The following is a 60734-nucleotide window of genomic DNA, read 5'->3' as shown; positions in this document are numbered from 1 at the left end:
CACCCCAGGTGGGCAGCCACTTACTCCCTGATGCATGAGGCCTCTCCGACTGCTGCTGGCGACCCTGGCTCTGGTCTACTTTGTAGCCTTGTGGTACCAACTTCATAGCCAAAGCCCCTTCCTTCCCATCCTTCTTGCCTAGGCAAAGAGTCAAGAGACCTGAATTCCAGTCCCGGCTCTGCCCCTGACTATGTGATTTTGGGCAAAACATTCCTCTTCTCTGGACCTCCATTTCCTCGTCTCTAACATGGGGAGATTTGACCTGAAGATGTTTAAGACCCCTCCCAGCCCTGAGGGTAAATGACTGTGCAGTTCTATGAGGATCCTTGTGTGCCCAGCAAAGGCCTGAGGGTGGGGTGCATGCTAGTCATGCTGCCCGCCAATTGTAAAGATAAGGCATAAAAAGTTCCTAGAATTAAAGAGCAATACAAGATGGCCCTACGAGGCCATCTGTCACCAGAAAGTTCACACTAAGGGCCATTGGGGCTGGGAATGAACCTGAAGGGGCGGGGGGTGGGGGGGGGGAGGAGACCAAAGGGCTGGAGTGATTAAGGAAGTTTTCTGGCAGGAGATGGGGCACGTCTGAGCTTCGAAGGATGGGTGGGATTTGAATCAATGGGAGAGAGCCGTGCAGGGAGATGGCGTGGGCAGCGGTGGGCATTGGGGGTTGGTGAGTGAGTGAAGCGACAGTGAAGGAAAAGCTTACAGTTCAGGCAGGGTCCCCACGGAAATGGGCCTGTTTCTTTCTCCCAGAATCCACCCTGAGGGGCCCAGCCTGCAAGATGGTATTGAAGACTTGTACTCAAACTCCAGCCATTTGACCTTCCCTGCCCAGCTGCCTTTCTAGATCAATTCTCCTTGCCCCCTGACATCAGAGGGGGACCCCACTCCCACTGTGACCACGTGACTTTGGTCCCCTCCTGGCCACAGGGGCTGGATGTGGGGTAGGCAAGTGACTGCTCCATCCCTAGGCTGATTCAAGGACACCAGAAATGCTATGTGTCACTAAGACACTTAGAAACTGTAGTCAGGAAAAGGGGCTGAACCAAAAAGCTGTAACACGGGGAGAAGGCGGGAGCAGCTCAGTTGGCCCTTGTGCAAGGTGGGTGGGCTGTGGGGCCCCAGGAGAGGGCTGGAGTCCCTGACCCTCCAGCTCCAGCCTCTGAGGCCCAATCTCCGCTGCCCGGAGGCTGCCTGTTATCTTTGCCAACCGGCGACACACCACGGCAGTGCAGTGGGTCCCAGTTCCTGGTGACAAGCACGCTTTGAGTAGAATACAGCTCAGCCAGGGCAACTGTCCTGAGAAGTGGTGGCCACAGCAGGCAGAAGCTCCCCTGGGCTCTCGTGTCTTGAATTAGCATCAGAAACGATCTCCAGAGAGGCTCTGCCTCCCCCACCCCGAATTCCTTGTTCCTCTGGGCCTTTGCCAGTGTTGTTCCCTGTACATTTAGAGCCCAGCTCAGGACTCACTTTCTCCAAGAAATCTCTAGTTACACCAGCCTCAACGGACCACACTGTCACTTGGGTCATCCCCGGACAAAATGGTAGAATCAGGATGGGGATGGCCATGAGGGGCGGCCCTTCGTAATTCACGGTGTGCTTTTATTTCCATTACCTGGCCTGAGTTTCACAGCTCCCTGGAGGGATGCGGAGGGGCTGCCCAATCTCCACTTTCCTGCTGGTGAGGGGCAGGGCTGGGGCTCGAGCCCAGCTCTCCCCACTCCCAGTCTGAGATCTTGTCCACTTTCTCCCCTACAGGGCACACAACCCGTCCTAACAGCACGCAGCATTGTCTTTGTTGATTCGTTAATTCAGCTGAGATTATGTGAGCACCTTTTTCAAGCCAGGTGCTTTTCTAGATACAGGAGATACTGCAATGAATAAAACAGACAAAAATCCTGACCCTCATGCAGGCTGCATTCTAGTGGAAGGAGTCATCTAATAAACATAGTAAATAAGTAAAAGATACCGTATGTTAGATGGTGATAAGTAATATGGAAAAAATAAGGCAGGAATGGAGGACAGAAAATGCTGGGAGCAGGATGACATTTTTAAATAGCGTGGTCAGGAAGGCCTCACTGAGAAGGTCATATGTGAGCAAAGAACTAAAAGAGGTGAGGGAGTTGGCCATCCAGATATATGGGGGAGGAGCCTTCCACGAGAAGGAAATAGCATGTGCAAAGGCCCTGAGTCAAGTGATTGCCAGTCCTGTGTGGCTTTTGGCAGCACTCCCTGCTTTTTTCACTGTATATATTGGCCTCCTCAGACCACTTTGCCCTCCTGCTCCTTTCAAGATGCTGGCCACAGAAGGAAAGCAGCAGCCCAGACAGCTAGGATAATATCCCTCCCTCCATTTTCCAAAAAGAGAGACCCACACAGGCCATTGCCATGTCAAGCAACTAAGACAGATCCTTAAGAGTCTTTCCACATGGCAGACTCTGCTCCAAAACTCAGTCCAGAACACTGGCCACTAGCTCCATCCCCCTCTGATGGATGTAGACCCAGTAACTTGCAGGCCATTGGCTGAAGATTCTCTGAAACTTCTGTTCACCAACCTCATTGGGTAAGAAGGGCTAAAGGGACCAAGACAAAATACACAGGAATGCACCAAAGAATGCAGATGGGACAAAATCAGGAAGACAATACCATACACATGGGTGACTCAAAGAAAGACCTGAGAATGGCAGGGCCATCAAGCCAACATGGCATCAATGGGCACCAGCTGCTCCCACTCCAAGGCCCCCAAGTTTCCATATTTCCTTGATCCGGTAAAGATGTGCAACCCCCTTGCCTGCACCCACATTGTATTCCCTTCACTGAGTCATAGTCTTTCTGTCATCCACTCCCACTCAGAGTGACTCACTCATGTCAACAGACCCAACATGCTCTCCCCACCCTTCCTGCAGCTCCCAAGACTGGCCCCTGGTGCAGATGAGACTAGTAGGGGCAAGGAGTGGTGAAACCCAGCATTGGCTCCAGTGTTGATACTGCTGGGGGAGGGAGCAAGAGGGAGACCTGGAAAGGAAGCCCCTGGAGCCCCTGAAAGGGGGGGCCCTTGGATTTCTGCTAAAGGTGACATAACATCTGGAAAGTAAGATAGAAACTGGGGCTGGAGGCAAGATGTGAGAGATGGTTGGATCTACATGGCTGGTTCAGTCCCACTGCCCATCCAGATATGGGTGAACTTCCTTCTAAGGAGGGCCCCAGACTCTCCTCCAGGTACCCCTCCCAGCATTTCATCTCCTGTCCCCAGCCATGTCAGATGTGACAGAATTTTCAGGGATGTGTGGAGGATGCAAGATCTACTGGGACAGCAATTGAGAATAACAAAACTGATGGACTGAAGAGAAAAGAATCCATTTCTCTTCCCCAACCTGGTATTTACCAAACGCTGAAGCCCATTCTCTTTTCTCCTGGCAGGGAAGCAATTACGCAGCCTGACAACCGGTCCCTGGGGCCTGCACTGAGTTGGAGCTAATTACCAATTACTAATAAACAGCGAATTAATACTCGACCAAATTAAAACTAATTTGGATCAAGCCATAATGACTCAAATGAATTCCATCTCCACCATCTCCACCACACATATTCACACACTCATACCAACTAATGTCTGAGCTCTAAAGTATCCCCAAGTTTGGGAGTCCCAAGAGAAAAACTCAACCTACAGAGACCCAGCATCAGGACCAATATCTCCTTGTTCCTATGGAAGCAAGTCTAGACTCCAGCATGAAAAGCCCTGGTCGTCTTCTTCCCCACAGCCTTGCATCTCACCACATACATCTCACACTCCCTTCAGCTGGCCTGCAGGAGCCCACTGAGCTCTCTTCTCCCCTAGAAACATTCAACTTGCCAGTTACTGCTTCTGTCTTTACAACATAGGATTATCCCCATCTCTCTGCAAATCTTGATTCAAACCTCTTCTAAAAGCTTCTCTGGAGAAGCCTTCTTGGGAATCTTTATCATGCACTAAATTGAGGTTTTGTCTTATCCCCACCTTTGCATCTGCACCAGCCTCCTCTTGGTATCACCCTGTCCCTTCCTGAAGGCTTGAGATTGAATCTTTGTCTGGAGGAATGAAAATCTGTTCTTTCTTCTCCCTTTTCTTTTCTCCTTCCAAGGTGGTAAGTCTTTGGAGCTGGTCATGCCCCCTGCCTTTTCTCTTGAGAGTTAATGGAAACTAAAGAAGGACCTTACTAGTGAGGCTGGCTCTGTTTAAGGTCTCAGGGGAGAGACGGGTGAAGGGTTCCTCTAGGGTCCATGTTGTCTATCCCAGCTCTGTTGGTGAGAAGCAAAATAAAATTGAAAGCAACAGTCTCACATGAGAATAGTGTGCCCATGGATGGAGAATTCCATGAGTATTAGCTCTCAGGGAGTTAAGACTTCAGGAAGTGAGGTGGATGGATGAGGTGCATATATGTCCAAGCTAAGTAAGGACCCAGCCAACATCTTCTGATTCAGAGACTGTGAGGATGAGCCAGCAGGAACACTGCTCAACCATCCAGTCAGCTCTTCTTGCTTTAAAGGAAAAACTGAGATCAATAGACATGTGACCTGCCCCTCATACAGCAAGTTAGTCAGGGATCAGTGCATTGCTCTGATGAAATAGTAATTTTTCCAATTTCAATGAGAGAAATTCCTTTCCTCTGTGAGTAGTGGACCTTCAAAAAGATACAGTCTGGATGAAGTTACAGGCAAGCTACTGCTTCCTGTCCCTCCTGAGACCTTGTGTGAAATGCAGGGAGGTCCCTAGCTAAAGAGGGAGTCCAAAGTCGCAGCCTCTCCTCATTCAAGGCAAAGGAGGGCACGTGCCGAGAGCAGAGAAGAAGGATACGCCTAGTCCCAACAGGCTCCGGTCCTGAGAGCACTGAGGGCAGAGGAGAGACCGAGGTGGGACAGCACCCCCTCAGCAGTGAGCCTCTGGAGCCTCCTGCCTACAGGGCCAGCTGGGAGTAACTGTAACAGGCAGGTGTTGAGAGACCACAGCCACATGGTCTTGGGATGGGCACCCAGACAAAATTACTCACCAATCCTTTTTAAAGACATAACTAAAAAGCCAGTCACATGCTTACATCTCAAACATAGCATTAGCACCTAAATTTACACTGCTGCAAGGCTGCAGTTAGATCAACTAGTTGTATATCCAAGACCCTTAGGCTTTAAATACTCTAGGGAATGATATGGTGACTAAAGAAAGAACATTTCCTTATAAAGTTGTTTTATATTTAAAGGGCACAGACCCTAAACTGGGGCATACCTCAGGGACCCCTTTGTCAAGACAGCCAGGTCATTTTCCCCTGAGCAGTTTTCTGAGACCCATCATTATATGGACTGTTTAGGATTATTCCTGTGTGCTCTCACATGGGTGTTTTATTGTCTCCAACTTGATTTAAAGTCCCTTTATGACAAGAGCTGAGTTCCATACGTCCTTTGGATTCTTTACAGTACATGGCTGAGTGCTGAGCCTCAAACAGAAGCTCAGCAACTAATTATTGCTGGGATTGTTGTTCAGCACCATGGACAGAACCTCTCCTCCTGTTCCTCCTCCTCCCAGGCTGTTTTCTATTTCGCATCTCTCCCTCCTGATTTCCTTCAAAGCAAAGCCTCCAGCTGTCTCACTGAGGGCTCTGCTCCACTAAAACTTGCCTTTCTCTTGGGGGAACTGCACCAGGAGCCAGAAGCTAAAACATGCCAGGTGGGAGTAGAGATGAAGTACTCTGGGAAGGAGTGGACTTTACAGCATTTCTTGTTGTGCTTAGAATGAGATCATCTCAGTCATGTGCCCCAGCCAGAGCCACAGTCCCCAGCTCCCTCAAGAGCTGCAGATACCCTCCCTAATAATGCTGAACTTGGTCTGTGGTCACTGGGTTCTAGGCCAGCAGGACAGTTGGCCACCAGGGACAATGCTGGGACAGAGCTTGAGCTGGGCTGGGCTGGGGAGACCCTGGCATGGCAGGAAACAGATGAGATGAAGACCATGGCTGGGCTGTAAATGAGGAAGGAGTCAAAGGCTGAGAGTTGGGAGAGCAATATCAATCATCAGAGTCAAGGAGAGTCTGCAAGGCCCTGGTCAGGGGCAGGGCAAGGGGCCAGCACCTGAGGCCTCCAGGGACAATTCAGAGAAGATTCAAAGCACAATGATGTGGTGGGTTCAAGACAAAGGCTGCAAATAATACCATGGGTCTAAGAGCTTCCTCTTGTTTGATGTTGGCTGTGGGGTGGAGACAGGTCAACACTTTGAAAGTGCAGGGTGCCAATGGGATACATCTTGTGACAGGAACAAGATAGAATTTTCAACGGGCAATAATCCTGCACTCATTAGAGGTCAGATAGTGCCACCCCAGAGCTGGAATTAGTGAATTTGGCAATTCATGATAATTTTAAAAATTCACTCACTTTCTGTATCTCCACTGTAGTAGATGCTCCAGAAGCTGAGATAGAACAATAGTGACCACTAAAACACACAATTCCATTAAGTTCATTGCCTCTCCTCCTCCTTCCACATTCTGCTCCCCCTTCAAGGTCCACTTGGAATCTTTCCTCATCCAGGAGACTTCTAGGGCTGGAGTTATCATAGGTACCAAATGCTTGTTTGCTGAATGGATGGCTGGCCCTGGTGATAGTCAGATCTGGTGATCCTTGAGGTTTTTGTACTGCTGTAGGTTGGGTTACCTGGGAAACAGACTCTGAAATGGAGATTTGCATGAGGGAAATTTATTGAGGGTGCTTTGGGCATCAACAACTGGGAGTGAAGGAGGGGGAGGAGAGTGAAGGAAATGGGACTGGGCAGAGAAAGGAGTTGAACTGGGGTGAAGTCTCAACAAAGTTTTCAGCCAGTCCTACAGAAAGCTCTAGAGCTGGCATGACCCCTCTGAGCTGTCCTGTTCTGAGGCAAAAGGGATAGGTATTTATACCCTAACATCCATAGTTGGATGCTGGCTGCCCCCAGGAAGGTGGCGTGACCTTGGCTGAGATGGCTGTCTTGGCTGAGGGAAATTCCTGGAGAGGGACTCAGCTTACAGTCATCATCTGCCAACACTCCCAGCAGCTAGAGGAATGAGGACCTTGGTCCTGAAGGAGGGATCGAGGTGACATCCCACAGCATCTACTACACGTGCCAACAAACTTGGATGACATTTAGGGCACATATCAGAATCAGAGGGGCATAGTTTAAAGAGTTGTCCAAGATGGTCCCACAGACCATCATAATTCAATATTGCTGATATACCGAACCTGCCCTGAGACAAAGGAGGTGATTTGCCCAGAGACACACAGCAGGCTAGTGTGGAAAGAGCCCACAGGCTTGTGGTGTGAGCCCCGTTTCCCAAGCAAGCACCAAAAGGGCAGCACCTTTGCCTCACCTGCTCTCCTATGCCCCAGGACAAACGAAGCCTAGCACACACCTGGTCCAGAGATGATGGGACTGTGTTGGGGGAGGAGGTAGAGGAGGTGATGCTTGTGTCAATAAATGCATGTAGAACTGAATTGGTTTTTTGAAGTAATTATCATGTATAGACACGGCCTTTGTGCTGTGTATACATGACTTACCCTGATGAGCAAATCCCCTGATTCTTAATTAACCTTTTTATTTGAACCTCTTGACCAAGCAGCAAATGGAGGCTGGTGACTTGGAAATGACAGCCTCACCTCCCCTGTGCCCCAAACTGGCCAGCTAAGTAGGCTGATAATTACCTCAGCCAAGGCTGGGAACTTTTTACAGGCTGATGAGCAAATACTCCCCCACTAATAGCACTGATAACCACAGAGCCCAGCTCTCCCTTCATCTCTGTCCTGATTACCTTCCGTGAAACCAGGGCGCAGGTTGTAGTAATATCCCCCTCTCTCCCTCTCCCCCTGTCTCTCCTTTTAATAAAAAGGAGACCGTTTGGACTGAGGATCAGCAGAGCTGGCACAAGGAAGAGGAGATATTTGCCTGCAGAAGCCTCTCCCCCCAGGAAAAGGCAGATGCTCCGGCCATGTCCTTTAGCAGACCTGGTGAACAGCTGATATTTCTGGAACGTGCTCCTGAGTGAATGTCGAAGCAATTTGGAAGGCTGGCTCTTGGCCCACAGTCACATGGAGGGGGTGGGGAGGTGTCAGCAAAGTCTTTAGCCCCCAGGGCTCCCAGCAGAACTGAGCAAGGAGCAGTAGGGAAGAAGGGGAAAAATTGATGGGGCAAAGAAAGGGAAAGGAAGAGGAGGATGGGAGAAGGATGCAAAAGAGGAAGCAAAGATTAGGTACAGGGTATTATAGGGGGTCTGGACATAGAAAGGAGGTCCTAACAGTGGCCTGGTCCCTGCCACATCCCTCAGAGGTGGTTGCTTGTTTCTGCCTGCTGTGTCCTGCCTGTCCCACCCACCTCAAAATATGACAGTAATGGTAGAACTGCTCACAGACTGCTTACTTTGGGCCAGGCCTGTGCTGAGCACTTTACATGCAGCATCTCCTGTGAACCTTAAGCAACAGGCACCGGCCTTCCCATTTTACAGATGCAGGAGCTAAAGCACAGAGAGGTTCAGAAATTTACTTAAGTTTCTTAAGGTTTACATAGCTAGTTGGAGATGGAGCCAGGTAGTCCGACTCTAGAACCCAGCCCTTAACCATTCTGCCGAGGTCCATGTCCCCCAGAGCTCTGGGTGCCTTTCCCGTACGTGCCTGACGTAGCAGAAAGAGCACTGGATTTGAGTCCCAGCTCTGCCCTCCACCCCCGCCCCCACCAGCTGTATGACTGTGAGCAAGTGAACCTGTTTGGCCTCAGTTTTCTCGTCTATGAAGTGGGCATGATTATCTGTCCTGCTTACTTCACAGGACAGGCATAGGGATCAAGTGAGATACTATTTACGAAAGCCCTTGTAAGCCCAAAGGGCCCTGCATTTGTCCATTGGCACTCTCCTCCCTTCCACTACGTGAGCTCCTGCAAGGACCTCGGGTGGTCCTTGCATTGTTTTTCTGAGCCCCTCCCGCACGTGGTGGGAGCTCAGGAATTGCATGATTCCCACCAAGCAAATGAAGAAAGAAATGGAGTGCCAAATCCTTTCTTCTCCCTCCCCCTTGTCCCCTTTCCTGCCTCCTTCCTCTCTTCTCCTCTACCTTCCCTCCTTCTCTTCCTCCTCTTTCGCATACCCCCGCCCTTCCCAGGACTCACACTCTAAGAGGAAGACTGTCCCTCTCTCCAATCCATCCCACACTTTGCTTTGAGATCGAATTTTCAAAAGCACAACTGAGGGCCAGCCCCGTGGCTGAGTGGTTAAGTTCACGCACTCTGCTTCAGTGGCCCAGGGTTTTGCCAGTTTGAATCTCGGGCGCAGACATGACACCTCTCATGAAGTCACGCTGAGGCGGCGTCCCACACACCACAACTAGAAGGACCCACAACTAAAAATACACAACTATGTACTGGGGGACTTTGGGGAGAAAAAGGGAAAGTAAAATCTTTAAAAAAAAAAAAAAACAACTGCGGCCACATCACTACCCGCTCAAAATCCTTGCACACGCTCAGAGGAGAAGCCCAGTGCTTCTGAGCCAGGCGCTAAACCCTCTGCCATCGGGCCCCACCTCTCTTTTCTGGCCTCATTTCTCATGACTTTTTTTTCCAGGGTATTCCAGTCCTCACTCACTTCTACTGTCAGTTTCTTCACCTGTAACAGCCTCATGGGTAATGGGCTATCAGTGCCTGACACATGGTTAGTTGTCAATAAATGTCACATATTGAACAGGAGGGTCACTGAGGACTTGCCCTGCTGTTTTGGGATCTCACCTGAGGCCCCAAGGCTGAGAAATCCAGGTGTGAAATGCCCACACATTCTGAAGGGAGATGCCAGACCATCTAGGCAGGACCTGCTAAGACTGGCCCCAAGCTGTTCTGCAACCCCTGCCCCATTACGCATCTCAGCCTATGCAGAAGAAAAGACTAGAGGGTGGCCGAGGCCACTGGAGGGAGCTGGGTTTTCTTCGACTTCTCAGCTAATGGTGAGGGCTGGGGTGATGCCAGGCCTACCTGTCTCTATCTCCCCAAGCCAAGTGAGGGGGTTCCAGCAGCTGGACACCACCATGGTGCCGGAATGAGGCATATCTTGGGAAAACCTGACCTGTGACCCCCAGAGCTGGGAGAACACAGAGACTAGAACTCAATTCACCCCTGTAAAAGTCTAAAGTCAAGAGACCAACCGGAGCAGCCTGTGTCAGTAGCTGAGAGAGAGAGAGCATCGAGCAGGGAAGAATCCCCCCTGGTAGAGTTTGGTGGGGCAGAGGTACCAAGTTTCTCTGAGGACTGGGAGGATGCAGGGGAAGGTGGACAGACTAGAGCTGTGTTGAGAGGGCCCTCCCAAGAGGCCCTGAGGACCACCTCCTGGGGGAAGGCAGCCTTGGCAGAAGGCGGCTGCGTGGGTGACATTAAAGGGAGGGGAGGATGAAGGGAGGAGCTTCTGAGGAGTCACACAGTGGTTCAGGAGTGGCACGTCACCCAAGGTGGTAGGGTCCCCGACTGATTAATTTTTATTATCTTTTCCAGGGCTAATTCTCCAATCTCCTTTACCAGAGTGCTCCAGGCTAGGCTCGTTTGCCCACCATCTTCCACCATACTGAGTGATTCTCCTTTGCTTCCATCACTGCCCTGCCTGGAACGCCCTCTCCACTCAGGCCTACCATGTAGAACACAATGTATTTCTTGAAGGCCAGGCTCAATCTCGCGCCCTGAGGAAGGCCTCCCTGATCCGGCCACCCAGGCACCTGTCCTCTCTGTGAACTTGCTACTTTTGGTAGCCATAGCTAGTTGCATATCCCAGTATTCATTATCTCCTTTAAAAACAGAACCTCTTAGTTTTAGCTGGGCACTTGGCCACTCAGGGTAAAGACTGATTTTCATAGCCTCCTTTGCTGCTGGGTCTGGCCAATTAGATATAAACAGCAGTAGTTGGAGCCAGCTTCCGAGAATGTTCCTTTAAAGGCTGCTAGTGTGTGTCCTTTAGCCCCCTTCCTCTTTGCTCCCTCTTCCTTTCACATGTCTGGAAGGCAAACGTAATGGCTGGAGCTTTAGCAGCCCTTTGGGACCATGAGATGATCTTATGAAATGAGAGCTATGCAAGGATGATGGAGCAAAAGGAGAAATATCCTGCTGTAGGACTACCCTACACATTCTGGACTGCCTGTCTCTGCAGTGTAAATGAGAGAGAGACATACTTCTATCTCCTTTAGGCCACTGTTACTTTGGGTTTCCTGTAGGAAGTAGCCAAACCCAATCCTAATTGATACAGTACCTAAATTGTTCACAAACTCACACTGGTGAAAGTGCCTGGCATAGTAAATCCCAAACGCTAGCATCTCAGTCAATCTGTTTTCTCTGTTAGCGTGTGACATCTCTGGCATTATAGCTTTATGCAAGCTTTGTAGTATCAGTTAACCCCATTCACGGGATGTGCAGCCCCAACTCTCTAAATATAGCTATTATATATGCTTTTCAAAATTATTTTACTCCTGAGCTTATCTAATCTTGCAAAGAATGCATTACTGTCCCCATTTTATAGATGTGGTACTGCCAGTTCCTTGGGGACCAAATTAGGCCAGGCACCCAGGACTTCTCACCCCAGGCCCACTGCTGTCCATCCTGCCTCACACCCACAGCGACTAGACCTAATCTTCTTAATTTATCTTCATGTTGCTTCCATTGCAAAGAACATGAATGTCCTTTGGTGTAAAGGTATGCACACAGTAGGTGTTCAATAAATGTATTACATGGAGCTCCGAGAGGTTAAGGGATTCATCCAAGCGACTTTCCAAAATACATCTAGACCAGGGGTTGGAAAACTATGGCCCACAGGCAAATCTGGCCCACAGTCTCTTTTTGCATAGCCCACGAGCAAAGAATGGTTTTTATATTTTTCCATGATTATAGAAGGAGAAGGAGAAGAAGAAGGAAAAGGAGGAGGAGGAGGAGGAGGAGGGAAAGAAGGAGAAGGAGGAGGAGGAGGGAAAGAAGGAGGAGGAGTAGGACAAGAAGAAAAGGAAAGAGAAAGAGGAGGGGGAGGGGATGGAGGAGGGCAGGAGCACGGGACAGAGCCCCTCACAGGAGAAGTGTGACCACCTCCCGGGCCAGACCATCCTCATGCAGCTGGATTTTGTCCCCCAGCAGCGCCCGCACCAGCTGCTGCCCCCTGAGAGACACAATTACCCAGAGAGCTGGGCAAGCCTCCAGGAAGGCCTGTGGGATGGGTCCGCCCTCCTGTGCCAGACCCTGGGGTGGGGCTGGAGGTGTGTGTCGGGTGGGGGGAGCCCCAGGAGCCCACTCCGGGCAGCACCGCCTCCTTCCGGGCAGATGGGGATGAATTTCTCCCCCACAACCACCACCATCCTAAGACTTGGAAGCCTTTCTGATTCACTGGTCAAACACTCAAGCTCAATTTGATTAAAAATTCATTGGCATTTTTCCTGTAAAAAGAGTAGATAAGTGAGCAAACATCAGTGGCTGAGGCTGTAGTCTGAAGTGTGAAAGCCCAAACAGGCCGAAACCATTACAGGAAAAGCCATCAGCTCCAGAGCATCTCTATTTCCAAAGATACCAGCCGTCCAGAGGGGAGGTGGAGCCAGCTTCCCATTTCCAGCACCCCTGACAGCACGTTCCGCCACAAGATCTCTCACTTCTTCACTCAGCAGATATTTCAGTGGTTAAGAGGATGGGGTTTGAAGTCAGACTGATTTTTACCAGCTGTGTGTCTTCAGCTGAAGTACTTAACCTCTCTGAACCTTGGTTTCCTCATCTGTAAAATAAGAATATTAACATTTACCTTGTAGGATATGCAAAGCCCTCATCACAGTGCCTGGCCCTGGAGTGCTCGCTAGATGGAAGGTATCTATTTGGTATTATACTGAGCAGCCCTCACTCTTTCTCCCCTCCTCCTTCTGACACTCTTCCTTATTTCTCCCTCTTAATCGCTCCTCAGTTACCTGCCAAACCCTACCCTCGAAAGCAGTCCAACCTGCTTCTCTATCCTGGCCCTCTCCTGTCTGGCCATGCCCCTCAGTGTTGGCACTGAATCCTCCTCAAACGGGCACAGACCATCGTCCCGCAAGCCTCCTGCCAGGGGTCTCTTCCCATTCTGCTTTGCCTGCGTGTCCGCCGGGCCAGCTTGCGGCCCTTCGCTGGCACGTTGTAAATCTAGAGGCTAAAAAACCCGTCTTTCATTTGATGAAGCATCTTGAGAAATCGGTCCATTTTGAGAGCAGGAATCGTGCCTTCTGGATGCTGTTTACACCCCCTGGCCTGGGCCCGAGGAGGGAGCTTGATGAGCATTGGCCGGTAGACTGGCTGGAAAAGTGAACGATGACCACCTCATGGCCAGAGTGTCCCTGTCCTGTGACCCAGGTGAACCCCAAGACCACCTGGACTCAGGGACTGGGCAGGCCCAGACAGAGTCGTCCTGTCGGAGGGCTGCCTGATGTAACAGGAAAACACTTGGACTTGGGAGTGGGCCATGCCTGGTTTGACTTTTGACTTCACCTCCAGCCACCTGAGTCCTTGGACAAGTCGCTTCACCTCCTGGAGCCTTCATTTCCTCACCTATAAAGTGAGAAGAGCTTACAATGAGACGCCAATTCACACTCACTAGGATGGTTGTAATCAAAGACAGATAGTAAGTGTTGGCAAGGATGTGGAGAAATTGGAACCCTTAAACGCTTTGGAAAGAGTGCAGAATGGAGCAGCCACTTTGGAAAACAATCTGGCAATTGTTCAAAAGTTTAAACATAGAGTTACCATGTGATCCAGCAATTCTATTCCTAGAGATCTACCCAAAGAAGCGAAAACGTATGTCCACGCAGAAACATGTACATAAATGTTCATGACAGCCAACAAATGGAAACAACCCAAATGTCCGTCAACTGAAGAATGGGTAAACAATATGTGGTGTGCTCACACAACGGAATATTATTTGGCAATAAAAAGGAAAGAAGTACTGATACGTCTACAACATGGGTGAGCCTTGAAAACACGCTGCTAAGTGAGAAGCAGACACAAAGGACCACATGTTGTAGGAACCTATTTATATGAAACGTCCAGAACAGACAAATCCATAGAGACAGAGAGGAGATCAGTGGTTGCCAGGGGCTGGGGGTGGGAGGGGATGCGAGTGATGAAAATGTTCTTTTTTGGGGTGATGAAATGTTCTAAAATTAGGTAGTAGTGATGGTTGCACAACTCTGGGAATATGCTATAAATCATTAAATTATACACTTCAAAAGGGTGAATTGAATGGTGTGCGAATTTTAGCTCAATAAAGCTGTTATTTTTTAAATGGGGTGGGCAAGGCCTCCCCACCCATTTTGCAGGGTCACCGAGAGGCTCAGGGGAGGCCGTGTGTGCCGGGTTTTGGACCCAGCACCATGCCGTTACAAACAGGCCGGCTGGGGCCATGGCCCTTCATACAGATGGAGCCCTTTCTGCCCTCTCTTCCTGTCTGCTCCAGCTCAGGGGTCCTCAGGGAGAGAGTTGCTGAGGAGCGACACTGCCATCTGGCAATGACAAGAGGAGGTTCTGGGCCTCCAATATGTCCACCGCAGAGCTGGAGGGGCAAGAACTATCTCCTCTCAGAGGTGCAGACCGAGAGGGACTGACCTGCCAGGACACTCCGTTGCGTCCCAATACAGCCTCTCCCCTCACTCAGAGAGCCTCGGTCACCTTCCTCCTGGGGGAGGGAGGGGCCCATCAAACTTCAGGTTTGGGAGTAACTGGAAGTAAAGTGACAGAGCAGAGCAGGACTGCGGGGGACAGATCATGTTTTAAAGAAAGATGACTTCAGGCCCTTCAAACCTTCGGCAAGCATCAAATGCTACAATAATGACGATGATGACAACTGACGTGTATTGAGCAAGCATTTCCTATCTGCCAGGCACCACTCTAAGCATTTGTATGTTTTGACTTATTTAATCGTCACAAAGATCCCATGAGGCAGGGATATTGTCTCATTTCACAGATGAGAAGATTGAGGTGCAGAAGTTTCCATTGCCCAAGGCTGCACAGCTAGAAATGGCAGAACCAGGGTTTGAACCCTGGCGGTCTGGCTCCACTGGCTGTGTGCTCGACCACTCTGGTCCACTGTGTAAACCCTGCACACCGCACACAGTGGAAGACTGAAGTTATTACTGGGACAGTTCCATGCTCCCCGCCAAGGATGTAGGCCTCAAACCTCACCAAGCACCGGAGTCATCTCGGGTGTGTGAAAAAGGCAGAGTCCTGGGCTCCCCCCAGGGAAACTGATGCCTAAGCCTGGATGGTCCAGGAATCGGCACTTGTGACCAGCATCCCAGGTGACCCTGACGAAGGCTATTCAGGACACACTTGGAGATGCCTGGCCTCCCTGAATCAAGACCTAACTCCTGGGCCCGGCGGACTGGATCTGCCTCACGGGGTGGGCTCTCCCTGCTCAGGCCACACCACACTTACCCCCACTCCACTGTGCTCATCCGAGTCCCACCTTCTGTAAAGGCCCAGGTCGAGTTCTATGTCGCCCCTAAGCCCTCCACAGGAAGAGCAGCCAACTCTGGCTTCCCTTCTCCAAACCCCAACCCCTCATGGAGGAGCCCACCTGCTTCAGAGCATCACTCCAAGCTGCCTGGGATTCCTGCATCAGTGTCCCATGGCTGCAGGCCTTTTCTGACAAACTAGATCATCACAAGTGCCCTAAACGTAGAAGCTTTCTTTTATATTCCTCGTGCATGTGGCCCACAGCTCATAGAAGGTTAGCGTTCAATAGAGACCTGTGGATGTGGTTACAGACCTCACGTGCCAACACGCTTCTGTTTCAATGATCAACATGGCCCATATGTGCAACTGGCCAATTCATGTCTGCCTGCCTATGGGCACAGTCCAAGTGTCTAGATTCTTCCTCCACAGAATCCAGGGGCCCCCTCTGTGCCAGGCACCATTCTAGCACTGAGGGTCCAGAGGGTGCACCCTCTCTGAAGGTTGACACACCCAAACAGCTCAATCTAATGCAGTGTCCTTGGGTGCGATTTTCCCCCTCAGGGACACTTGACTATAACTGGAGACATTTTCAGTTGTCACAGCTGGGGTGATGGGGCTACTGGCTTCTCATGGGTAGACATGAGGGATGCTGCTAAACATCCTACAATGCACAGGACAGCCCTGCACAACACAGCAGTACCCAGCCCCAAATAACAGTTCCGAGGTTGAGAAAGCCTGCTGTAATGGAGTTCACTAAGACCCACAGCATTGCAACAGCCAGTGGTGGTGACGGGACCAACAGAAGATGATCAACCCCCAGGGAGAAGGGGTTTTTGGAGAACTGTTCACAGAGGAGACGCTTAATACGTGTGGACTGATTGGTGAGTGATGGACAGGAAGGACTTTACCAGGCCGAGGCACGGAGGAGAGAGGCGGCGTTCCTGCCAGCGAGCCGGGAGAGGGCTTGGCAGGTTCGGGAAGCTGCTGCCCATGCGACGCGGCCCATGCCTGGCACTCGTTCTTTTCATTCACTCAACACGTCTGCTGCCACCTTATTTTCATGACTCATTTGATGGGCAAACTCTGTCGCCAAGCAGAGTGGCACGGTCACTCTGGCCAGGGTCGGATCATCCCCGATTCCGAATTGGTCTCTGAACAAAGGAGGTACACTTCGAGGGTCACATAGGGTCGAGCTGAACGTGGCCATTTAGCTGCACCGAGAGGTGGGACCCCCAAGCTGCAGCTGTGAAAACACAAAAGTAGTTTAAAGGTTTTCAGTGGCATCGTCGTAAAAGGCTACCACACGAGGCGTGACATCTTCCTTCCAGAAACCCCCGCACGAGGCCTCCTGCCTTGGCAAATGAGGAAAACGGATTCTGAAGAATGCCTGTGCTTCTCAAGTTAGATGGGAACGATAACACATTACAAAATAATTCTGAAAAAAGAACAAGTAATTCTGGTAATGTTTGTCTCTTAGAAAAATCAACCCTTGGCGGCTCTGTCACTTATGTTAAGGAGCTGTTTTCCGGCAGCAGCTCAGGCTCCGCCGTCTCCGCCGTCTCCTCCGTGCTCCTCTTCATGGGTCTCTTGTCTGGCCTCTCCATCTCCGGCTCTCTTCACATCGAGTGTCTGTGTCTGCGTTGTGTGTGCATGATTCTCCTTTTTTGTCTGCATTTTTGTTTTTTCCAGTGTGGATCTCTTGCCCCCGTGCTCCCTCTCTCTCTGAGTTTTGTTTTTCTCCTTATTTCTAGTCACCTGTTTCTGACTCTGCTTCTCCCTCCCTCCCCCATTCCTTGAGCCCCTTTCTCCCCCTCCCCCTTCAGCCTCTCTTCCATAACCGGCCACAATATATAACCAAAGCGTATTTTTATTACTGGTTATATCTCCCTGACAGAGTCACATGCTCCTCTTTCTTGATTTTCAAAAGCAAATGACTGAAACCTTTTCTATTTCTCTCGCCCTAAAGCTCCTTGCATTTTACTTTCATCTTCCTCTATTGATTTATTTTTCTATTCTGTGGGTCATGCCCTTCATAGAAAAAAATAAGCTCTCCACCCTCGTTTCACTGTATTTCAGAGAAGAGCCGGCCCAGGTGGGGTGCAGGGCACCGAGGCAGGTGGTGCCGGGGGCGACTGCGGCCGGGCTCCCGGCAGGCGCACCCAGGGCCCTGCCGTAAGGGGCTTTTCTTGGTTAATCTGATTTCAGTGGAGCCCAGATCTGCTTTGGGTCTAACACACGCAGCTCTGGAGGAATATTCATCACCACAGATTCCCTTGCCTTCGCTGCTGCTGCCTGTAGTGGCCAGAGAGGGATTGAAAATGATTGAAGACAAGTCTCAGGGAGCAAATCTTTTACATCTTAAAAGGAGAGAGATTTTCAGCCTGGCAGGAACATGAAAGTAGATCCAGGAGCTCTCCAAAGCTTCGCACTTTTCTGTTTTGCTCAAGCCTTTGATATGGAGGCTGCATGTTAGCCTGGCTATTGGGCCCAGTGTCCCCACCTCTTGCTGAAGTTGACCCTCTGTCTTTTTGCCCTCGTCCTCATCCTGCCACTCCTGGCCCGTGCCTGGGGTCATTATAAATAGAGTCACAGGACCTGGATATATCAGGATGGAAGGATCCAGTCAAATTGCCTCATCTTACAGAGGAGAAAGTGAGTCTCAGAGGGTGGAAATGAATCGCACAAAAGCACAAGGCTACCTGGTGGCAGATGTCCCCAGTGCCCCTCCAGGCCTGTCTGCACATCTCTTAAAGGTAATGCTACCTAGCTGGGATCTGGGCTAGATCCCCAACTCTGCCAACAGCTCCAGGCTCTGGGGCACATGGCCAGCCTGGCAGCACAAGTGGGTCCATATGGCCACCCTTGGGGACCATCCCAAGGCACACATGACATTCACCCCCTAGAGGGATCGCAGATGACCGCCTGCCAAAGTGAAAGGGAAGGAGAAAGGGAGGCTGCTGAGGCAATCAAACCTGTGTCCACATTCAGTCTCATCGAATTCAGTATCACTTATTGACCAACTAGTAGAAGTCAGGCCCTTTGCTGGAAGGGGGGTCCAGCACGAGGTTTAGAGCCTTAGGGTATAACACTGAGGTACATGTGGGGTGGCAAAGGGGCAGAGATCAATCCTCCATCCAACTCAGACTGGGGGGCAGGGTCCAAGAAGGCTTCCTGGAGGAGGTCATGTCACGGGAAATAACTGGACCAATGTTCTGTTGGACCCTTGCTCAGTGAGCGCCCAGTCAGGGCTCTCTGGGGAATACCAAGGAAATAAAGGGCATTTTGATATATTAGTAGTTCAGATCAAAGCACTTACTGTTTCCGTCTCAGCCTCAACACTCACTCACTGGCTGTGTGACTACAGACGAGTCACGTGACCCCTGAGTCTCCCTCCAGTGCTCCTCTGGGGCTGAGGTGTTTCTCCAGGAGGTGTGATCTGGGAATGTGCTCTGACACTGTGGGCCATCGCAGCTCTTAGGATTCCATTTAATCCTCTGGCCACAGAAGGCAGCTCAAAGCAAAGCCAGGCTGCCACCCAGGAGGGTGCAGCAGAGGAGCGAGGAAGGAGGGGCCCCAGATTCTGCATCCTCAGGCAGGCCCTGAACCTCTCTGGGCTCGGCTTCCTCCCCTGAGACATGAGAGCAAAGGACTTTTCCTCTTAGTTTCCTTCCCGTACGAACGATCCGCAGACCTGTGATTTTAGGACAGCGGCGGAGAGGAAGAGGCCGGGGCCCTCGAACGGCTGGGGCTCTGCTGGAGCAGGTGCTGCTCTTGCCTGGCCTCACCTGCCCCCAGGCAGCGGCCTGAGCTGCCCCCTCCAGCTAAACCCCGACTCGGCCGCTCTGGGGCACTGCCTGCTCCATATGAGAACCGAGATGCTGGAAATGAGCTCCAGCCCCAAAAAGAGGGAGCTGAGGGAAAAAAAGGTCTCCATTTGCCTCAAAATAAAAACGGAGGCAGATGGTTGGGAGGGTTTCCATGGTTAATTAAATATGCTTTAGTCTCTAAGTTAATTATGAAATGATTCCTACAGGGGGAAGCTCTGCCTTGCACGGAGGGGTTCAGGGGAGTAGCCTGGGGAGGCTGCGGGGTCCCCTTTGTGTCTCCCTCCGGCACGAATAAAGATCCTCTGGTCCAGACCTCAGAGGCAGCAATGACCACTGAGTCAAGGGGTGACAGGAGCCACTCGCCTCCTCAGGAATCCATAAGGAGAGAGGGGCCAGCGGAGTTGAGACTCTGTAATTTCCCTTCTAAGAATTTCTTCTAAGGAAATTTTCAGAAACTCAGATGAAGATTTCCTGGACAAGAATATTCACTACAGCATCATTTATACTCATGAAAACTAGGAAACTCTCAGATGCCTGAAAATAGAGACGGCCATATAAATTCTGGTGCAACCAGACAATGAAATATTATGTAGTCATTAAAATGGTGTTTTCAAAGAATAGAGAATGACATTGGGGAATGTTCCAGTTGTATAAAGTGAAAAAAACAAGATGCAAAATTGTATATAAAGTACCACCTAATTTTATAAATAGTTGTGGACAGAAGAAAAAGGTGGCACATTAAAAGCTAATAATGGTTATTTCTGAGAGATAAGATTCTAGGAGATTTTATTTCTACATAGCTTTCTGTATTTTCTTAATTCTTTGCAATGAGAATGTATTACCCTCATAATTAGGCAAATAATAAAAAATTTTAAATGCCAGAACTCTTTGTAGTGGATTTCCAAGTGGGCCTGAATAATTTTATCACACCTTCTTTGAAGTAAATTAACTTTACTAAAATATGAGCTTCCAGGATTGAAAAAGGTGGGCAATAGTTTATTTTCTAGAACTCTCGAGTTAAGGGAAGCACTGCACATATTGAATGCCTATTCCCACAGTGGAATGTGACATGGCATCCTGTGCTTCCAGCCAAGACAACAGCATGGGATCTGGGAGAGAGGAGAGAGGCATCAGTTCCTGGAACCGCCCAATCTGAAAACTTGATGAGCCCCTGAGGTTCATGAAAGCTGTGAGGATACACCTGAGGTCTCCCAGGGCGGCAGGAACCCTTACAGTCTGGAGAAGCATAAGGATGCAAGGTCAATGGTGAAATCCTCGTCTGGCCAGGACCACAGGACTGGACTCTCCTCTGTCTCTGAAACCTTTTTGGAGTCCCCAGGATCAGATAGGGACAGTGGCAGCCAGGCTGACCTAGAAGCTTAAAAGGCATTATTGACCTCATATGCCCACTGGGATAACAGGACTAGGGGGTAGAAATAGAAAAAAATGTTCAAAAATGTTTGTAAGATCCAAACACCGCTTGACATTATAACAGTCGCCAACCCCTGTCAATTTAGCAAGCCACCACCACTAAAACAACTCACATCTTAGAATTAAAAAGCAGGGGGCATTACCATGAGAGAAGAAGGAAGGAAGTAGTGTTTTGTCCTTATGAAGTGCTCTCTGGTGATGGCATCCCTCTCTGGGATGACACAGAGCCATCCTGTCAACAGGTGAAGGCCTCCATCAGCGTCAGGACTCTCTTGATGTCTCATTGCCAGACATGCTGCTCAGTCACAAGTGTCCTCTCCAATTTCTAGAATCTAGCCATCGAGGTAAGAAGAAACCCAAGATTACATAAACCTGAACTGTAAGGAAAGTGAAGAACTCTATCTAACTAACCCCAATCGAAAGGAGACAAAGAAATGTGGGATAAAGAATGGAGATGTTAGTGAGAGTTATCAGCTATAATTCAAGACACTCTCCTCCAGGAGAACAAAGCGGGGAGGGCCCCAGGCCACAGTGAGGAGGCAGCCTTGAGCATCTGCTATTCCCAGTAGCTTCTTAAGCAGAGTGCACAGCAGAATGCACCACAATTCCATTTAAGAGGCTCCCCTTTCAAGATTTAAGAATCTTCCTTTCAAGCTTCTGGCACAGGAAGGAACAGCAATTACTAAAAGTGCCTTCCGATCTCTCTCACCACAGTCCCAGCACGACATAGACCTGGCTCCATCACCAAAACTTTTCAAAGCCATCCATTTTCCTGTAGCAGACCATCTTAATTTTATAAAGGAATTTTGAAAAAATATGACTCATGTTATGAACGGTTGCTTTATAGCCAGCCCTCTTGGAAGGGCTCGCTATTAAAGTGAAGGATGCCTGTCTCCAACTTCATGGTAACAAATTGCCCTTTCAAGAAGCAGATCATGACCTGAACCCAGAAATATGTCCCAGCCTCAATGACCTTTGGCTTTCAAACCATCGCCACCATCATACATTGGGCTTTGACATCCCTAAATTGATTTTCCTTCAACAAATTTGGACTTTTGCACATCCGCAAGCAAACATATTGAGATGTCATAAGGTGACACAAGCCACCAGCCAACGGTCCCATTTTTGAAGCATTGCCATTCCATTTGGCCTGTACCATACAATATGGTGGTGCAATTGTTTGACTATGTAGTTGTGTTTGTTGATGGAAAAGATGAGCAAAAACAGGAAAATAAAGTGCAAGTATTTGTAACAAGGAACAAAAGTTCTGACAAACAATACAATTTAAACTAAGATGAAATTCATTAGGACACTGAAAGTGGCAAATCTTTACCTTCAGCCAAGTGTTCATTGGTCTTGAGCTGGTTGACTGGATTCACTTGGGAGGAAAAGAAAACAAAGTCTTAGAAATGGATTGTCACTGACTGTGTCTTAGAGGCAAAATATCATTAGTGAGACAATCACTCTTTTCAGCTCTCTGAGTACAGAACCCACCTTAAAACGTACGACAATAATCGTTAACACAGATAGAGCATAAGAGCATCTGTTCTAGTGATTTAAATATATTAAATCACTTAATTTGCACAAGCACCTAACAAGGGCTCCCATCTGAGGCACAGAGAGCTCTCAGCCATACACCAAGAAGTGGCGGATTTATGCCCATGCCCCCTGGGTCATTGTCCGTGTCCTTAACCATCAGACAACACTGCCTCTTGTATAGCATAAGATCATCATCCACCTTTGATACATTTGATATTTATAGACACTTTCAGGAACTTATTACATGTAAAAAAATAAGGTGAAGTTCTACTGGGAAAGGGCAATCCTTGAGCGACCCTCCCTGTCTGTAGCACTTGGCTTCTCATGAGCACCCTGCAGTCAGCTTTCAGACCTCAAGTTAAAGCAGGATTGAGGAGGAATTTAGACAAGACCAAGACAGAAGACATTTTTGCCACAAGCAAGGCCATGAGCACGTGAACAACTCTGTTTGCACGTCATGTTAGGACACTGAGTTCTGTTCTAGGAAACACATGAAAACTCCTACACAAGGCAGAAGCTCACTCATTTAAGTGAAATTTTTTAAGAAGCCTTTGGGAACGGACTGCTCAGACGCAGGATGTCTGCGTGAGGCAGATGGCTTCCCTGTCGCTGAGAACATCACCTGTAGCCTGGGGCGTGGCCCACTTTTAGGTGCGGGAACACTGAGGTCTGCCTGGGAGGAAGAGAAGGATGGAGGATGCACCTGCCTGGCAGCTCTGATCTCAAACCTCCCCGAAGCAGGTTAACTGTTAGGGTTGCAGAGTGAAGAGGTGAGCACTTCTTCAGGGTGAATGCTGACAGCCCTTAAACTTGCAAACCAGATTTGCTGGGAGCAAACATCCATGTGGGTCCAGCCTGGATAGCCTGGTACCAAGTTAGACACTATTATGGGTCATAGACCCCTTTGAGAAGCTGCAGACACTCCAGGGAAAAAAATGTATATGTGCACACACCCACAGGATTTAACATCCACTATGCATCCCAGGACCGCCGCCCCTCCCGGGACAAATGCACGTGTTCCCCCGATTAAAGAGCCCCTGCAGAGTGTAGGGGCATTTGGGACGTGAACCAGGAAGGCTAAAAGGGCATAGCAACCTGGGTCACATGACTTGTCCTTTGGTTCCGTGCCAGGTCCGGAAGGTTACAAAAGGTCTCCTCCCCAGGCCGTGCCCATCAGAGCCCCTCGCAAGCTGTTCTCATTCACACTCTCAGCACCTCGGTGAGAGGCGTGGGGCGGCGACCTCATTCTTCCCGTGGCCATTCAGGATGGGGGAGAGCTGCATGCCTTGTCCATCTGTCCATCCTGGGGCCTGCTCTATCTGCCTGTCCTCACGCCTTGCCCCTCAAGCTGGGAAGACACCCTTATCCATCTGCCTTTCCTCTACTCATGGTGTGGAAATGGGTGCAGGGGAGTGGGGGTGTCTACCGAAAGGGTTTTAGTCCTAGGATGTCTGGGCACCCCCAACTCAAACCACTTAGAGAGAGCCCACTGTTGAAAGGGATGAGGCAGTACACGGCCCAATTTGGAGGGTCTCACGGTGAGCACCAAGGAGCCCATGGGAGTCCTTCAGGAAGAGGGTGGGGCAGGATGAGGAGCTGCAGGAAGCTCCGTGGGGCAGCTCACCTACCTGCGTATGAGCTGTGAGGAGGGCAGTGAGGTGGGGGCTGGGGTCATGGCTCCGATGGAAGCCGTGGATCAGAGAGATGTGGCTGAGGAGTGTCCCAGCGAGGGCCTGAATGGAGCTGTGGAGGAGGCACTCCGGAGTGGCATCTGTCCTGGCCTGCAGAAGGAGGTGTGGAAGAAAGAGTTTGGATGTCAATAGTGATGCCCAAGGCCCCAGGAAACAGATAGGAACTTCTGGCAACTGCTAAGCAGCCAACCTCCCAAGACTTTTCCAGATCCTTGTTTCCAGCCCTATGCTCCCGATCTGACTCTCCCCACCCCAGGGCTGGGTTTGCCCCTCGGCCAGTACTTCCTGCATGATGTCCCTGTAAGTGGTGAGAGCCTCACGCCTGAGGCTCCAGGTGACAGCGTGGCTCATCACTTTGATTTGTCACCCTGAGCAATGTTTCTTGAACAAATGCCCAGTGATGGCATCTGTGTGGGGGGAGGTGAAGAGAGGGGCTAGGCCAAGGACAGGGTTGCTGATGACAGCATAATGGCAAGCAGGCCGGGGTATGTTCGTCTGTGTGGCCAGCGTGGGAAGCAGGGGTGGTGTGGGGAGTGCTGCTGAGGGCTCTGAAGTTTGCACAGGGCCCCCAAAGCCGAACTGCAGGCCCTCATCCTTGGCACACTACATCTTCAGCACGCAGGGCTGCCCTGTTCCAGGCGCCCGACACAGCACAGGCTGTTGGGGCAGTGCTCACGTCCCTGCATCAGAGCACCCAGGGCCAGGGAGCACGAGGCTCAGTCTTCTCATGGACATGCAAGGGACCTGTTCGAGTTCTGCAAAAAACTCTCAGAAGGACAGGGGCTTACTCAAGGTCACCAAGATCACTGAAGCGGCATGGAAGAGTGGGAGAGCACGGACAAGGGCAGACGAGCTAGGCTGAGTCCTGGCTCCACCACCTACCAGCCTGCAGCCCTGGTCAGGGATCTGACCTACTGAGCCCATTTCCTCACATGCACAACGAGGAGAACAATACCACCCACAGCACACGCAAGGGCACGCCTGAATGCACAGGGCGCCATCCCCACAAACGCTGGTCTGTCTACCAAGTGGTGGTGGGTCTCTGGGTGTCACACCTGCCCGGGTTCTCTCCCCTGCCCCTTCATGAAGCTTCCTGCTTTTGCTTGGCGTGTTAGTTATCTATTGCTATTATCTATTAAAAAATTGTCCAAAAGTAGTTTAAAATAACTGTGTAAGAAAACACTCCTGCATTTCTTCTTTCTCACATGCTACCACTACACTCTGCTTCCATTCACCAATGTGTGGGGCCTGTTTCCACACTTGAAGCGATTCTCCAAAACCAGGTGGGTGTCCCACAGTTTAGCTCAGTTCTGACACTACCTGGAGATACTGTCAGACCCCACAGGTTAAGGGCTCAGTCCTATAAGACTGCCAACCCCTCCAATCAAAATGCCGATTGCAAGTCTCAGGTTGTCACCTGTACTTCTTGACCAGCTGGCTATCAATCAGGGTTTCTATAACCCCCTTCTTGGTCCTCCACTTCCATAATTTGCTAGAATGGCTCACAGAACTCAGAGAAACACTTACTTGTGTTTACTGGTTTGTTATATAATAAAGGACATGACAAAGGACACAGATGAACAGCCAGATGAAGAGATAAATAGGCCAAGGTCTGGAAGGGTCCAGAGCTCAGGAGCTTCTGTCCTCAAGGAGTTGGGGCAAGCCACTCTCCTGGCACATGGGTGTGTTCACCAACCGGAAGCTCTCTAAACCCTATATTTTGGGGATTTTTATGGAGTTTTCATCGCATAGGCACGATCAGTCATTAACTCAATCTCCAGCCCCTCCCCCCATCCCAGAGGATGGGGATGGGGCTGAAAGAACCAAGCTTCTAATCACGGCTGGTCTTTCTGGTGACAAGCCCCCATCCTGAAACTATCTAGGACCCCACCAAGAGTCACCTCATTAGAACAAAAGACACTCCTATCACCCAAGAAATTCCAAGATTTAGGAAACAAGATCAGAGACCAAATGTCAGAAAAAAAGATGCTTCTAGTGCTCTCATCACTTACGAAATTACAAGGGTTTTAGGAGCTCTGTGCCAGGAACTGGGGGCAGAGACCAATATACATATTTTCTATTATTTCACAACCACAAACATTGATTGTCTCACAGCTTCTGCAGTCAGAAATTCAGAAACAGCTTGGCTGGGGGGTACTGGCTCGAGGCCTCTCATGAGGTTACAGACAAACATCAGCCTGGTTGCAGTCATCTGAAGGTTTGACTGGAGCTGGAGGCTCTGCTTGCAAGATGGCTTATTCACATGGCTACTGGCCAAAGGCCTCAGTTCTCTGCTAGCTGCTGGCAGGAGGCCTCCATTTCTCACCATGCAAGAGTTTCTGGCCATCTCTCCATTGGGTTGCTTGAGTGTCCTCACAACCAGGCATCTAGCTTTCCCTCAGCGTGAGTAATCCGAGAAAGAGAAGGCAACCATAGTGCCTTTTATGACCTAGTCTCAGAAGTCGCATACTGCCATTTCAGCTTTGTTCTACGCATTAGAAAGAAGTCACTAAGTCCACCCACACTGGAGGGGAGAGGAATCAGCCTCCACCTCTCCAGCGAGGAGTATCAAAGGATTCGCATATGTATTTTAAAATCACCACACCTTGAAACAAACTCCAGTGCCTTTTGGGTTTTTCCACATAGACCAGAAACAAATGGGCATCTGGAGGGTTTGGTTGAAGCAAGGATAAAATATTCATCTATCTGAGGACACTTGGGAGGTCTCTGATGATCCTCAGCAAACATCCTCTGGAGGACACAGCAGAAGTGGCCAGAGAGGTTGGAGCCACCACCCACACCATCCCCCAACCCTTCCTGATTTCCTGAGTTGGACCGGGAGGAAAACGTTGCTATGCAAGCAGCCAAACCCATAAGACTCATTCAAGTTTCAGGGACAATTGTTATAATTTTGAGCATAGCTGAGGCTGAGCCAGTCAGGGTCCTGCCCCTGAAATGGGGAAGAATCCCTGCACCCATTAGGGGTCCCACTTTGCCAGTATTTCCCATCACCCCTGATGATGAGAATCACCTGGGGCACCTGCTAACAGGCAGACTCCTGGGCCCCAGCTGACACCTACTGAGTCAGAATTTTCAGAACAGAGGACTAGTGATCTAGACAGTTGACAAGTGCCCCCGGTGACTCTTCACCAGGGATATTTGGGAAACTGTAGGGCTGACAGAAAGAGGACAATCCAAGTAGGAGCCACAGCCAGCTTTAATTACTGAATCTGTAAAATGGGAATAACCAGGATTATCTCGATTGCCTAAAGGCACGCCTGGAATAAACAGCTTCCTGTGGTTCCTTTCAGCTCTGGACGGAACAGAGAGGCAGTGAAAGGGACTCCAGCCGGTGGAACCAGTAACCTCCCTCGGGGAAAGAGATTGTAGTTAAGGCAGACAAAGAGGCATGCCCGTCTTTCCTTCGGGTGCTGAGACTCATCTGAGGAGCTGGTGTCACGGGGCCCCCTGGGGCTGCCCACCCACTTGGAAACTTGGGTGAGGGAAAATGTGTCAGCTGGGCTTGGCAGCTCTCCCAGCACCAACCCAAGATGGCTCTGAACAGAAATAAAATCTGCCTTCTCACTCCAGAGGATGGGCTCTCCCGCTCCCCTGTGAGTCAGCCCCACACGTGCAAACCCAGAATATGCCGGGTGCACAGATGGCGGGAAGATGGGAGGGGAATCCAAACCAGGCTGTGGGGCAAATTGGCAAATCCAACGGCTTTGGTGGCAGAAAGACCTGGGTTGAGATCCTGCCTCCACCACCTCCTGGCTCCGTGACCTTGAGCACACTACATGGCCTCAGTTTCCTCATCTGTGAAATGGGAATAATAATGTCATTGTGGCTCTTACGAAGAAAGGTAGCAGAGCATAGCGGCCAATGCTCGGCTCTGGAGCCAGACTTCCTGAATTGAATCCCAGCTCCGCCACTCACTAGGTGTGTAACCTTGTGCAGGTCGCCTAACCCCTTAAAGCCTCAGTCTCCCCATCTATAAAATGGGAGTAATGATAGTCCCTACCCCCGAGGGCTTCTGTGAGGAGGCAGTGAGTTAATCTGTGTGAAGAACTTAGAGCACCACCAGGCACACAGGAAGTGCCATGGAAGTGCTCGCCACATAAAGGAAGTCTCAGGGATCCCTGGAGACTGCTCTTTGTCACCTGATAGCATGGGTGGGGAAGGGAAGTGGCCTTCACTGAGCCCCAGGACAGGCCACTGTGCTGGGTGCTTCCACCCAATTCTTCCTCCTGCTCTGACACCTCCCTCCTCCCTGTCCTGGTTCTCTTTCTCCTGGTTTGTTTCCATTCTACATCCTCTCGCCCCCAACAAAGTCATCCCCTCCTCCCACCCCATTCCTGCCAGAGATCGGTTAGTTTAACAAAACTGAACCAAATCCTCCCATATCATGAAGCCCCACACGGGGTCCCCAAGAAGGGGCCAGGGTGCTGGGGGGTTGGGAGGTAAGACAAAGGAAGAGACCAAAACCCAGATCTTAGGGAGCACAGGGTGTTCCCCTTGGAGAGGCAGGTGTGGAATAGACCAGGTGGTGAGGCAGCTCTGACCGTGCAGATGGTAACAGTGCTCCAGGACAGTGCGTCTCAACACTGGCTGTACCTTAGAATCAGCCAGGAGCCTTACAAATGCTGATGCCAGGGTCCCACCCCAAGGATCTAATACAGTTGTCCCTGATATGCCTGAGAATTGAGAGCTTTGAAAGCTCCCTAGGTGATGCTCATGTGCAGCCAGGGCTCTATGATAGTAGTTCTTAAACTTCAACACGCATAAGAATCACCTGAAGGGCTTGTTAAAATACAGGTTGCTGGGCCCCACCCCCAGAGTTTCTAAGTCAGCAGGTCTGGGGACTGACTTAAGAAGTTGCATTTCTTACGAGTTTCCAGATGCTGCTGATTTCCTGGGACTACACTTTGAGAACCATTGTTCTAGAGTAAGGGTTGGCCCTTGGGCCGAATGCACCCCGTGGCCTGCTTTTGTAAATAAAGTTTTATTGAAACACAGCCACACCCATTCATTTACATATTGTCTATGGCTGCTTTCACGACACAACAGAGCTGAGTAGTAAAGACGAGACCATAGGCTTTGCATAGCCTAAAATGTTCACTATACGGCTCTTTACAGAAAAAGTTTGCCAAGTCCAGTTGCAGGGACCTGTGAAGCCACAGATGGCGGGATCCTGGGTCTCTGAGTGACTGCCTGGAGCAGAGCTTTCCCACTGACCTGGGCTATTCTATAGGAAAAAAAAAGTCAACATTCTTTAAGCCACGTGTGTTGAGGCCTTTTTATTACAGTAGCTCAGCTTCAGCTATATTCTAACTCCTCAAGCCAACATTTCCTGGCTGTCCTACAACCTCACTGAGCCTCAGTTTCCCCCTCTGTAAAACACAAATAATAATATTGACTTTATGTATTATTGGAAGGATTAAAAAGCCCTGGCTCAGAGTAGGGGCTCAACAGATCTTAGTTTCCTTACCTGCTACCCACTGTGGGCACCCATGGTTTGAGGGAGAACATCATTTCTGCCCCCTGTGAACTCTGTCTGCTCAGGGAAAGCAGGTCACAGCTGATATGCCAGAGAAAGTTGCTAAAACCTCTAGATGCTTGTTTTGCTCTTAAACCAAAACACACTCCATTTTCCCAACCCCACCCCCTGCTGCAAATGAATACAGTTTTTTTATTTGGAGGCTGGCACAATTGTTCACTTGCAGAAGTGTCCTTCTCAACTCCAATGAGCTGATCTTGGAGCTACTTTAAAATAACAGTCTCTCCGGGTGGGGAACCCTCTGGCTGGGCTGGAGGTTGAGGAAACTGGCTTAAGTGGCCACCCATGGCTCAGGGGCCTGCATATGAGCACTTCACACCAAGGTCAGTAATTACATGGTTTCTACTCGGCTCCACTTACTGCCAGCTGGGCAACGGGGCTGCCTCTCTCCCCTACGGGTAGAGAGTAGGTTGGTTAGTTCAGAAGAACGACTTGATCATCTGCTGAATGTTAAATATTGTGCTAAGGAGATGGGGAAGAACGAAGAGGAGGGGACACAATGAGAAACAGACCAAGAAACGCCACTACCAGCGGCACTCTGCAGGTCCCAACTAGAAGCCAAGAAGTAACCGAGTCTACAGGCTCAGGGCTGCCAGGGGCCCTGCACTAAAACCCATTCCACATCTGGCTGGTCCCCAGTCACCCGGGGAGTTGTCAAATACACAGATTCCCAGGAGTACTTGAGCCCATAGAAGCACATTTGCCCAGGTGGGGACTCAGGACTCTGTATTTTTAGCAAGCTCCTCGGGCGATTCTGGTGGTACCCTCCTGGCGCTGGACTGAGGATAGATTTTGAGGAAATACTGCATTAAATGTAACCAGAGGAAGGACTTTGATGCCCACAGATCTGGGTTCAAATTCTGGGTCCAGGGCACCAAAAAAGACCAAGTATAAAAGAAAAATTGGTAAGATAAACTATATCAAAATAAAAAAACTTCTGTTCTTCAAGAGATATTATTATGAAAATAGACAAGCAGTAGACTTATAGGAAATATCTGCAAAGCATATATGTGATGAGAGACTGCTATTCAGGATATAAAAAGAACTCTCAAAACTCATAACAAGCCAATAAAAAAACCCAACCCAACAAACCACCGATTTTTTTTTAAATGGACAAAAAATTTGAAAGGACATTCACCAAAGAAGAGACAGAAATGGCAAATAAACATTTGAGAAGATGCTCAATATTAGGAATATGTAAATTAAAACCACAAGATATCACCATACACCTACTGGGTCTACTGATTACCGTTTGTAAAAGCTCTGGCAACATGCTTAACCACCCCGTGCCTTAGTTTACACGGTTTTAAGATAGTGATAACGCCCATTTTGTGGGGTTGTTGTCAACATCTTATGAAATAATGTATTGAGAACAGCTTGTAGTAAATAGTAAGTAAATTTAGTTCCCTTCCTTAACTCCACCTTTTCTGCTCTACGAGGCACCTGAATCATTTACTCAATTTTTTACTCAATTTCTACACAATCTAAAGCCTAATTATCTTGTTTCATTTCATTGGAAAAGAGGCTGTTGTAGGTAGGGCCACTGACGGCAGGGAGAAAGAACAGCGAGGGCATCTGTGATGACCCACGCTCATTTGGGCGTCCAGCTATTCAGCCCAGTTTCCTGAGCACCTAATGCCTTCAGGCCCTGTGCTGGGATCTTAGCGATGGAGGAGATTCCAGGAGCTCAAGGAGCTCTCATTCCCGTGGAGGACACAGAATCTTTCTATTAGCCAGGCCTCTTCCAGTTACAAGGAACAGAAGCCCAGTTCACACCAGCGCCGGGACGTTTACTGCCTCGGTTGCTGGGAAGGCTCCTGGCTCCCAGCGCTGAGGATCAGCGACAGGAAACGGAACCTCCGGAGTTCACACTAGAGGCTCAAAACCGCAAGACTCTCCCCAGCCCTCTCTCATCTCTGCCTCTCTCTCCTCCTTTCACGGGGGCCTCGGTCTCTCACAGAGCAGATCAGCTTTCTCCACGGTCCGGTCCGGGCACTTGACCCTGGCAACACCTCTGTAGCTTCCACAGAGGAGAGCTTCATGTTCTCCCAGGCAAGGATTCTGATTGGCCCTGCTTGGGTGACACGCCCACCTTTTGGACCAATCACCTTTGCCAGGATAGGTAGTCACGTGCTATATGCGCTCGCATTTAGAGCTGGAGCTGGGGACAACTGAGATGCAGGTAATTCATTTGGGAGGGGGCTGCAGGAAGCAAGAATCAGGAGAGTAAAATGGCGTGTGGGAAAGCCAGTGCAGGGTGAGTTGCCCAGCTGGTTAGCACTGAGGCCATGTAAAGTACATCACAAGATTGACCCCTGAAGGACAGGAGGCTGAAGCACTTCTCCCCCATCCTTGTCCCCCAGTGGTTGAGGACTGCTGCTTCCCTTTCCCTACCCTTCCAGGCTGTCCCCATGCCAGGGCTGAGCCAGCTCCCAGGGCTTCAAGGCAAGGTGGCAGCCACTTGAGATGGACAGAACTGTCCACACGGCAGTGGGTGAATCAGAACTGGGCCAAGGGGATGAGATGCGGTGCACAGGGCCTCCTGTGGCCAGGAGAGCAAAGTCCGATCAGTGAAGAAGAGGGTGGGAAGCCTTTGGGGGCAGACTCAATCAGTAACCCCCACAATCTAGCACATCCCTCCACCAACAGTTACAATACAACAAATAGGACGATAGTGCAAGTACTCAGGAGGGCGAGCTCGTCCTGGCTACTCGCAGATTGCTCTTACAGAGCTGCTGTCCTGGCCAGGGTCAGCAGGGCCCAGATCAAGTTCAGACCCGCTCTTCAAACCACCCCATCCCCACCTGCCCCTCCTCCCACCGCCCCTCCAGCAGCTGCTTGGTTATTGTGTTCTCACGTTCAGCTGCCAGGCAGGGCAGGAATGCCATGCCACCCTGGCTCCGAGACCCTGACCAGTGAGGACAGGAAATCCAACCTGAGCCCGCTCTTCCCAGTCTTGCACAGGGGAATGGGAAAGAAACACATCCCAGCCGGATATGGAACTTTCCTTCTTTTCACTCTGCCAGTGCCCACAGCAGGGGAGATGAAGTTCTCTGCCATCACTAAGAGAAGCAGACACTCAGAACTGGGACGCAGGGTCCTCCCAGTGGGGTCCAGGGCTGCCTTCAGCCTGGTCCAAAAGGCCAGGGTGGGCTGTGTCTGTGTGACTTGAACCAAGCACACAGGGATGGCTGTCAGGCGGATGGGATCCAGGAAGGAGGGGGTGCTGCTTACCTGGTTCTGCCTTTCTAGGCTCCAGAATCTTGGCTCTCAAAGTCAGGAGGGGCCCACTTGGCCCAAGTATCCAAAACACCTAGAAACGTTCTTGAATTTGGACTTCATGAAAAGGACAAAGAACTGATATTTCAAGTGACTGAACCCTTCCAGGCGTAGAATGAGAGGTCAACACAATCACTTATGCAGAAAATATTTTGATTGTCAATATTGGCCAATACTTACCCAGCATCCACTGTGTGCCAGGCCTCGTCTGAGGGCTTATTCAATCATCACAACTTCATGGGCTAGATACAGTTATTACCTCCATTTTACAGATGAAGAAACTAAGTCCCAGCAAGGTTAAGTAGCTGGAAGATGGCAGAGCTCATGGCTGGTACCCTACACTGCCCCTCAAGCGCAATTAACAACCATAGCAGCTAGAAAGAAACCTATGGTCATGACTGGCTAACAGAATCCTCCAGTTCTTTCCCCGATTGAAGCAGAATTTTTTCTTTATTTTTCGAATCTTGGGCCTCTCCTGAGGCCCCATGCTGTTTTCACTGTACAGGAGGTTTGGGGCTTGGCATTGTCTCCAGCCCTTTGTTGCTATTTGCAGATCGTCTCATCCTCTGTCTGCAGCTGCTCAAAGTTCACCTGAGCACAGATGCGTCAACAACAACATTCCTGAGAGGTTGGTGCCCTTTGAGACGCAGACTGCAGGACGCCAGCTCCTGAGGGATGCGGGGCAGCAGCCCCCTTCTTGGTGCGCCCACTCAGCTCTCCCACCTGGGTGCTCCGTGATTGCACTGCCCACACAATGCTGCGAGCCCGGCCTCCCTTCGGCAGGAAGTGAGCGTGGGAGGGGACTGATCTGCTTCTCTGGGCAGCAAGAGTAACTTCCTGATTGGAATAGAGCCTCTGCCGAACAGAAATGCAAAATGTCTCGCCCTTCCTGAGTAGCATCATTAATGGTCCTCCAGCTCCAAGAGGCCAGCAACTTTCATGTTTAACCTCCTTTCTTAGCTGAGACCCCATGGGTTCCACATCGCTGAGGAGTGGTGCCGTCAGTGGGAAGGGCGGGGAGGGATGGGTATATCAGAAGGCCTCTGGAGTAATTGCATGAGCAGCAGCCAGCAGGGAATGGTCCAAAGATCATGAGCAGGGGAAGCAGGCTGGGGAAGCAGGCAGTACTGTGGAGGGGCAGTTTGGCGACACTGCCTCCAAAACCTTCTCTGAGTCTGGCCCCTTGAAAAGGAAGGAAGGAGAGGGGAAGGAAGGAGACCCCAAACTTCAGCAGCAGCAGCAGCAGCAGCAGCAGCTGGTCCTTCCCATCCAAGGGGCCAGGATATTCTAGAACTACTGAGCCTGCCCAGGGAGGGTTCTGAGGTTTGATTATGCCCCCACTGTGACCACTGACTGTGTCTACATCTTTTTGCAAGACAGAACAACACGATCTGTTTGGGAGATGGGACGTGCACAGTGTAAGAGCTGAGGACTCAGAGAGGGCTATCTGGAGGGGCTGCAAGGAAGAGGCCAGCAGTAAAAGAAATGACACACCTTGATTGGCCATGAGGAAGGCAAGCACATTCCAGAGAAAAAAGCATTCATTCATTCATTCATTCATTCAGTAAGCATTTACTGATCTACTGTGGTGGACACTGTTGTAGGCCATAGGGATACAAAGATTTACAGAATGTGACCTTTCTCCCGAGCAGGGCCAGGTCTAGGGTGAGGCAAGGAAGGTCCCTAGAGTGCAAAATAAGAACGCAGTCCCCCTTGCCCGGCCAAACCATGTATACTCTTCTGAATATGGTGCACACCTTCACGCCTCCATCCGCCAGCTGGATCTCCCTCCACTTCCCTCCCTCACCCGCCTGGTGAAGTCCTGCCGGCCCATCAAGACTCAGCTCCAGCAGCACCTGAACGCTGGAGCACGCTTGACCACCAGAGCTGTGATTGGCAGTCCTGATGTCCAGGGCAAGGACAGGGAGTGGCTTGGTAGTGCCTACGGTGGCTCGGGGAGTGAGGAGCTGGATACTAAGTAGGTACTTGGAAGCATCCTATTTTAAATAATCATTCTTCCTATTAGCATCTTGCTGTGTAGAAGGCACGTCTTATCATCAGGTAAACTGAGCAACATTTTTGGTTACAAAATCTAAAAGCATTTTTTCCCCAAATGTCGCCCTCTCTATATTTGGCTGGTCTAGGGCAAAACCCCAGTTGTCTGAGTTCCAGCTGTGCCAGTCACTCCCCCAGGAGATGAGGGTTTCCCTCTGTGGGTGCTCTGCCATTAGAGCAAGCATCCCGTGTTAGTCTCTGAGCCTCCCCTCCTGTCCGGGCAGCCAGCTTCCCAAGTGCAGGGCGTGACCCTCTTTATCTCTGGATCTGCAGACATAGCACAGGAGTTGGCACGGGGTCACAGTGGTGACTGAGCTGACCAGATGTGCTGGGCATCAGGGGTGGCATCGAGGAGACCAGTCAGCTCAGACAGAACATGAAACAAGAGGTGACCAAGGCGTGGACAGGTGCCACTCAGGGTGTGTGAGTCAGCCAGAGATGGAGGGAGAGAGGATGACAGGCGCCTAAAGGACTCCCCAATTCAGAGCAAAGCCAACTACCTCTGGGAGGCGGAAGGGGCCACGGGGCCCAGGCACACTCATGAGGCTGGCTCCAGTCACAGGCCCTGTCTGTTTGGATGAGAATCTCCTTGTAGCACTCCACAGATGCCTTGTTGAGGAGAGAAACTGCAGAGAAATTACAACCCCGTGTTGTGACTTCTCCCACGGAACTAAAAACAGCACATCAATCCCACGCTCTCTGTATCCAGACGGATCCCGCAGCCTCTCCACCCAAGGGGGACTGAGGATGGAGCGGACACTAGCCAGGGAGGGAGTCCATGGCGGGGGACAAGCCTTAAAGCTCAGAGAATGAGTGGCACCCCCAGGCTGGGTTTGCAGCCCTGGAGGAAAATCACACAGCATGCTCCATGTCCCACCCCAACGACACTTCAATCCTGGGGGAACCACAGGAGAGCCAGGGGACCGGGGCCCTTCTGCCCTCTTTATCTTGATTGGGTAAGTCAGGCATGGGTACGTTAGGGCCCATTAGCACCAGCTGAAAAGCCAACACCTTTTCCCCGGGTGGCCCACTTGGGAAACGATCTCGCAGCCCGGAGAAAGTAACCAACAAGGTTAAGAGAACGGCCTGAGATCCTGAATGAGACAAGTCACAGGGAAGCACTTTGTTCACATTCTTCTGCTGGTTATTACAGATGCAGAGGGTGACATCAGGACTCTGAATGCAGTTATGATCATCTTTGGCCTCGTTGGGTAGACCCCAAGTCGACTGCACCGGTTCCCTTCCGGGCCCACTGGCTCTCCCATTGCAGAGAGCAGCGTGCAAGGACACAGAGAAGCCCTGGCCTCTCCCAAGCCTGTCCTCTCCTCCGCACCCCTCCCCGGGCCCTGGGCAGGCTGCCCAGCACTGTCAGGCAGAGCGGCCGCCAGGGCCTCAGGCACCTTAGGCCCAGCCTTGGCAGTGAGCGAGGGGATGGACTGCAAGCTGTGGGGGAGGAGAGGAAGGGTGTGACAGTGATGGGTAGAGAAGCACTGCCATCCCAGCCAAGGGCAAGGCACCTCTCCTCCCAGAGCAGTACAAGGTCTTTCGAGGCATAACAGTACAGGGTCCCCAGGAACCCCTGGGAGGCTCCTGTTTACAAGTCCCTGCTTGTCCAACCACAGCTTCTTGTTTCCCATTGCATCAAATGGAAGCTTCTCAGCCTTCCTGACTCCGCCCTCCCTGCCCTGTCTCTCTTACTTGTTTATTAGAAGTCACTTTCTCTTCAGCCTGACTGGCTATCCCTACTGTGTGTCATGCAGGGTCGTAGGCACCATGGGGGTTACAATGTAAATGGTATGCCTGTCCTCACACTGAGGCCATGTTCCCAAACCAACAGGATACAGTGAGAACTCCACCTGCAGTGGAGCAGAGCCCAGGAGCTAGGGGCGGGGGAGAGGTCCTGGGAGGCAGGAGACAAGCAGGGCTGGTGGCACTTGAGTGGGTCCTCAGAGCCACATCTCATCACAGCTCCATCATTCCCACCTCAGGGCCTTTCCTCAATCTTTCCTCGTGCCTGGAATGCCCTCTATCTTCCACTTGGGTTTCTGCGTCTGACTTTGCCAAGCATATCACACAGAACACTATGGAAGGCACAGAAGTGAATCTAATGCCAAGATGGAATGAAAAGACTGGAACAGCTGCTATTTATTAGCACTAATTCTTTGCCAGGAATGATGTAAACATTTACATGCGTCATCTCATCTAATCCTTACAACCCTCTCACAAGGCAGGTACTATTATCCCTGTTCGATAAGTGGAGAAACCGAGTCTCCGAGGGACTTGCTTGAAGTCACAGAGCTGGCGAATGGGCTTCTGTTTCTCTCTAAAGCCCACATTTATGACTGCCCTCTATGCTGCCTCCCTGATGGATAAGCTCAAAACTCCGCTTCTCCACAGCCCCCAGGGTGGCCCAACGTCACATCTCCAACTTAGTCCACAGAGCAGGCCATCGAAATCTTAACCGGGGAACCCACCTGTCGGAAGGAAAGAGCAGTTACAGAAAAAGATGACAGACAGCGGGCGCCACCTTCTCAGCCCTGACAGGCAGCTCGGGTCATAGAAAGAGGACTGGCTGGAGTCCAAATCAGTCAAAAAATCAGATCCCAGACGGCACTTTGCCACCTTGGATGAGCCCCCCAACTCACACTGACCGTGTGAACTCGGACGACTTGTTTATCTCCCTGGGCTTCAGTTTCCTGCTCTATAACGTGATCCAGTGCAATGGGCCAGTGGTTCTCAATCCAGATTGCACCTTAGAACCACCTGAGGAACTGGACCAGACACCCATGCTCAGGCCCCGCCCCCAGAAAGTCTGACGACCCTGGACTGGGGTGGGGCCCAGACATGGCTATTGTTTGAAAACTTCCCAAGTGATTTTAATATGCAGCCACGGTTGAAAACCACTGGTCTGGGGCTGACCCCGTGGCTGAGTGGTTAAGTTCGCACGCTCCGCTGCAGGCGGCCCAGTGTTTCGTTGGTTCGAATCCTGGGCGCAGACATGGCACTGCTCATCAAACCACGTTGAGGCAGCGTCCCACAGGCCACAACTAGAAGGACCCACAACGAAGAATATACAACTATGTACCGGGGGGCATTGGGGAGAAAAAGGAAAAGAAAAAAAAGAAGCTTTAAAAAAAAAAAAGAAAACCACTGGTCTCTGAGGCCCTTCCTAGTTCTGTGCTTCTCCAGGAGTCTACCCTCCCCTGGCCCATTTTTGTCAATAAAGTTTTACTAGAACCCAGCCATGCACATTATTTACATATTGTCTGTGGCTGCTTTCAGGCTACACTGGCTGAGTTGAGTGGCTACTATAGAGGCCTCATGGCCTTCAAGGCTAACATATTTACTATCTGGCCCTCGACAGCTGCAACAGCAATGCCAGTTCTCGCTTCTCAGCAGAGATAGGAAGGGGCAGGAAGGCCCAGGATATGCTCTCCGTGACAGCCAGGTCTTTATACAGCTGTTTCCTCAGTGCCTAGAACAGTGCCTGCTGCACAGTGGACTCACAAAGTATCTTTTGAACGGATGGATGGGTGAGCAAGTGGATGGATGAATGGATGGGTAGATGGGTGGATGAGTTGGTGGATGGGTGGGTGAGTAGGTGGATGGGTAGGTAGATAGGTGGATGGGTGGGTGGATGGGTGGATGGGTGGATGGGTGGATGGGTGGGTGGATGGGTGGATAGGAGGTGGATGGACAAATGAGCAACCAGAAACACAGCACAGAGGCTAAGTTGAAGAGGAGGGTGCTTCAGCCTCCAGGCCCTGCTCCCTCCACCCCCCGCATCCTCATTTCCAGCAGCCCTTTCTGCAAAAGCACGAAAATGTGAGCAATTCTCTCAGCAAGGCAATTGCCCTCGGCCCCCTTGATATCTTTGAAACTACACTGCAGGGTTTTCCTTTGCTGAATGCGCTTCCTGAGCCCCTGCTCGGTGGGCAGAATGGGGTTTGGAGAGGAGGCTGCACCCAGGGGCTGTCCCTTCCCTCAGCAGGATCAGTTGATGGGGGATGGGGACTGACCAAGTTTTCTCTACTCCCACTGGGGACAGTGAGAAGTCTGCAGTCAGGCAAACAGGCGAAGAGCTCCCTTGTGATCACTATCCCCACACATATATATTCATGAGTTTTTCTGTTTTAAAAACTCACTATGAAAGTGAGTTTGGTCCCTGTGTAACTATGCCCCTTCCCCTTAGTAATTAGGGTCAGTGGTTAAAAGTGGGGGTTCTGGGGTCAGCCTATCAGGTTGTCCAGCTCCACCACTTTCTGGCCCAGCTGTGTGACCTCAGGCAAGTTACTTTACCTCTCTGAGCCTCAGTTTCCTGACCTATAAAGGATGATAATTGTACAGCTTGGCATAAGTGTTCAATGAATCGTAGCTTCAATGACTCCTACCATGGGGGACATAGGGATGAACTGCCCAGATCCCCCTTCAAGGAAGGAGTCACTGTCCAGCCGTGGGGGGTGGGAGGTACGGGGTCAGCACACAGCCTCAAGTGTCAGCCCCTCCAGGGTCTGCCTCAGCTATAGAGAGCCGCTTTGCCCCAGGTCATGCCCCTCCTGGGGCAGCCCTCACCGGGTGACTGAGCAAGAAGGGACAGTAAATGTCCCACTGTTCTGCCTGGATAGGGCATGCTGCCAGGCACTCCTTGCTCCAGAGCTCCCCCGGAGTTGACTGAGCCTTTGTCGGGCCTCACAGTTCCACCTCTCCCTCTGTCCAGTCCTGCTTCTACCCCCTTCCCTCACATGTGTTGATCCCCAGTAAACTGTCCCAGAGTCTGCTTCCGGAGACCCCAGCCGGTGGCACATTTCATGATTTGGGGCAATACAACCAGTGCAGCAGGCCCTGGGTCCAGACTTGGCTACTATTCTCAGTCTCCCTGGGTCACCCCAGAAGGTCCAAGATGCCTGCAGACCACACTGCTGGGGTGGTGGGGACCAAGCTTTGTCAGTGGTTCATCAGAGCTGCGGATGGTCATCGGCTGCCCCAGAAGCAGGCAGCCTGTCTGGACTCACCAGCCCATCTGAGAAGGGAACCCTCCCCTCCTTCCTCTCCTCCTCCCTTCCTTCCTTCTCTATGCCAGAAGTGAGTGTTCTGGCATTATTAGGACCAGGAGCTTACAATGTTAACATGAAAACAGCTCCATTCCATATAATAAACCCTCAACTACGGGGGCGCCACAGAGGTGCGAAGGGGCACCCAGAGGATCGGGGGAGGCTTTTTGGAGATGTCTTTGTTGAGTCCTGAAGAGCAGGTAGGAGCTGGGCAGCCAAAGCGGGCGGAGAGAGATGTTCCAGAGAAAAGCGGAAGCTCACGTCAGCCTGGATCAGGCGCCCGTGCACTTGCTGGCACGCTGTGGCAGTTGCCGGTTTCCTTGAAAACAACTTTGCTTCCTCAGGACTCGAGTTCAGAGTCAGCGGAGCAGCCTGTGGACACGGCCGCCTTGCAGGTAGTAAGCCGTCTGTTTGCCGATCTTCGCACTCTGAGCTCCTCTTCGCAGCATGACCGGCTCCTTCATCTTCCCACGCGCCCGCGCCCTCGTGGCTCCCACGCCCGAACCCGTGCACAGCCTCACCTCTGCAAACGCCCAGCTGAACAGAAGCCATGAATGCCCCTTCCAGCCCGGAGGCCGCGACTATGTCTGGAGGAAAGGAGCACCCTACCTCCGAAGACGGAGGGACCCCGGGAGGATCCTGAAGGAACGGGCCTTGCTCAGTCTCCCCCGGTCCACAGTCGAGGACAAGTGGTCCTTGGGCGATGATCTTTCCACACGGCCGTCCACTCTTCATCAAGCCAGCCTGAAAATACCCGGCTGTGACATGTCTTCACGTCTTCATTTCCTGGCGAAGGCTCTAGTGTCAGATAAAAATTATGTCAACTACATTTATGGGCTTTTCTCCTATTAATCTGTCTTTGTCAGTTTAATTTTCAGATCCAGCCAGGGTTCCCAAGAGGGCGGAGGAAGCCTTGTTCCTCCCCTCCGCGGGCTGGGGCGGGGTCCCCACGGTGCCTGTCAGAAGCCCGCACCTCCCCGCAGGGCTGAGCTCCCGGCGCCTCTCCAGGACGCGGGGGCCTGCTCTCCACCTGGCGAATTGCTATAAACAGAATCTTGTTTTCCCCACAGAATCATTATAAATCAGAGATTATTTCCAAGGACAGCAGAGAAAATCTTCAACACGTTGGTTTTTTAATGGCCCTGCCTGGTGGTGTCCTGGCGGCTTTGTGGGAAATGGGGGATGTCACCACCACCCAGTGCTTCACCTCTCCTCTCCGTGATCCAGGATCATCCTGCCTTTTTTTCTTTTTCCTTTTTAACAGTTCTGTTGAGATAGAGTTTACATACCATACAATTCACCCATTTAAGCTGCATATGTCAATGGCTTTCAGTATATTTACAAAGTTGTGTACCCATCGCCACAATCAATTCTAGAACATTAGAATTATGTTCTAATTAGCTGTCAACCCCTCAAACTCCCCAACCCTGTTACTGCACAAAATTGGTGTTCTCTGCCCGTTGTGCATAAATAAGCCAATAAATAAGGCATCAGCCTTTGCAGGAGAAATCGGCTTTTATTCTGCAAGATCCATCTGCAAGGAGAAAGGGGGTGTGTGCCCTGAGATCTGTCTTCTCCATTCAGGATTTGGGGCAAAATTTAAGAGCTTAGGGCTGGTACATGGAAACGCAGATGGAACGGGTATTGGGTGGTGGGCTTCAAGCATTTATGGCGAAGTTTTCAACATTTATGACAGGGTGGGGAAGGATCTTCAGAATGAGGAACCCCTCGCTTCTGCTGAGTCCGACCTTCAGGTTCCGGTCACGTCTCCGTCCTTGGGTTCCGTGGGGAGGAGGATCTTTAGTTCCAAGGTCGTTTCAGGTACAATATCTTCTTTTGCACGTGCCCTGGCTGTGTGATTTTGCAGATTTTCTGAAAGGCAGTTCTTAATCACTCTGTTGATGAGAGAGAGGGTCGGTTGAACCCCATCAGCCTCGGGCAACGACTAATCTACTTTCTGTCTCCATAGATATACCTATTCTGGACATTTCATATAACATTCCTCTTTTGTTAGCCATTGTCTTTTCCCTACAATTTACAAGTCCTTTCATATATATTATTGTGGTAGAATGATTTAAAAAAAAACAAAAATTAAAAACTAGCCCAATTCTTCATCTGACCCTTTGTTATGCAGTTTGACCAAGCCCTCCCGCTGTGGGCGTGGTGTGCCTGGTGATACCCCCTGCCTGCTTCTGGCCTCCGCCACACTGCTGGCTCCCGCTCCTCTGCTATTGCCCTGTGAACCCACCCGGCTGCCCTGTGGAGAAAGAGAAGTCCGTGCCCAGCTGCCCCCTCACCTCAGCTGACAGCCAGCCGACCACCAGCCCCGTGAGGGAGCCCACCTGCATCAGAAAGTCACAAATTCGTGAGCTAGAGAAATGTTTATTGTGATATGCCACTGAGGTTCTGTGGTTATTCTTTAGGACAGCATTATTGTGGCAATAAATAACAATTATCTCATTTGTTTCTTACCACAATCCTTTGAGGTTGGTAGAGCAGGAAAAAATCTAAAATTAAGACATGAAAATAGAGAAGAGGGAGGAAACCAGCATGTATTGAACACCTACTCTGAGCCAAGTCCCAGGCTTGGAATTTTCCCCAACATTATTATCTTATTTCATCCTCACAACACCCCGTGAGCTTGCTGCGTTACAGAAAGGAGCGTTTCAGCTGCAGGTAACAGTGTAGCTGCTAATGTCTCCGGGAATAAAGATTCTTCACTATCTCAGATAAGAAGGCTGGGGGGACAGGGAATCCCAGGGTTGATGCAACAGCTCAGCAAAGTCATCAAGGACCCAGTCTCGTTTTATCTTTCTGCTCCACCATCCTTGGTGTGCTAGCTTCTCTTTCTTAGGCTTATCACCTTATGGTTGCAGGATGGCTGCCACAGCTCCAAGCATCACATCCTTACCCAACCTCCTTCGTGGCAGGAGGATGGAAAGGACTTCTTGGCATAAGAGGAAGAAAAATCCTTCCCAGAAGTCCCCCAGTTGTCTTCCCTTTGTATCGTACTGGTTAAAATTGGGTCACATGCCCACCCCAAAACCAATCAATAACAAAAAGAAAATGGCATGACCTTGCTTGGATTAGACCAATCCTAGTTTATCCACTGAAGTTGTGGGAGGGCCCTCTTTCCCTGAGCATGTTCCATCTAAACGAAATCTGAGGAGAAAGGAGACATTCACTTTTGGATGGACAACAAATAGTGACATCCACAGAGATGATTATTCCCATGTTCTAGATAATGAAGCTGAGGCTTGGGCATGAGGATAAATTGCCAAGGTTATCCAGCTAAGAATTGGTAAAGCCAAGACTCAAACCCAGCCCTATCTGGCTGCAAAACCCTTTCTCCTACATTGTAGGGGGCCTTGGCCAAATTTCCATAGCTAAGATGTGCCAGGGCAGGGCAAGAACCTGAGCCTCCCATGGGAGTGCTATCCTCACCACAGGCTGCCTGTTTCCCCCTTGTGTGGGCTCTCCCTTCACACTCACAATCCTATCGCACAGCTTCCTTCCTCCTTCTTCCCCTTGAGTATTTCTGTGCCCCTGGAGTGGCCGTGGTGCCACAATTTGCATGCATCCCAGGAGATGCTTCCACCCTGTAATGTATTCCAGCCTGAGCAGCCTCCAGTCATGGCTTCAGGGTCTGTAAAGTGATTTAGAGACCTACCTCTCTCTCACTGTAAATCCAGAAGCCCGTGCATCATGTTTCCTGAACAAGGATACACGTACCTGAGCCTGATAATAGATAGCCCCCATCTACCGCCTGCCTACTCCTCTCCAGAGAAATGGCCTCGGCTCCTCCAATTCAGTGAATTTTACTGTCTTCCCCGCACCTTGCTGGCTCCTAGAGAGGCATCCCAGGGATGCCCCTTTCTGTCCTGGTGGTCCAGTATGCCAGGCTTGTTAATCGTGCCTGCTGGCTGCCGTGCACCATCTTCAGTGGTGGAAGGTCAATTTGATATCTGGAAGATACCCTCAATGGGTGGGTCTCAGTCGACCTCCACTCTCACTTTCTGCTCGGCCTGGGAGTTTGCTGGGCTTTCACACAGGTCTTTCACAGGGACTGAGAAATGGGGTCCCACTCCTTCACAGATGGCTGCTTCTTTGTGGAAACACACACACACACACCCTGAAAGGCTCTTGGTGTCCACTCAAACCACCTTCCCCCAGCCCAGCACTGTCTACCCTGCCTGGAGATACCCTCTTAGACAGGTCAGGGACTGGAAAAGGGGCCAACCAGCCTGGCCTGCCATCCCCACCTCTCTCCTGGAAGAAACACATGTTCCTGAGCACTGAGTTTCAGAAGCTCAAGGAGAAACTCAAGGCTGAGGTCTTGAGGGACTTGAAAAAGCTGTCGAGGTCTATGAACTACAGAATACAGAAGATAAAACCAGAGGGCAGAAAATCTTCACGATCATCTAGGCCAGTGATTTTCAAAGCACTTTTTAGCAGTGGAACTTTCATCTTCTGAATGAGATGTTCACAGAACCCCAGGATATAAAGGAGATACAAGTGAGGCCGCTCTCAGTGAGCAGAGGTGGCGGGCTGGGGTGCACCTTAACCTCTGTGGAACCCTGGGCTCTGTGGAACCCAGTTTGAAAACCACTGTTGTAGTCAATTCTTCAATTTTACCAATGGGAAAATTGAGGCCCAAATAAAGGAAGCAATTTTTCATGCAAAATGGGCAGCCAAGCTGGAACTGAGACGCTGGAAACTGCCAAATCCAGAGGCCAAGGGCTGGCCAAGGCCTCCATGCCAGAGCTTGGGGGAAGGGGAGCCTGGGGGTGAGGAAGGGAAGAGGAACTGGGAGGGCCATGTGTGTGGCTGGCTACCTTGGGTAGAGATTCAGTGGAAGGTTCTGGGGCCCAGATCGAAGGCCCGCCACCACAGAGGAGAGGCCAGGCTGCCTTCTTTTCCCCCAAGCCTGGCCTTGGGGCGGTATTCCTATGGCAATCCTTCACCACACTCAGCCCCTGACAGCCATTTAACGCACTGAATAAAATATCAATCTGTCACCAAAACAGCTCCTGGGTGTGAAGCTGACCAGAGGTGGTCCCAGGCTCCGCCATAGCCCCAGCAGAAGCCCCACCGCATGTCCAGAGTCAGGCAGGGGACACTCACTTTCCAGATGGAGCAGGACAGACGAGGGAGGGTCTGAGAACTGAGGAAGGGGGACTCACTTCCCTCCCCTCCCCTCCCCATCCCACCCCACCCCACCCCCAGCCTAAAAAGATCTGCGGAGGGGAGTTGGAAGTATAATCAAGTGAGTTGTGAGGAAGCTGTTGTTTTATGCAAACTCGGAAGGAAACCACGAAGCAGGGAGCTCCAGGGGCAAAGTGTTAGAAGAGGTGTCTCAGAGTTCTGGGTTCTTGGAGTGGTCCCCAGATGGTAGCATCAGCCCCAACTGGGCATTTGGTAGAAATGCAAATTCCAGGGCCCACCCCAGACCCACTGAATCAGAAGCTCTGGGGGCGGGTGGGGCCCAGCAATCTGTTTCCACAGCCTCCAGGGGCCTCCACTGTGCGCCTGGGTTGGAGATCTGCCGTCTCAGGACTCGTGCTCCTGAGTCACTGCAGGGGCGCTTGGGCTGAGGAGACCTGGGTCTGAACAGGGCCATCTGAGATCAGGTCCTGAAGAGAACAGAAACGTGCTGGGGGTGACGTGGAGGGGGCTGTATCAGAAAGGAAAAGGATGGCCCGGAAGGTTTGGGGGGCTGGTTTGGGTTCCCTCAGGGTTCACTATGACCCCAATTTCTGCCCAGAAACCGCCCTGCCTTGCTCTCAGCTGTCTACACCACTTGCTTCCCAGACTCTCAGGCCGTCCTCTTATTTGGGGTCCAAACATCTTTCAGGGCTTCACTGATGGGCTTCAGGAGATGCAGAACCCATTGACAGATGCAACATTTCGTGTGTGACAAAATTTCGTGACTGGGCTTAGAATTTTTTCTGGGAAGAGGGATCTGAGTTTTCACCCAATTCTCTGATGGGTTCAGGACCCAGAACAGAAACCCTCAGTCTAGACCATGCTGGGGGCAGAAAAAGGGGGCAGCCCGGGGTCCAGCTGGGTCGCTGGGAGGGTGGCCTCTTCCTGGGCCCACCTTCTCCGGCTGAGGAAGGCTCTGCTCCCCCTCCAATGGCGCTCTGCCACAGAGGTTTATCCAACGTGAGTTGTTTTGCATTTCCTTCATTAGAAAGCCTTTTAAAATGCATTTTCAACTCTGTGTTCAGTACAATGTGTCTCCATGTGAAAATTTTCAGGCAAATCACTTTAGTAGGTTGGTTGTTTTTATTTCTTCTGCTTGGCCTTGCCAAGCCTCAGCTCAGTGCAGACCACGGGAGAATACCCATCATAAACCACAAAGCAGATTCGGGGCTTCCAAGGGTCCCACCTGCCCAATTATCTCCATCACACCCACCTGGTCTAGACCCCTGGCTAGCACCCGCACAACTGGACCAGAGGACAGACTGTGAGGTGTCAGTGTCCCCTCCCCACCCTGTAAACTCATGCTGACCTTGACCATTTGACAAAATTTGCCCTTCACAGGGGTTATCTTCTCAATTTTACAGATGAAGGAAAAGAGACTCAGGGAGATGAAGGTCTCCTGCGAGGTCACCCAGCGAATCCCTTGGCTGGTCGCCTGACTAGATGAGAGGCCTCAGCAATCACAGCAGGTTTGTGATTTTCTGCTGGTTAAAAATTCTAGGAGGAAAGCAAACACTCAGAGGTTGCATGCAGGACCTAGCGCTGGTCTGGTGTTTTCCAGACACTGCACTTCGATCAGCTCAAAAGGCCCAGACAGTGCCAGGGACAACCTGGGGACAGGGCTGACAGCTGGGCTCCAGCCCAAGTGTCTGAGTCCAGACTGCTGACTCTGCGTGGTGACACTCGACTCCAGCCCCACGAGAGGAGTGATGTGTCTGCCCATCAGGCCGCAGCACACGGCTGAGCCTTCTATTCCACGGCAGGCTTCTGAGTCTCTGTGCGGTTTCTGCAGGAACATTTCCTCTGAGAAGCAAGACAAAGAGCAGCATGGACTTCTCCTCTGAGCACAGGGGCCTGATGCCCACAGACGACCACCTGTGTCTCAGGGCACACATGGCCCTGCTGTCTGGTCTGGCTTTCTGTGCCCGTTCCCCTCCTCCTCCTTTGCCCTCATGCTCCCTGCATGGACATAGGAACTCCTCAGTCAAGACCGACGCTCCCTGCACTGGCACCCAACGCTGCTCTGCGAAGGAGGCAGGGAATGAGGGGACAGCCCAGTGCCTTGCACACGTGGGCATTCAAGGACTTTTTGCTGAGTTAAAGATTTGGAAAAAAATCATGAGGGTGATCTAGAATCTAGAAGAGCAAGTCCTTTGGGGTAAGATGCACGAGAATCTATTGGTTCCAATGGAGCAATGGGCCTGTCCTTGCCAGGGGAGGATTTATTGGGAAGCTAATAAGTTTATGCTTGAGGCCCTCCACCTGCAAGTGCCCTTCCAGGCCTGTACCCAACTTCATGTCCATAATTTTGTATTATTTTTCTTCCAGAAGGTACCCAAAGTAGTATAAGCTTCAGGCTTCACAAGACCTGGGTCCACCTTAGTCCTGGCTGTTCAGCTTTGCAACCTTTGAGGCTCCCGTATTTGAGAGTAAAGTCCCAGAATTAGATGGGATCTCAAAAGGTTATCTGCTTCATCCCTTGAGCAGGTAGATCCAGCAGTTCCCGGGAGCTCTTTTCTTAGGGGTCCACAACCATAGATGTCACCTCTCAATTGCCTGGGTTTTTTTGTATGTGTGTGAGGAAAATTGGCCCTGAGCTAACATCTGTTGCCGATCTTCCTCTTTTTGCTTGAGGAAGATTGTCACTAGCCAACATCTGTGCCAATCTTCCTCTATTTTATGAGGGATGCCACCACAGTGTGGCTTGACGAGCAGTGCTAGGTCTGTGCCCGGGATCTGAGCCTGTGCACCCCGGACCGCCAAAGCAAAGCACATGAACTTAACCACTACACCACTGCACTGGGCCCTTAATTGCCTGTTCTAATGTTTGACTCCCTTAAAGTCAAGAAAGTTCTCTTTATGTCTGACTGCTGTCTCCTACTTTAATTGAACATTATTTCCTCTTTTCAGACTTTGTGGGCACAGAGACCATGCCTCCCCTTCCCCTCAGAATGTTGGCATCTCCCTCAGAAAACCAGTATACAGGTGGCAGAGACAATGAAACAGCCTTACCACACGGTAACCTCCTCCAGAGCACACAGGAAGGCTACATTTCCCGTCCTCCCTTGCAGGTAAGTTGGGACCGTGTGACAGAGTTCTGGCTAATGGGATGCGGGTAGAAATGATATAAACCACTCCCAGTCTTGGCCTTTACAAGCATCTTGCATGATCTTCCAGTTCTCTCTCCCTTTCTGCAGAACCCTGGAAAGCCAAGTGTTTCAGACAGCGTAGCTGTCAGCTCCATGCAGCCTGGGTCCCTGGGCCACCTCTTGGAGGGAGCTCCCAAGCAGGGACAAAATGGTGAAATGAAGGAGGAATGCACCTTTACTGTGTCAAGACACTGAAATTTCAGCGTTTGTTTGTTTCTACACAGCCAACCTATCCTGATTAACACTGTCTTGGTCTCTCCCCCAGGACCCTCTCTCGAGTTTAGGCTGCCTCTTCTATGGCAACTTAGACATTCATACTAACACAAAATAGGACAGTGGCAGATGTCTCAAGACAAAAATCACTCCAAGGAATCTGAATTCAGAATAAAACATCGCTGAGCCTCCTCCCATCCCAGTTAAACAGCAGCAACACCTTCCAACATTCTCCTGGATCAAAAGTCCATCCCTTTGATCATCTCTGGCTCCTTTCTCAGGATTTCCTTCAGTTTCCCACATCTTTTTTAAGAACTAGTGACCCAGATTAGAAAGATCACTAAGACAAGAAGAGAATCCATAACATGTTTAGTATGGAATACAGGAGACCTCCTCTTGTTTCTCCTTATGTCTATGGTTGCAAAAACACACTATAGCTTGAAAAGTCTTTAATCCCACATCTTAGGTTAAACCTGGCAAATTGAGCCCATGGATTTCTTGTTGTTTCTTTCTAAAACTCCACTAAAATGTGAATTAAGGAATAGAAACACATGCCCACAAGAATGAAAAGAATGAGAGGCAAAAAACAGTAGAAGACAAAAGATGTCAACAGATTTTTGGAAGATGGAAAGCAGGTGGAGGGATTATTAGAGCTGAGAACGCTGAATACCATGTGCCTACACAGGGGGATGCTGCTGAGAACGGAGCCAAGTCAAGCTGTGGAATCTTGGCAAGGCCCAGGAATTGCGGGCACCACGGACTGCAAAAGATAAGGATGAATGGCAGAACTGAAATCTGAGGGATTGTAGAAAGTTTGTATAAGAAGCAGATGCCCCAAGTTCCCACCCTCATTCAGTACAGCCAGGTGACCACCTCTCTCCTACCCCCAGCAGGGGCTTGATTCAGTGAAGAAATTGAGGCTCTGAGCCCAGATCAACAGGAACAGCAGAAAGGAGAGGGGCCAGAGGGAAAATAGGAAGATTAAATGAAAGTCTACCCACAAATGGCTGTGCCCCCAGGCTCCTCCGCCATACATCTCCAAGGATATTGGCAGCCAGATCTGCACCACCCCACCCCACTCATCACCCCCACCCGAGAGGAGGTCGGTGGATTCTTCTCTGGAGAAACTGAATGGCCCCTAGAAAAGACCCACTGCCACTGACATGTGGGGATCCCCAAAGAAACGGCCCCCAAATGACTCCTATGGTGAAGCTCATCAACTGCCAGATGACCCCCATGCACACAGAATGTCCAGATGGCTTTTTAATATTTTACTCTTAAATATTAGTGGACCGCAAAGGGCAACGAAGAACTTGAGGAAAATCTCCAACATGAAAGAGAAACTGAAACCAGCTGAGCAACAGCCAAAGAGAGGAAATTGGAGGAAAGAAAATGTCAAAGAAACGGTCATCACATCTTCAGAGAGATAAGAGAAGACACTTCACCCATGAAACTAGAACAAAAGCTCGTACAGGAAGGAGTAATCCAAAACGGATGTTACTCATGTTTGCACATCTCTGTAAACTTACTAAAAATCATTGAGTCATACACTTAAAATGGGTGAATTTTCTGGTGTGTAAATTATGCCTAATAAAACTGTTTAAAAAAAGGAATAACCAGAGAAGGAGGAGCAAGCCCTCGGATATTGAAAATGTGACAGCAGAAATAAAATAGACAATAGAAGCATCTGGACGCTAAGGTCAAGGAAATCTTTCAGAAAGAGGAAAGAAATAAAGGTATGGAAAATAGGAGAGAGAAATAAAGGGAAGGTAGAAGATCTCCCTAGGAGGCCCGAGGAAACAGCAGATGGAAGGGAGTCCATTAGCAACGAAACAATCCAAAAGCATTTCCCAGAGCTGAAGGACCTGCGTTTCCAGATTTCAAAAGCCCATTGAGCATCCAACACAATGAATGAATAGAGGCCCACACTAATTTCGTGGTGATGTGTATGAAGATAAAAGAGATCTTAAAAGTTTCCAGAGGGGGAGAAAAAAACCCCAGGTTGTAAAAAAAAAAAAAAAGACATCAATACTAAGAATAGCATTAGACTTCTCACTGGCAACTTCTCATTGTAGAAGTCAGAAAGCAAGAGAGACATGGGTTCAAGACTGCCTCCTTAAAATGGCAAAAACAAGAACAACAAACAAAAACAAATTTTAAAAAGCAGGTCTTTGATGAGATCAGAACGTGTGTGCGTGCATGCGCATGTGTGTGTCCACGCTCTTCCTCGCCTGGCTTTCTCAAAGACCCTTCCCTCTCGGCCCTTTGCTTTCCCAGCATTATCTCTGCGCACTGCTCTCCTTCCTTTCCCTTCCCCTCCTGTCCTCATCTCTCTTCCTTAACTAGCCATCACACAGAGAACAGAAGGAATTTTTTTCTAATTACTTTCTTCATTTAAGTCACTTTATGTTCTTTGTTCTCCATTTTAAAAGCAAACACGAGGAACACTTTGTTTCTGCATTACGAAATTGAAATTAAACTGCTTTTCTGTTTTTTCCCTCTGTGGTCTGTGAGGCATCTCCTTGGACTTCTGCCTGTGACGCTCTGTCTCACTTCCGCCTCCAGTGGGTGCAGTTCATGTTTTGTGGGTCACCTCAGATAGGAATAAGAGACTTAACTAGTTAGATCTGAGCTCAGACTCAACATGTACATGAAGAAACAATTCCAAACTGCTCTCTTGTGGTTCATTCGGAAAAAAGAGCTTAGGTTTGGTCCTCAATAGAAAAATGCCTCCTCATTCTAGATTGTTCTATCCAGCTGGCCTTCCAAACCCCAACCCCTAAGGCAGGTCTGTGCTCCAGGCCAGGCATCAAGCAGGGACTGGCTCCTGCTCAGCGTGGAGACTTGTGGAGAGGCGGATGGTGACAGCAATGACAATCCATTCCTCAGCACACGTGTTGAAGGTCAACTCTGTGCTCAGCCCTCAGATACATGGAAAGCAGAGACCTGGTCGTTAGTCTCAAGAACTCACTGTCTACGGCAGGGGGAACAAACACCCAGACAAATACTCATTGTTCACTGTGACCACCGTGGTAGGAAAGGTCTGCACAGGGCATCAGAGCAGCGTGGAGGACACGCGGATTCCTTCTGTCCTGGAGCATTGAAGAAGGTTTCCCAGAGTAGGTGACCCTGGAACTGAGTCTTGAAGGATATGTGGGACATTCTCAGATGGAGAAGGCTTGAGGCAGGGGAGAGCAGGCTCAGCAGAGGTTAACGGCCCATGCAAAGGCACTGAGGTGTATAAGAATGTTTCAGTGTGACTCTGGGGAACATGACATGATTGAGGGGGGAGGGTATCCCTACTCTCCCCACGGAGCTCTCCAGGCCCCCATGACATCTGTCACTCTGTCTGGGGAGATATAGCGGTCTCTGGTCCTGCACGATTCCATGGTGTCCTGTGAGTGATGGCTCTGTCATTAGCAGGGCAGAGGCACACGGCCCCTGGATGAGGAGCTCCTGGATTTGACAGCCATGCTGTCAGCCTCCGGCCCAACTCACTCCCAGCCAGACTCTTACCCCTGATGCCCCTGTCTCAGGAAGGAAGATCCCCCTCCCCCAGAATCACCAGCTCTCCCCAAACGTGAGGGTGATGGCAGCCCTGTCTTCTGTGGGCGCTGGGTGGGCTCGGCCTTCAGGGCCAGGCTCCACTGTAGTGATGGTACAAACAGCAGCAGTATGGAAAGACTGCTGCTCTGATGAGCTGTGGAGTCTGGGAGAGTCTCGTGCAGGACCCATTGTATATTCCATCACTATACCCTTCCCTCCCCAGTGCTTGGCATATGGCAGGCACTTCATATGTTTGTTGAATGAATAGGGTGCTAAGAAAGGGAAGACGAAAGCAAGACAGACAGAGACAAGGAAACTTGAGAAACTGATTGATTATAAAAAGGGAGAGAAAGAGGTGTGAGGTTGGGGCACCTGGGCACCAGCACACAGTAGTTCCAGATCACACCCATGGGGCGTGTGTTCAATGCCAGGCCCTGCTGCCAGCACCTTACGTGCATTAACAACAACTCTATCTGCAGCTGAGAAAACTGAGGCAAAGTGGGGCTAAGTCACCTGCCCAAGGCCACACAGAGAATGCATGTGGGGCTAGGTGTGAGCCCAGGCAATCAGGCCTCAGAACTGCACTTCCAACTGTGCAATGTGACAAAGACTGCTGTTGTGGTAGGAAGGCAGCTTCATGGGACAAGGGACAGGATCACCACGGGGGAGAGACAGTCTCAGTCCCCTCGTGATGTGCTCAGTGCAGGCTCCAGCCCTCAGGCCTCGGCACTGGCTTCCTGGAGACTAGATCCTGCACTCACTGCCTCCTGCAGTTTGCTGGCCTGAAAGTAGCTGATCAGGAGTGGGGTGGTCTCCAGGAGGCCTTGGCCTCCACTACCAGCTGCGGGTCAAAGGGACCCGGCTCTCAAAGCCTGTGACACCATCTATTTTTGTTGCAAAAATAGATGGCCATATAGCTGGCCTTATGGTCGGCTCATTTTGCCCCGTGCCCAGATCCCTGCCAACACGGCCACCCCAGGGGGCCTGCAGAGTAATGACGGGTCTCCACAATGGCTTTCAACGGTCACCAAGAAACCCTCCTCTCCAGAACCCACTGTCACTTCCCTCCCACGGTCCTCCCTCACTAGCTGTCCTGTCTGCTCCCGGGTCTGATACCCGGCTCCATCACCTCTTCTCCTCACTGAATAGTAACCACCTTCGTGCGAATATCACTGTGTGCCAGGCCCTCTGCCAAGCCCACTGCGTGTCTCATCTCATTTCATCTTCACTACTGCATCCTAGAGGGCAGGGGTCATTCTCTTCCTTGGGCAGGCAGGCAAAGCAGACTTAGGGCATCCCCTATAATGAGCCTCTGGTCACACGAGCCCTGGGTGGTGGGGCTGGGACTCCGATCTGGTGTGTTGGAGCCAAGCCCAGCCCTTTAACCTGGGCCGTAAAGGTGGGCCTTTGTCTTCTAAGCACCAAGTGGGGATCCTGGGGCTTTCTCTCCTGCATCACTGGCTTAGCTCCTTTCTCAGATTGCCTAGCTTCATCTCAGATGGGAAACAAAGTCAGAACAAGGATGTTTCCAAGAGCCCAGGGGAGTCATCTAAATGCTAAGACGCTCCAGAGGGATCACAGGAGATGCAGACACAGGCCACTGCAGCGCTTCGCAGGGGTCAAGGGGAGTGGCTGGCTTAGTCTGGGGAGGTGGGCAGGAGGGGCCTGGGCAGAGGAGGCCAGCAAGACCCACTGTTCCATCCACTGGAGAGGGCGGAAAAGGAGAAACAGAGTCACTGGTTTATCAGGTAACTGGCCCGTGAGAAACCAAATGCGACAGTGGGGAAACTTTTGTGGGAGCACACACCAAGGACGTATAGGAAGTAGAAACTGAGGCCGGACCCACCTTTTGCTGAACCCTCAGGTGCAGCTGCCCCTCTCCCCACCTATCGCTAGCAGCATTCTCCGGGCCGCAGCACCATCTGCAGGGAAGCCCTGCATCAACACAGAGCTCCTGGGGCTCGTCCTAAGCACAGGTGATCATCAGCATTCCCGTAATGACTGTGGGCAACAAAACCAGTGGATACAATTCCTGCAGGCTCAGGGCAGTCATCCAGGCACCTCCTCTTTCCAGCACCTTCTGGATGATTCCGGCAGATATTATCATACCCATTTTCTAGAGGGAGAAACTGGGCCTCAGAAAGCTGGAGTCACCCAACTAGCAGGCAGTGGAGCCAGGCAGGATTCTAGCTTAGGCCCTTTGACAAAACACTCCAGGCCCTACGGCTGTCGTTCCTGTCACAGAAGAAAGAAAAGCATGACGGGTGGAAGAGGAAGCGAAGATCTGCTGGTTGGAGGGGTCGGAGAGCCAGGATTTGTGGCTTGGTTCTGACCCCAGGAAGAGGCTCTCTTCTTGGCAAGGACCCTCCACAAGGACCTTGGAGGCCCCTGTGCCTGCCAAGCCCGGTCCTCCCCAGCCAGGGCGAGCAAACATCCCAGACAGCCCGTCCTCCTGGGTCTGTCAGCTGATTAAAATGCAGGAAATTTAGCTGTTTAAAAGGGATTGTCAAGTGGGCGGTGAGGTGGAGTCTTTACCTGGCTCAATAACTGGCAAGATAATTGAGAACATTATTTTTTTACTCCTTTCAGTCCCCATCTCAGTAGCAAGCCCGTGTCAGCCAGAACCTTAATGAGGAGCAGATATTCGAGTTGTCTAAATTCACCGATTTTTCTGAAATTTGAAACCTATAATTTCCCAAAACATGTTCTGTTAATTGGCCATCCAAATTCTTGAGCTCGTGTTTAAGTGTCATTGATATAAAACGAAGCCACCAGTCAGGTTTACATTGATGGCTAACATTCTATTAGCCACACGCGGAGTATTCACTCAGAAGGGGTTCACAGTGAATTTATCTGTCCCTGGTAAAACCTTCCTTCACCACCCAAACTCAGATCTCCCAGGAGTTTGTTCCAAGAATAGAAGATAATTGCTGTGCCATCCGGAGCTAATTGCAATACTATCCTGGTGGAGACTAATGAGAAGGGAGAGCTGCCAGCTAGCCAGCCTTTCTCTCCCTACACACACAATGCAGGGGAGAAGCTATTGTTCTAGATACTTCGTGGTTTGATTATCTTTAATGCAGCTCTCTTTCTTTCTTTCTAATTCACCACTTTTGCATACTTACACTCCCTAATTAGTCAAGAAGTATTTATTAACTGCCTACTGCCTGCTCATAATAGCGATGTTTGCTTTAAGTTGGGGAGCCCAGAAGAGAAATATTTGCTCCTTTGGGGTGCTAGTCTCTTCTGGGGTCTTTAGTTAGATGAACCAGTAACATATATGGAGCAGTTTTTGTGTGCAGAACACTTGCCTGGAAATCCACACATCTGAGAATGGATGCATTGTGGAGAATTTCTAGGGTCTGTTGAAGGAGAAAAAAATATAAATGATGTTGTTCTGGGACTCTTCTCTACCCAGCCAGAAAAGCATAATGAGAGTATTTGGATTTCATTCATTAACTCATCAAATATTTGTTGAACACCTACCCCATGCTAGGTCTTAGGAGGGAAATTTGCAAAAACACAGTTCCTTATCTCAAAGAGTTCACAGCACAGTGGAGAAGCTGTATCTTTTTTTTTTCTTAATGCAAATCACAGAACAGAACAGAGGCAAGATCCAGGAGTGGTGAGGAAACTCAGCCTTCTGGAAATCATTAGAAAAGTTCATTCTGCTAAGAGTACATCACCCTATAAGATCTTACCTGCTTGTTGTCAGCCTCAGTCCTCAGCAGGCTGAGGAAGTGGAGAGAGAACCTGTCCTCTGGACTCCTTTCTGACGCTCATTACTGAAAAAAGAAATGATAGTGTAGTGGGGTTCTCCAGAGAAACAGAACCAATAGGATATATCGTGATGTATGAGAGGAGAGTCATTACAGGAATTGATTCACACGAGGATGGAGGCTGAGGTATGCCATGACCTGCTGCCAGCACGCTGGAGAACCAGTCCAAGGACAAAGGAAGGCCAGCCTTGTGTCAGTCCCAGAGTCCAAGGCCCAAGAACCGGAAGCTCCGGTTCCGATGTCTGAGGGCAGGAGAGATGGATGTCCTGGCTCAAGAAGAAAGACAGAATTTGCCCTTCCTCCACCTTTTTGTTCTAATCTGGCCCTCAATGGACTGGATGACGCCTGCCGACATTGGCAAGGATGAATCTTTTTTACTCAATTTACAGATTCAAATGCTAATCTCTTCTGGAAACACCCTCACAGACATACCCAGAAATACTGTTTTACCAGCTATCTGGGCATCCTTAGCCCAGTCAAGTTGACACACAAAATGAACCCTCACAGATGGGTTCACACTGTTACCGCCTCCATCTGGAATGACTTCCTTCTCCCCACCTCCTGACCAAGCCCAGGCTTCCCAGACTTTAACCTTTGGACTCCTTCCCACTGCACTCCTAGGAGCCTGATTCTCAGCCCACCTCTCCACTTCCTGCATCCTTCCTTGGTTCATTTTAAGCTTCTCCCTTCCCTTACATAGCCACCAGTTACCCTGAGTCAAGACCTTGTATCATCCGTACAGCCCGGGGAACCACGCCTCCTGCCGGTCTTGGAAGGCAGGATTCCTGCCTACCCAGATCGTCCTAGCTTCAGAGGCAGGACCCATCACCCAGGAGAAAGTAGAGAGCGGCAGCTTTTAAAGAGATGCAGTGGCTGCACTGGGAGCTCATGGCTATGCTCAGATTTTAAGAACATGAATGAGAAAACCGAAAAGACAAATTATAAGAACGGATCGTTTCAGAAATGCTTACTAACGAGATGAATAGATGTAAGACATTTCGCACAGTGCCTAGAATGCAGTAAGTATCCAATAAAGATTAGATGGCATTATTATTATTATTATTGAATCCAAGAATGATGAGGGCTTGTAATAACGTGTAAACATAACAAAAGCAGCCTTCAAAAATGAATTTTTTTCAGAGCAAGAATAACAGAAGAGATGTTCAAGGCAGATTATGTGATGTTAATAATAGACTGAAAAAAGTTAAAGCCTCCTTTCTCCTAATTTTCTCCCATTTCTTTTATTAAGGAGAATAATCTTCAACCTGGAAAGGTTAGCAAACATGATTATGTGGTAATTGGGACCCAAGACTGATGATGCAGCACTCAAGGGGAGCCCTGCTGATCTCCACGAGCTCAGCTCTCCTGATTCCAGCCACATATATCCGAGAGCTTTCCAATGTGACCACAGAACCCCTACTGGCAAATACTGAGAAATCAGGAAGCTGAGAGGGGTGGGGAAAGATGGGAGAGGGGAAATGTTGCCCGGGTTTGAGAGAGAAGGTGGATTCCGGAAATCAGATTGGATGTCTGATGTTGATCTGTAGTCAGATTTTGAGCCCTTACAAAAGACGGCAGGTGTTCCTAGTGGCCACCGTGGCTTATAAGGGTAATTGGTCAAATTAACCTCATTTGCATTGTTGATAGACTGGTACATGGAGGCACTACTATGCATATTGTATACTTAATTTTAGCAGAACACCTGAGTCTTTCGGGATTCCTGGTGCACAAGATGAAGAAATAAGGGCTACATTTAAAGTATGATTAACCAAATTGTGCATGGCTGAACATCCACATGTAGAGAATCAAGCAGTGCCACTCTGGAGGGCATTACAGGTGCTCAGGGGACATCTGTTGCATGAGTGAATCAAGCTGGAGGGGGGTTTCCGATGGCACGCCCCAGTCTCCTTCGCTATTTCTTGTCATCTATTCAGATGATGACTTATGAGTCAGGGGATCGAATTTGCAGAAAGCAAAACCCGGAGGGAGAACTGATACATCCAGTGGCAAAATCCCAAGATTCGAAATGAAGCAACCGGTTGGGATGAAGGGCCAGAGCCCAGACGAAATGAAAAAGGACAAATGTCATTCACTGGGCTGCTAAAAGCATCTGCACAAATGTAAAAGAGGGAGGTGGCCTCACGGCATTTCACGTAAAGGAGATCTGCAGGTCTGACATGATCAGAAGCTCAGGTGCTTCATTAGCATGAAGTGGCTGCCAAAGCACAGCTGCCACCTTAGTCTCCATAGAAGGATGAAGGAGAGAAATGTTCCCATGTGCACTGCCCCAGCTACAACAGCCTGTATTTATTGAGTGCTTGCTGTATGCCAGTACTGCGCTGTGTGTACCTGAATGATTTCTTCATACTGTGTGCAGTTTTGATCAAAAAGGATGTCCATCTTTCTGGAAGGGGGAAAGGTCTGTTTTGTCTGTAAGCTTTAGTTAGTGGAAGTATAGTGTGTGGAGTCGGTGACTTGAGGGCAACGTCAGAAGAGATGAACAGGTTGGTGGGAGAAGCTGCAGGGCGTTTACACTCCCGGGAACCCCAGAGGGAGGTGAGCAGAGAACCAAGTTAGATTTCAACTGACTGGAGCCCTAGACCTGGCTAAGGCTGGGCTGTGTAGACACCCGAGGTTGGCCCTGTGGGGTAGCCGCTTCCTCAAGTAAACAGATTGTAACGAGAAAGGCCTGGAATGACAGTAATTCGGGGTGGAGCAGTATGTGGCCTGTTCGCCCACCTTGGGGGTAGTTTGGGGAGAGGTTTGTGCAGTGGACAGAGGGGGACATTAAGAGGAGACTCTCCTGAAAAAAAGCCAGGCAAAAAAAAACAGGTGGACAGACTGCTGTAGATTAAAACAGATTAAAGAAACAAACAAATGTAATGGGGAAAACTTGACTGGATCCTGGTTTGGGAAAAAAAAAACTGCTATAAAAGGCAACTGGGAGACAATTGAGGATATTTCAATATGAACTGGAAATTACATATTAAGAAATTAGCACAGATCTTCTTGGGGTGAAAATAACCTTGTGTTTATGTCTAGAACGTCCTCGTGCTTAGGAGATCTGTGCTGAAATTCTTAGGGGTGAAGGGTCATGGTGTCTGCCTGTTATTTTCCAATGAATCAGCAAAAGAAGTATGTCTAAATAGAGACCTACGGAGCCAACGGGGCAACGTGAACCATTGTTGTGTCTAGGTGACGATTTGCCAAATACTGCTTTCAACTTTGTGTGTTTGAAATTTTTAAAATGAAATTGTTGAGGAAAGAGAAAGAAAGGAGTAATTTCTTGGGCATCCGAGACAGCACAGCAGCAGAAGTTTCTGCCCCACCTCCCATTGTCTCATCCCCTCTCGGAAGGACCAAAGCTCCATGGGAGGAAAGCCTGGTCGGCAGAGGGTGGAGTCCCTTGTCCCAGTGGTTCATATGCACTGGGCTGATGCGCAGTTGTCACAGCTTGCTCTTTTGGATGGCTCTCCCTCGCCCTAGCCATCACCAAGCCAGGCCAAGCCCACCTAAAGGGGCTGGAGAGCAGAACCCCTCAGAAAGGTGAGGGTCAGCACAATCCTTACAATAACTCAGATGGAGAATTGAGGCTCACAGAGGTTGGTATTTTTAACTATGGTCACACAGCTGGGCTGTGGTAGAGTGTGGATTTGAACCCAGAGAGCTTTAACTCTAGGATCCAAACCGTTAACCATGGCTCTGGGCTGACATCTCAGAATATCGGGCCCCCACATTTTAAGAAGGATGCTGACAGACAAGAGCGAGTATGGTAGAGAGCACCAGGAGAATGGGAGAGGCTGGAAATCTTGTCATATGAAAACCATGGGGATTTCTGCATGGGATAAAAGTGACTTGGGGGGAATGCAATGATTGACCTCAAGTGCTGAAAGAGATGTCACATGGCAAAGCAAAGAGGTTTATTCTGCACAGCAGGATAAGGACGAGTGATAGATTTCAACTTTCTAGGATTAGAGAGTTATCTCAAACTCGAATGGGCTGGTTTATGAGGTACCGAGTTCCCTGGCACTGAAGGCATTCAAGCAAAGGCTGGACAGCCATCGGTCAGGCTTTCTACTGTGAGATGCTACTCACCTCTCTTCTCAAAGTGCCTACAGCACTGCTGAGACCTAGTGACTCAGCACCCTCGTGGCTGTTGGTTTCATGATTATAAACTTCATACAGCTTTACTGAGATAATATTTATATGCCATAGTTCACCCATTGTGAGCCAACAATTTGATGGTTCTTAGTCAATTTATACAGTTGTGCAACCATCACCACAATCCAGTTTTAGAAAACCGTGATTACCGTCTTTGCTTCCCAAAGAACATTATCAGCGTCCAGGGTAGCCCGGGTCTCCCTTGGCCGTGACCTCCCCTGGCCTAATAGCGCACCTCCCTGCCCCGGCCTCCCCCGCACCCCTATTCCCCCTTGCATGTCAGCTGACACGGCTCTGCGCATGCTGCTCTGTCCCCGCACACTGGGCCCTCCCCAGAGGTCTCCACTGGGCACTTTGGCTTCCTTCCCTCCCTGTCTGCCCAACTCTCGAGGCCCGTGTCAGGTCTTTGGCCCAGAGCCCAAGGCAGCAGTGTGTGCTGGAAGCATAGGGGCCCTGGTGCCCCAGAGCTGCATCTGGATCATGGCCATGTGGCCTCCAGCAAGTTATTTTATCTTCCTGAACCTTGGTTTCCCCCTTTGCAAAGCAGAATATACCTGCCTTGCTGAGCGTGAAGATTAGAGAGCTCAAGCGGTATCCAGTATGCCCAATAGTGGCCATTTACTGCTTTACAGTTACTGCTTTACGAGTCCGATTACCACTGCTGACACTGATACCTCTGTTACTATTGGCACCCATAAGTCCTCTGCTCTAGGTGCCTATTTTGCCTTTCTCTTCCAGGCATATCCCTGGCTGTGGTCTCTGTTTTTGGGTCACTCAGAGTACAGGCAAGAAGATGG

At 50.2% G+C, this 60734-nt stretch overlaps 1 long non-coding RNA gene across 1 annotated transcript; it reads right to left on the bottom strand.

Annotated features, from left to right (window-relative positions):
- Positions 1–14894: 14894 nt before the first annotated feature.
- LOC123276337 (uncharacterized) lies at positions 14895–55784 on the bottom strand. Its single transcript, XR_011493889.1, has 5 exons — positions 55699–55784; positions 23880–24032; positions 22046–22090; positions 20856–21044; positions 14895–16697 (listed from the first exon to the last, which is right to left on the bottom strand). It is a non-coding gene; the product is annotated as an uncharacterized lncRNA (long non-coding RNA).
- Positions 55785–60734: the final 4950 nt, after the last annotated feature.

The sequence above is a fragment of the Equus asinus genome, chromosome 13, assembly GCF_041296235.1.
Source record: "Equus asinus isolate D_3611 breed Donkey chromosome 13, EquAss-T2T_v2, whole genome shotgun sequence".
Taxonomy (NCBI): Eukaryota; Metazoa; Chordata; class Mammalia; order Perissodactyla; family Equidae; genus Equus; species Equus asinus.
This window is presented reverse-complemented; position numbering and strand designations above follow the sequence as displayed.